This window comes from Solanum pennellii, chromosome 5, assembly GCF_001406875.1.
Source record: "Solanum pennellii chromosome 5, SPENNV200".
NCBI classification, from domain to species: domain Eukaryota; kingdom Viridiplantae; phylum Streptophyta; class Magnoliopsida; order Solanales; family Solanaceae; genus Solanum; species Solanum pennellii.
This window is the reverse complement of record NC_028641.1, coordinates 37,917,643-37,985,717: the sequence shown is the minus strand read 5'-3', so window position 1 is coordinate 37,985,717 and position 68,075 is coordinate 37,917,643. Positions and strand designations below refer to the sequence as shown.

Genomic DNA, 68,075 nt, shown 5'->3' with positions numbered 1-68,075 from the left:
CAGGAAATCTGTCCAAAGATGAATGCGGAGGTTTTTGAGCGAAGAAATGCAGAAGAGACCACGTACGGAGCTTGTGACGGTCCGTCATGCTTGTGACGGTCCGTAGGTGGCAGCGTAGTGCAGCTCCTAAAGAAAGATGGGGAAGTCTGACCAAGTGTGGGTTACGGAAAGCGTGACGGACCGTCGTAGCCATGATGGTCCGTCCTGCAGGTTCGTCATGAAGATCAGAGAAGTAGCCCCAGTACCCATATTCCAAGAGTTCAAGTGTTTTGGAACGGAGACCCTCGACGGACCGTTGTGATCGTAACGATCCGTCATACCTGCCGTCGAGGGTAATGAAGAGAGCAGTAGAAGAAAATTGCATAAGTATGGGACGACGGAATCCATGACAGTCCGTCGTGACCACGACGATCCGTCACGAGGTCCGTTGACCCAGCCGCGTTTTGACAGATTTCAGCAAATAGATTCCTTGTTTAATTAGGTTTTTTATTTTGTATAAATAGTTCGAAAAACCTCGTTTTTGAGGTTAGACTCTGGACCATTGTTAGACTTTTGAATATTGTGAGACTCTTGATTATTTTGTAGACTCTTTGAGAGATTATTGATTACCTTGAGACTTTTATCATTGATTGTTGGTGACTTTTGCTGATTAATCAAGTGAACTTTCGGATTTTACTCTTTCTCATTGAAGTAAGTACATGAACTCTTATATCATATATTTGAATATTGTGATTATGACTATGGGTAACTAAAATCCATAACTAGGGTTGTGGGAACCATCGGCAAATAATGAGGTAAAACCTAACTAAAATAACAATTCGAGAATAGTGTCTTGCATGTATTGATAATTCTTTCGCATAGAAGTCTTTTTAACGGATGGCCAACGTTAGAACTCGCCTTAATGCTACTTGCCGGACCAAGGACGTAGATAATAGGAAAAGAATTATAAACATAGATTTAGTGTATACTATCTAATAGGCTAGTATTGATTGGTACGAGGTAATAACTTAGTCAAATATCGAATACGATGCTTAATATGAGGTGAAGATAAGGGTTAGGATAGCGACACACGTAGCCGGACCAAGGTGCGGAGTGACATTTTCTAGATGTCGGACCAAGGATTTAGGAATACATAACTTATCACTTTGCATGCAAGATACTAGGAAAGAATTGTTATAGTTATACTTATCAAGTTATGAACCTGTGGGGAACACGTAAACCCTAGTTACTTTGATTAATTGATTAAACTCCAACATTCGAAGCATTTAGTTGTCTCCTTTTATTTCGCTAGTTATTTTCATTTATTTAGGAATAGAAACCCCTCTTTTTTTTTTATCATTTTTGCTTTCCAAGGAAATAATTGACTGAACAATAGTAATAATAGATTGAAGTTAAGTCTAAACTATTTTCCTCGTGGGAACGATCCCAACCTCACTAGTTAGGTTATTTACTTGACACGACCGCTTTACTTCTTATTTGAGAAGTAAGTTTGAGCGTATCATATGGTAAGAGGTGTAGCTCTTTAATTTTGGTGGTTTGAGGTTAGAGAGTCATCCATTTTGGGTGTAGATATCATTCATGAGGCCTTAGAGAAGGTCAGAGTGATTAGGGACAGGTTTTCTACTGCTTACAACCGGCAGAAGTCTTATGCAGACAACAGAAAATGACTCTTAGAGTTTGATGTCGGTGACCAGGTCTATTTGAACATATCACCTATGAAGGGGGTGATGAGGTTTGGCAGGAAAGGGAAGTTGAGTCCGAGGTATGTTGGGCCATATGAGATCCTACAACGTGTGGGTGAGGTGGCCTATGAGTTTGCATTGCCTACGGAGCTAGCTCCTATTCATCCAGTCTTTCATGTATCCATGTTAAATAATTGCCTAGGTGATCCAGCATAGATTCTACCTGTTGAAGGTTTTGGGGTCGATGAAGACTTATCCTATGAAGAGGTACTTATTGAGATCTTAGACAGGCAGGTCAAATGGTTAAGGAACAAGGAGATTGCCACAGTTAAGGTATTTTGGAGGAATAATCTTGTTGAGGGTGCTACATGGGAGAGCGAGGCCGATATAAGATCCCGCCACCCTCATCTTTTCTGTATTTGAGGTTAGACTTTCTACTCTTAATTCTAAGTTTTCTTATCTATCCATTCATTGTTGCTATTGCTTGATTGTGTATAGTAACTATGTCATGATCTGACTGACATTACGCTAGATATTTAGTAGTATCATTCGGGGACGAATGGTCCTAAGGGGGGGGATAGTGTAACAACCCAAAAAATATGGATATGCTAAGTAATGCTTAATGTGTGTAGGATGCCTAGGATTAGAGTGGGTTCACATAGATTGATGCACGTAGAACCACACCTCTGAACCCTTACGACACCCAAGCCAACTAACTTGGGGAGTTAGTTAAGCTAGGAAAGGTTGGGTCCAACCATGTAGGGCTCTCGAATAAGAAAATTTACTCGAATGAGTCTTTACCGGACATAAAAAGGGAAAATCATTGTTTTGGACGGCCTAGGGGTTAAATGGTCTTTCTCCATGCTAAGGTTAGTATCTTAATTACCCTTATTATATGATTAAATATTTAATTAATAAGGTGGAGGGGCATTTTGGGGAGAGAGGGTCGAAAATTTGCTCTTGAAGTGAAGTCTTGCTCCACCTGGGTTGAAACTTAGGTGGAAGCAATGAATTAAAATTGTCTTTATTTAAGTTGGTAATTAATGAAATTAATTAACATTGTTATTAATTGACTGATTTAAAATAAAAGGGAAATCAGAGTTTTATAATAATTAACTAAACCTTATTTGACTAAGTCCTAAACTAGACTCCTAAGCCTAAGGTAACTCTCTCCTCTCACGCTTATCTCTCTCTCACGTCTCTATAACTCTCATTCACGTTCTCTATGACAAATAACGTACAAGAATAGTAGGTAAACCTAAGTTCTTCACACTTGAAGAAATCACAACGAAAAATAAAATCAATCGCTAAGCAAAATACGTTAGGAAAAGGGAGGGTTTTCCGTAAAAGTATGGTGTTGAAAATTTGTTTTGGACATGAGTGTTGGAGAAGGTTTGGGAAGCACTTAAAGTTTTGAACGTCATAAAATGTATGGGTTCTGTTCTCTCTTGGTCCCTTTTCCAAGAGACCCCTTAAGGTTAAGAATATTCAGTCCAAAAACTAGGGTTGTTCCCCGTTGCATGTCCCTGTCACTAGCTCCCAATGATTCTTAGGTTGGGTATTTTTGCTGGTAGATATTAGGCGTGTGTTATGTGTTAGTGATAAATATGTTCATGTTTATGTGTTTGAAATCGTATAAATGACAATCTATGTATTTTCGAAACTATGTGTATGTGTGTTCAAGGATGTGACCGTGACTAATGTTCTTGGATTGATGCTCCAAAATTGTAATGTTATGGTTGTATTTTACGTGCATAAACTTATGTAAATCGTGATCTTCATGTAAGATGAAATGTGTCTGATTTGAGTGATAATCTCTTGGCTAAACGAATCTATGAAAAATGCACCCCAAAACGTGTTAAATGGTCTACGAATTACCCAATGAGTTCAAGTGAAAATGTTGAAGAAAGTGAGCTGAAATGTGACCAAATTTCCAGCAGTTTACAAGTTCGTTTTTGGCTAAACGTAGATGAACAAATCTGGAAAATTAATTGAGTGTAAATTAGGTGAGGTCACTAGAATTCGAACCCGCGACCTCACCCGTGAGATACACTAAAAACGTGAAAAGAAATGGGGGTTAAGGGGATTCGATCTCGGATGTGTATGGCTGAAAAATAAAATACAAAATTAAGAATGAGAGGAGTGGGATTCAAACACCCAACCTCTCGGTAAAAATATAAGAACAAGTAAAATAAAATAAATGTGAGGCGTGGGAATCAAACCCACAACCTCTAGGCAGTAAAGGAGAATTAAAAGAAACATAAAGTCAGGTTGTGGGGGTTCGATCCCACAACCTTATGGTTAATTAGAGATAGTCAAGGAAAACTAAAAAAAATAAAATAAAAGGGGATGTGGGGGTTCAAACCCACAACCCCCCGGCCAAGGAAGTGATTTTTCAAAGGATAGAAATAAAAAGGAAACATTGATGTTGGGGCTCGATCTTGGGTCCAAATATCATGTGGATCGAAATTAAATAAAAAGAAAAATGTAAAGTGTTGTCCAAGGGATTTGAAAACCGGGTTCCCTTGCCCAAATTTCGTATTGATACATAAACCATATGTGAATTAATTATTCAAGAATACTGCTGCCTACTTAGATCGATATCGAGATCTTGACATACACACAAGATGCATAAGTCTTATACCATATAATCTTAGAAGATATGAATCACTTAAACGAACTATTAATGAAGCCTCATTTCTTGTATGTATAGATCCATAAGTCTATCATACGTTTAAAAATAAGTGAACCTAAGATTATTTAATGAAATGATGTAACCATAGAAGGGTTGAGTAAGAGTGTAAAACACACTTGATGGCCAAGTGAATTGAAATACGATGAAAAGAATATTATGTAATGAAATGATGAAACCCTAGAAGTTAAATTGGGTCACTTTGGCCGGTGATTCCACCTCTTTTTGGTGTGGGGGAGACCTGGATGTCATGATGCTCACATGAACTATGTCGGTTAAAGTTAAATTTCCCAATGAATGAATGAGGCCAGCCTCAAATGATGCACATAATAAAATGAACGATACCAAAGGTATTAAGATAGGATAAACAATAGGTGAGCTAGACTTAAGTAATGACTCTAGGTTATTCTTAATTATTGCACAACAAACCCAATGAGAGTCTTAAACTACATCCTAGGTATAGCTGGTGTTTACACTAGCTTGTGAATGAACGAAATGAATTACGTAAGAATTAATGAAGCAAACTCTGTCTTTGCTAAAGAAGGCTCTCTAGTTTAGGTCCCATATGTTGAGCCCTCATTTTGGGAAGTCTTGATGTCAATTCCATGATTCCAAGGTCTCATGGCATATGAACGAATGATATGAAAAATGTTATGTGTTATATGCAATATGTTATGTGTTTTATGCAATATGTTATGTGCTATGTGCAAGATGTTATGTGTTGTGTGCAATATGATAAGTATGATGATGCATGTTACTCTCATGGCATAACTTTCCTAATCCAAAATTTGAAAGTTCACTCACTTTCCTAATCCAAATTTGGAAAGCTCACTAACTTTCCTAATCCCAATTTGGCAAGTCCACTAACTTGACTTTCCATTATCCTGTTGTTAGGAAAGAGTTGTTATTAATCATGAATGTCCTTGGTGTGTGATTGCATATGCCCGTACTTAGTACAAGTGTGTACTAATCCCATACAATGCTACAATTATAGATGCAGGTACAGGTGGACGCTAGAGCTTACAGGTTGACGTTGCAGCTATCCGGACGTGGAGTTTTTATTCGGACTTTGTAGGACCTCATGCTTTCGAGGATGTCTATCGTTATTATCTATATTAGATATAGGCTATAGATAGTGAAGCATGTTCCAATTAGTGTTTCTTTTCACTTTTGTTCAGACTTTGTATTGGTGCCATTTTGGCAAAAATACGTTATTAAAATTATGAACTGTTTCTTTTATTTGATTACCCCTATATTAGATGATTTATTTGTGAACGCCTATAAAGTTAAGGAGTATGTATACAAGTATGTTACGAAAACAAAGAGTTCAATTTTTTTTGCTAAAATTAACCTAGAAGTAAAAATGACGTAAGAAGGCTTGTCTGTGACCTCTGAGAGATTGATGACATCTGTCTCATTTGGGGTCTAGATTCAAGTCGTGACACCCACTGCGATGCGGTTACTGATGGCCGATCAAATGGTGAAGAGTCTTATTGGGATACTCCACGATGTGTTAGTGAAGGTGGAGTCATTTAATATATCCTACAAATTTTGTGATTCTTGACTTTTAGGTAGATTTTGAGGTGCCTCTTACTCTTGGGATGTCGTTCCTTGATACCGGTCGCGCCTTAGTTGACATTGAAAAAGGGCAGATGAAGTTTAGTTAGACAATGAAGAAGTCACGTTCAACATTTGTAGGTCCATGAAGTTGAGTGGTGAGCTCCAAATGGTATCTGCTATATCCTACAGGGTTGAGAGTACATTTGAGGTACAAATCAAAGAGCATCTTGGTGTAGAGGCACTAGCGGCAGTGATCGTGAATTTTGAAAGTGATGGTATTGAAGAGTATATGTCGTTGGTTGCATCTTGATCAAGGAAACTTTCAGTTGTAACCAAAGAAATTGGAATTACATATGAAGCATCACAAGTTTTCCAGCCGCGAAACCATCTATTGACGAGGCCCCAAAATTAGAGCTTAAGAATCTACCACCTCATCTGAGGTATGTATTCTTGGGAAGAGATTACACTTTACCGGTAACCATTGCATGGAATTTGAATGTGGAACAAGTAGAGTGTCTGGTAAAAGTGTTAAAGAGGTTCAAACAGGCCATTGGTTGGGCTATTGCGGACATTATTGGGATCCCACCCAGTATTTGTTCACACAAAATCCAACACATGCCCGATAATAAGCCAAGTATTGAGCACTAAAGAGTTTGAATCCACATATGCAAGAGGTAGTTAAGAAGGAGATGATTAAGTTGTTGGATGCCGGAGTCATATATCCTAACGCAGATAGTTGTTGGGTATTGCTTTGTTCGTTTGATACGCTCAAACTTACTTCTCAAATAAGAAGTAACGCGGTCGTATCAAGTAAAGAACCCAACTAATGAGGTTGGGATCGTACCCACGAGGAAAATAGTTCAGACTTAACTTTATTCTATTATTACTATTAGTTTGTCAATTATTTCCCTAGAAAATAAAAGACAATAAGGGGGGGGGGTTATATCTAATTTAATGAAAATAATTAACCTAATTAAAGTAATCAACTAACAGATTTAAATCTTGGAGCTTAATTAATTAATAAAAGTAACTAGGGCATAAGTGTTCCCCACAGGTTCCTAACTTGATAATACTAACTGTAACAATTCTTTCCTAGTATCTTGCATGTAAAGTGATAAGTTATGTATGTCTAAATTCTTGGTCCGGCATCTAGAAAATTTCACTACACACCTTAGTCCGGATACGTGTGTTGCTATACTAACCCTTACCTTTACCTCATATTAAGAATTGTATTCGATATTTGACTAAGTTATTACCTTGTACCAATCGACACTAGCCTATTAGATAGAATACACTAAATCTATGTTGATAATTCTTTTGCTATTATCTACCTCCTTGGTCCGTCAAGTAGCATTAGGCGAGTTCTAACGTTGTCCATCTGTTAAAAAGACTTCTAAAAAAAGAATTATCAATACATGCAAGACACTATTCTAGAATTGCTATTTCAGTTAAATTTTACCTTATTATTCACCCATGGTTCCCATAACCCTAGTTATGGAGTTTAGTTACCCATAGTCATAATCACACTATTCATATATTTAATATAAGAATTCATGCACTTACTTTAATGAGAAAGAATAAAATTCAGAAATTCACTTGATTAATCAACAAAAGCACCAACAATCAATTCCAGAAAAAGTGTATCAATTCCTAAAATTAATCCTTCAATACTTGAACAGGAAAACTAAAACTTATCCAAAAGTCTAACTAGTGAAAAGTCTACTATCAAAAAGTCTAACTCTCCGAAAGTCTAACCCCAAAAACAAGGTTTTTTGAACTATTTATAATAAAAACAAAAACCTAATAAAAGAAGGATTGTAATTACTGAAAATCTGTCAAAATGCGTCTAGGTCAACGGACCTCGTGACGGAAAGTCGTGGTCATGACGGGCCGTCATGGCCTCCGTCGTCCCATACTTCACAAATTCTTCTTTTGCTTTCTTCATTACCCTCAACGGACAGTATGACGGACCGTTCCAAGCACGACGGTCTGTAGAGGGTCACAATTCCATAATACTTAAACTTGTCGGAATTTGGGTACTGGGACTACTCTCTGATAATTGCGACGAACCAGCAGGACAGACCGTCGTGGCTATGACGGTCTGCCGTGGACTTCTGTAATCCCACACTAAGTCAGACTTCCCCATATTCCTTCATTAGATTCACTACGATGCCACCTACGGACCGTCACAGGCTCGATGGACCGTCATAAGCTCCGTAGGTGGTATCTTCTGCATTTCTTCGCTCAAAAATTTCCGTGTTCATCTTTGGACAGATTTCATGCAAATAAGGAGAAACTTACATAAAAATCAATACAAAAGTCTTTTTGACACACACTAAACTTAAGGAAGAAGCATTAAAAATACCGTGAAACCACAGTACATCAACACCTTCAACTTAAATTCGTTGTTTGTCCTCAAGCGACGCACTATGACTCACTACAAAATCTTTGTACAAGAGTATCCATATTTTAGCTTTCACAATCATTTGGCTATCAATCCCGATCATTCTCATCATGTTTATGCATGTTACTACTATTAGGCTTGAATTATGTGGAATCAGACCATGACACAGACTCACCATGCGCTGACACCTATCCTCTTTAATTTCTCGCCGAGGTGCTAATATTTCCGATATTACAACTAGTGTCCTCACATCAAAACAACATACTCATTTTTCACACAATGATTTCAGTTTGAGTATAAGGATTACTTTTCGACACTCACTCTCAGAACAAATTCACAACTCATTCATACATATTGCCATAAGCTTGCCCTTATTTTCACTGCTTTAAGTCCGCCATACAACTCTTAGGATTACGATATCACTTTCTTAGCTTGTAACATAGGCTCAGGGTCAGGTAGGGTATATTTAGGTATACTTTAGTGACTTGTTTCCCTCCTTGACATATCGGTTAAATGTCCTACCTTTTCAACATTTTATTCCGCCCTTTATCTTATATTCTTTCACCTTGCTATTTTCCCTTCTTTCTTCATTTGTATAAGTGGCTCTTTTCTTTTCTTGCTTCTATTTTTTTTTTTTTAATATCACTTTTCTTTCAACTGGTCCTTGAGTCACTTTACTTTTGTTCTTTCTCTCTCTTTGTTCTTTCAACCCCATTTTCCAGAGCATTCCTCATAATAGCCACCTTAAACTCATGGCTTTGCCATGAGTCAAAGTACACAATACCCAATGTTGGGTCAGGGCCACGAAAATGTTGTTTACTGCATTAGCCATCCTCAACTTATGCTTTTGGTATAAGCTGAGGTGCACATGTCGAAGGAGGGACCAGGGCCAACACATTATTCCTAGAAAAGATCAGTTGGGGTGAAAAAGAAATGTCTATTTTAAGATCAAATCATTTGGATCAAAGAGGGATTAATTTCATTCGGGTTTTTTTAGGCTGAAAATTGGCTATATTGAACAAGGGCCTATGATCCTTTCCTAATAGTCTATTAGAAATTACTTTTAGCAGGACTAACCAGGCAAGTTCTAACTCAGTACAAATAGCGGACTATTCAAATTTTCCTCACACTCACTTGACATCTCATTACTCTACCAGATTATCAGACACCTAGTTCGAGTCTTAGACTTAGGGTCATGCAGTGGTGTATCTCTAAGTCATGCTTAGAGCCACACATTTATCAACTACTGTGCCTAGCCATGCATCATTTTCATTACATCAGGATATCATTTTTGTCTTAGCCATCATGCTTCAGAGTTATACTATGTACACAAGATATAGACATGCCGGTTGAACAATAAAAATAATAAGTCTCTTGGGGAAAAGAACACAAGCAAGAAAACCCAAAAAAAGGATCGTGAATTGGGCTACTCAGACTTAACCCTAGCACTCACTTTTCATTTACCACATCCCCAACAAAAAGATACGCAATTGTCCCCCATGCATAGAAAACTGAAATACGAGAGTGGTAGGTGAAGCAGACCTTAGGCGCAAAGCGCCGGCGATCAGCAAGCTGGTGTGTCTGGTTCCCGGAACCCACTACCTATGTAGTCTGGACACCCTCAGTGGTGTCCTCATCAGCAACAACACTATTAGTAGTGCCTCCCGCTGTCTCCACATCTCTGAAGCTAGATGCCCCAGCAGCTGAATCTACAGCCTTGATCTGACGCGCCTCCTCCTCTGCAATAAAGGCTCTCCTCGCAGCCTCTATCTCACGGCGCTGCTTCTTCCTTGCTCTAGCCTCATCCTCCTCACAACCCCTGCGCCTCTTGGCATGCTCTCAATGGGGAGGTGGTGGAATCTCAGAAGTGCAGAATAACGCAGCCAACACTGTGTCCGCAGTAGTCTCTAGAGAAGGGCCTCAAAGTTAGACATCCTAGACTCAAGGATCATACCAATATCTGCTCGCAGACTCTCAACCGCAGCCTAAAGGGTCGAAACGTCCACTAGAGGGGCTTGTCGGAAACCGGGCGAGGACAACGGTCGGTGAGCCTGGACTGGAATCAGGACTGTCAGCCTCATCAGACGAGGGAGACTGTGCAGCCGTGGCGGTTGCAGGGAATTCTGCAGACGTAGAGGCTTCATCTGACCACGAAACTCCTAAGGAACCAGACGCTCCTTCTTCTTGTGTAGCTGACCTAGAAGGTGTGTCGGTTAGTGTGCACTCCTCATCAAACTGGGAGGTAGTGACTACGCCGGACGCCACCTTTTTGGGCATACCTCTAGGTGCAAGTGAAGCTCGTGCTGGAGTGGTAGTGCCTGGGGGCACGTACTCGGATCATGCTCATCATCAGAGCCTATAACTAGTCGTGCAGACGGGGCGACAGAATTTGAACTCCCACATGCGTAAACTCGATCTTGTTTTGGTGCCATTAGAGAAAGTACTTGTAAAGAATCATTATTAGTACTAGAAGGAGCAAACAAGACAAGCAAAAACGACACAAAATAAACATAAGAGCAAAGCTGTAATGACATCTCTGTAGGAACAATGAAACACGACGGACCAGGTAACGGCTCATCGTGAGTATGATGGACCGTCATGGGGTCCGTCATGTCTTACTTCAACTATGTTTATGTGGAGATGCCAGAAGAAAGTCTCTGACAATTATGACGAATCTGGACAGACCGTCATGATAATGACGGTCCGTCGTCAATATTCGTCGTGGAACACTTAGAAAAAGTATGAAGACCCTTACGAAAGGGGTCTCTAACCGTCATGATGGTTGTGAAGGACAGACCATCGAGGGTACGAAGCTCTATTGTAGATGCCCGTCAGTGGACACTTGGAAAAAAAATGGAGACCCTTAGGACAAGGGTCTCGGACCGTCATGAAGGTTGTGCAGGACGGGCCATCGTGGGAATGACGGTCCATCGTAGATGTCCGTCTAAGGACACTTAGAAAAAGTTGGAGACCCTTAGGACTAGGGTCTCTGACCGTCATGACGGTTGTGCAGGACGGACCATTGAGCATACGATGCTCCGTCGTAGATGTCCATCAGTGGACACATTGAAAAAAAACGGAGACCCTTAGGACAAGGGTCACTGACAACCATCACGGTTGTGGAGGACGGACCGTCGTGTTAATGACACTCCGTCTTAGATGTCCGTTAGGGTACACTTAGAAAAAGTTGGAGACCCTTAGGACAAGGGTCTCTGACAACCATGACGGTTGTGCATGACGGACTGTCGTGTTAATGATGGTCTATCTTAGATGTCCGTCAGAGGACACTTATAAAAAATTGTAGATCCTTAGGAATAGGGTCTCAGACAACCAGAATGGCATGTGTTCGTTGGTGGACAGTTAGAAAAAATGGATAGTGGGGTGTTGGAACAGACCCTATGACGGTCCGTCGTGGGTACGACAGTTCGTCATCGGGGTCTCGTTCTATCATTTAGTGGAAGAACTGAGGATGCCACAATCATCCCCTGTTACCCAAAAAGAATACTTAATGTTAACCTACATGTTTCTAACCCAAATTCCTAGAAAACTAGCAATGCTAAAGCACCAGTTTCTCGAGTTTTAACAAGTCAATTCGAGGACTCTAAACCTAGGTCAGAAATTTTTTATCAAAGAACAAAGACCTACCAAAAAGAAATATGTGGATAGTAATTGAAAAACAAAAATACAATGTAAATGGGTAGAGATCAGAGATACATACCTTAGAAGAGGAGAAAAACAAGCAAGTGAGGCACTTGGTTATCAAGAGCAGAACCACAGAAGCAGACTCCGACCAGTAGAAAGAAGATCTCTAGAATTGGGGATTTGGGGAAGTCATCATTTGATAGAGAAGAGAGGTTGGATGTTTGAAGTTTGAAAGGGAGGGAATGGGAGAAAGAGGGAAAGAAATCGTTAAATGAAGGGGTGGGGGTTTTAAAGGTTGAATATTTTTTTTAAAATTCCCCAGTCGGGTCGGGTCGGGTTGCTGGTTAGTGACACAATGAGTCCCCAACGACGGTCCATCTTAGATGTGACGGTCCGTCATGGGTTCCGTCGCATGTGCCCTAATTTTGAAAATAAATGAAAACCTTACCTGGCACGACGGATTCATGCGACAGTCCGTCATTGTATCTGTTAGTGAATGTTGCGGAGTTATTTTCTGCAGCATTTCCTGGTGATGTGCCTGCAAATTAAAAACCCATTAGTAGAGAATGCTACCATTACTAGAAAGAAAACTATACTTATTGGGTTGCCTCCCAACAAGCGCCTTATTTAACGTCGCGGCACGACTGAAGACACTTGATTACTCAGACTTCATCAAGATGGTACGCCTCGTTCACTTCATTCGCCGATTAAGCATGCCCGAAATAGATTTGTAACGTTGTCCATTCACCTTAAACCGCACACCCTCCTTCGTTTTCAACTCAACTGCTCGATGAGGAAATAGTTGGGTAACCAAGTAAGGGCCAGTCAATTTGGACTTGAGCTTGCACGGAAACAAGCTCAACCTAGAATTGTATAAAAGCACCAAATCCCCGACCATAAACTCTCGTTTTTCAACTTTGAGGTTATGGTACTGCTTCATCTTTTCTTTGGAGGATATAGAAGATACCGATTGGAGATCACCACTATGTCTCATGGACCTACAAATGTTGAAGGTCACTTCTTCATTGTTGAACTGAAATTTCATCTGCCCATTATCCATATCAACTAAGTCTCTACCCGTAGCAAGGAATGTCCTCCCAAGAATAATCGGCATTTATAAATTGACTTCACAATCAAGAATAACAAAATCTGCCGAAAATATGAACGACTCCACTTTTACTAGCACATCGTGGAGAATCCCTATAGGCCTTTCTCGATCGGCCATCACTAGCCGCATCGTAGTGGGCTTTGGATCACCCAAACCCAACTTCTTGTGAATGGAGAGGGGCATGAGATTTATGCTTGCCCCCAGATCACATAATGCTTTCCCAAAATGTAATAACCCGACTGTACAAGGAATAGTGAACGCACCCGGATCTTCTTTCTTTTTTACTAGAGATCTCGTAGCAATAGCACTACAATGTTGCATTCTATCGTCATCCTCAAAAGTGACCGATCTTTTCTGTGTAACCAGTTCTATCATAAACTTAGCATAACCGGGCATTTGTTCTAAAGCTTCTATCAAATGGACATTGATAGAAAGCTGCTTCAACATTGTTATAAAACGCCGATATTTATCATCCTCGGTATTTTTCACTAATCTTTGAGGAAAGGGTGGTGGTGTTCTAGGCATGGGAGTTACCTTTGTAGGCACTTCAGCATCTTTTCCAGTGTTCTTTTCTTTTTCACCACTAACCTCTACCACTTTATCATTACCTTTTGATCACCTTTTCCTCATTACACAACATAAGTGAGTCAATGGTTTACTTACCACCCCGAGTAGTGATTGCCATACAATGTCCATCATTTTTTGGATCTTGGACAGTGTTGCTAGGAAGAGTGCCCGGTTGCCGTGTGTTCACAATCGCGGATAATTGGGCCATTTACAACTCAAGATGCTTAATCGATATTGCATGTGTATCGACTTTCTGCCCAATACCCGCTAAATCACTCCTTAACTCTTTGATGTGCTCATCACTAGCATCGAACCTCCTCATCATTTTGTGCAACATGTCCTCAAATCGCGCCATACTACCTCCACCATCCCTAGGAGTAACTTTACGATTGTGAGGAGGAACATAGGGCCCATTCCTATCATTTCTGTTACCATGGCTACCACTGTTGAAGTTGTTGTCGCGATTTCAATTTCCATCTTGGACATAATGACCCTCACGGTTATAGTTACCATAGATCCGACCTTGGTTTCCTTGACCTTGGCACCAATTCTCCTGATTTGAACCTTGGGAACTCGGTCGGAATCCCCCTGTCTGCTCATTTACTCCATCGGAATCCTCCTCATAATATCATTCCTCATTTTGTGGTGGTGGTTTTAGACAAGTAGTTAACTGCATTTATCTTTTCTGCACCCCCAGTGACATGTTTTAATACCAACCCAAGCTCAGTTCTCATCTGAGCCATCTCTTCACAAATCTCATCTGTGGGTGGGTTGTAGGTGGATTGCACGGGGAAGGTATTTCTTCTAGTATATAACTTCCTAGTACTTCAAGCTTTATTATTCCGGGAGATTTTCTCTAACTTTTTGGCAATCTCGGCATAAGGACACTCCCCATAAGAACCACCCGCTATAGTATCCAATACCACTTTATTATTATCATCCTATCCTCGATAGAAGTATTCCCTCAGTGACTCATCATCTATGCGGTGATTGGGGACACTTCTCTAAAATGATGTGAATCTATCCCAAGAACTGCTAACTGACTCTCCTAGTAGTGCCACAAAGTTGTTCACTCTGTCTTTGTGGTTTAGTTACTTGTAGACCGGGTAATAACGTGCTAATAAAATGTCCCTTAGTTGGTTCCAAGTTAAAATTGAGTTATAAGGGAGCTCAGTGAACAAAATAGCAGCTTCTCCCATCAGTGAGAGAGGAAATACTCTTCACCCTGTTACATCCAAATCCAAATCAGGCCTCCCTACACAGCTTTTACACACTGCCCTTACCTTAGCAGTGAGCATTTGCATCAGACTAGTAGTTATCACAAAGGTGTGGCCTTGTGGTAGAGGGGGCAAGACAAGTGGCCCATCAGAGTCTGTAATGTTATCATAAGCTCTGTAGTATTCTCGAGGGCGTGTAGCGGGATTTTGTCCCCTTTGTTGATTTTAACTAGGATCACCGGGTAATAACTGACCATGAACATCAACCGGAGTTGGGATGTTCTGGTTTGGATCATCATAGTTAATACCCAAGTTTCGATTCATATTGCATAGTGTACGCTCTAATTCGTGGTCGTAGAGAAACAAGGGTTCTCTTCCTCTACGTGTATTTGGCATACAAGAAAGTTAGTTCTGCAAGAATAAAAAACACCAGAAAAGTAAAATTAAGAAAATATTGACTAAACTTTAGTAATAAGTTTAAGTTAATCTAAAAGCTACTTTCCCCGGCAGCGGCGCCAAAATTTGATACGCTCAAACTTACTTCTCAATTAAGAAGTAAAGCGGTTGTATCAAGTAAAGAACCCAACTAATGAGGTATGGATCGTTCCCACAAGAAAAATAGTTCAGACTTAACATGTAAACTAAAACTTATCCTGAAGTCTAACTATTGAAAAGTCTACTATCGAAAAGTCTAACTCTCGAAAAGTCTAACCCCCAAAACAAGGTTTTTCGAACTATTTATAATAAAAACAAAAACCTAATAAAAGAAGGATTCTAATTACTAAAAATCTATCAAAATGAGTCTAGGTCGATGGCGCTCGTGACGGACCGTCGTGGTCACGACGTGCCGCCATGGCCTCAGTCGTCCCATACTTCACGAATTCTTTTGCTACTTTCTTCATTACGCTCAATGGATAGGTATGACGGACCATTACAAGTACGACGGTTCATCGAGGTTCTCCGTTCCATAATACTTAAACTTCTTGGAATTTGGGTGCTAGGACTACTCTCTGATCATTGCGACGAACCAGCAGGATGGACCGTCGTGGCTATGATTGTACGTCGTGGACTTCCGTAATCCCACACTAAGTAAGACTTCCCCATCTTCCTTCAGCAGCTTCACAATGATGCCACCTACGGACCGTCACAGGCTCGACAGACCGTCATAAGCTCCGTAGGTGGTCTCTTCTACATTTATTCGCTCAAAAACTTCCACGTTCATCTTTGGACAAATTTCCTGCAAATAAGGAAAAACTTACATAAAAAACAATACAAAAAGGCGTTTGGACACACACTAAACTTTAAGGAAAAAGCATTACAAATACCATGAAACCACGGTACATCATCAGTGTGTGCCCAAAAAGGGGGGAATGACAGTGGTCCCTAATGATAAGAATGAGCTTGTTCCAATGAGGCCGATGACAGGATGGAGAGTTTGTATGGATTACCTGAAGTTGAATGCATGAACTAAGAAGGACCATTTCCCGATGCCCTTCATGGATCAGATGTTAGATAGACTCGGAGGAAAATGATGGCACTATTTTATTGATGGTTATTCGGGTAACAATCAAATCTCTATTGCATCATAAGATCAAGAGAAAACTACCTTTACTTGCCCTTATGGGAAATTTGCATTCAACAGGATGCCTTTTCGGTTGTGTAATGCACCTCCGACTTTTCAGAGATGTATGATGTAGATATTATCCAATATGGTGGAGGATACTATTGAGGTTTTTATGGACGACTTTTCAGTTGTTGGTGACTCTTTTAATCGTTGTTTGAGTCACTTGACCGAGGTTCTCAAAAGATGTGAAGATTGCAACCTTGTAATAAATTTGGAAAAATGTCACTTCATGGTGAAAGAGGGTATTGTATTGGGTCATCGCATCTCAGAGAACGGGATAGAGGTTGATCGATCCAAATTTGAGGTTATTGAGAGATTTCTTCCACCTATCTCTGTAAAAGGTGTGAGAAGTTATCTTGGGCATGCAGGCTTATATCGGAGGTTTATTAAGGATTTCTCAAAAATTGCACATCCTCTGTGCAAGTTACTTCACAATGAATGTAAGTTCTATTTTGATGAATCCTGTCTGATGGAATTTGGAGAGTTGGTGTCTGTTCCCGTAATGATTTCCTAGATTGGAGTAAGCCATTTGAGGTGATGTGTGATGCTAGTGGGGTTGCTCTTAGTGTGATATTGGGACAAAGAAGGGATAAAATCCTTCACCCCATATATTATGCTAGTAAATCCCTAAATGAAGCACAAAAGAACAATACTATGACTGAACAAGAGCTCCTTGGGGTGGTATTCACTTTCAAAAAATTTTGCTCCTATATGGTTGGCACAAGAGTTATAGTGCATACTGACTAGTCCGCTTTGACATATTTGATGGCAAAGAAGGATGCTAATCCAAGGTTGATTATATGGGTGCTACTATTGCAAGAGTTTGATTTTTAGGTGAAAGATAGAAACAGGATCGAAAATCAAGTTGTCGATAACTTGTCCATATTAGAGGATGAGGCTATGCGAGAGTTAGGTGAAAAGGCTGAAATTGATGATACCTTCCCTGATGAGCATGTACTGGCCGCTTCTCATGACTTGATTTCATCGTTCGACGATTTTGCAAATTATCTGGCTAGTAATATAGTCCCATCGGACTTGTCCTTTCTTTAGAGGAAAAAGTTCATGCATGATATGAAAAAGTTCTTGTGGGATTAGACTTATTTATACCGGAGTTATGCTGATGGGCTTATTTGCCGATGTGTGCCGGAAGTTGAGATGTTAAGTGTTTTGGAGGCATTCCATTCCTCGCCTGTGGGTGGGCATCATAATTGTACCCGGACTGCTCATAAGATTTTGTAGTGTGGGTACTATTGGCCAACCATCCACCAAGATGTTCCTGAGTTCGCCAAGGAATGTGATAGGTTCCAAAGAGATGGAGGCATTTCGAAGAGGGAAGAACTCCCCTTAAATCCCATTCTAGTGATCGAGTTATTTGATGTATGAGGCATTGATTTTATGGGCCCGTTTGTGAGTTCTTATGGGATTAAATATATTCTTCTGGCGGTGGATTATGTGTCAAAATGGGTGGAAGCCATAGCACTTGCCAACAATGAAGGGAAGAGTGTCACCGCGTTCATGAAAAAAAATATCTTCAGTAGATATGGCACACCTAAGGCCATTATTAGTGATGGGCGGTCCCACTTTTGCAACAAGTTGTTCAAAGGGCTATTGGAGAAATATGGGGTTATCCACAATGTAGCCACTTCGTACCATCCAGAAACTAATGGGCAAGTTGAGGTGTCCAACTGAGAAATAAAGCAGATCCTGTTGAAAATGGTGAATGGTAATCGAACGGATTGGTCAAGGAGGCCTGATGATGCTCTTTGGGCTTACCGGACTGCATACAAGACCCCCATAGGCATGTCTCCACACCAACTTGTATATGGGAAGGCTTGTCACTTCCAGGTTGAGTTAGAGCACAAGTCCATGTGGGCGATGAAGAAACTGAAGATGGATTGAGATGAAGCAGTGAAACACAAACTTAATGGGTTGAATGAGCTTGATGAGTTTCTCCAAAATCATATAAGAGTTCAGCCCTCTACAAATAAAATATAAAGAAGTACCATGACAAAAGATTGAGAAGCGAGAATTTGATGTTGGGGACTTAGTGCTTCTACTTAACTCTAGGTTGCGCTTGTGTCCCGGCAAACTCAAGTCCAAATGGACTGGTCCATTCATGATCACTAAAGTGTTCCAACATGGAGCGGTTGAGCTGGAGAACAAGGAGGGTGCAAGGTTCACGGTAAATGGGCAAAGAATTAAGGTCTACCTTTGGCATGCGTCGAGTTCCCATGAAGTGGTTGAGTCATATAACCTTGATGAAGTCTGAGTAATCAAGGATCTAGCATTGTGTCGCGACGTTAAATCAAGCGCTTCTTGGGCGGCAACCCAATGTGTATCCTCTAGCCAACAATAGGTTTTTCTTTTCTTTGTATGAATAGTTGCTTTCTTTTGTTTCATTTTGTTTTACTAAATTATATGTGTTAATTTTCGTTTAATTTTTTTAGTATGTTCGCTAGAGAGCAGTTTAGGGTACGTGTCTAAAAAAGTGTCTAGAAAACAAAAAAATAACGGCTTAATGGGTTTTCAGCAGGGACCATGCCACAAGAATTCTGCAGATATTTGTCTGGTGCAAAGATCAACGGGCAAACCGACAAGCCCTCATTTCATCGATGTACTGTCGATGGTGTCTGTAGATACCTTGTATGTTTTAAAATTTTGTCTATGTTAGGGAACAATCGACGGACCAGATGACGGACCGTCGACGGGGTATCGTTAGTTCACAAAGACCAGTGACCCGACCGACTATATTAAGATATAACCGTTTAGTTACCCTCCCACACCTTTTCAAATTTCCTCCCAATCTTTTCCCTCCCCTTATTAACCTCTTTCCCTTTTAATTTCCCCACTCACTTCACTTCTTTTCTCTTCCCAAACAATCTAACTCTCCAAAAAAAAAATAACAGAAGCTCCAAAACCCAAATCCCTTAGTTTCTACTCCATCCCCATTGTTTCTCCGGTTGGTGTTCGTAGGTGGCACGTCGGTTGGTTGTGCAATATATCCTACTCATTCACTCCACTACAACTTACATGTATTTTTTTTTCCTTTGCTTTATGAATTCTCGTTCATTTTGTTGAGGAAACGATTAGTTTGTATGTGGGTCTTGACTTAGGAACAAAACTGCATGTTAAACTTGTTAAGAGTGGGTTTTATGTTCCTTAGAATGATAGAAAGTGAATGGGTTGGGGGTGGAATCTGTGTAAACTCACTATTTTCTGACTTAGGTCTTGATTGTTTCGTAGAATCAATGATTGAAATTGGCAAAATCGAAGACCTAGGGATGATGATTTGGTCTTATGCTTGCTATTGCATATTGGGTAAACTTGTGATGTGCTTAAAATCGTCCATAGGTGGGGTTAAAACCATGTCTTGAAAAAACCTGTCTTTGACCAACAGAACGAGACCCCCTCTATGGACCACCGATTGATCAACGGACTGTCGATGTCTAACCTCAGATTTTGATTAACTTTCTAACGACGGAAGTGGACTACAGTCCGTCAATTCATCGACGAGACGTTCGGCACGTCCATCGTTCCTAACTGTAATTGTGATTCCTAATATTTACTTAATATTTGTAAGTGTGAGACTACGCAACTGGACTATGGTCCGCCGATTGATCTACGGGCCGTCCTGCATATCCGTCGTTTCTAGCTGAGCTTTACATAGACTGCAGCTTCTAAATTCTACTAAGTGTCCATCAACGTACACTATCGACGGACCGTCGATTCATCAACAGGCCGTCGATAGTACCCGTCTCCCAATCCTGCAATCTTGAAATGAACTATGTCTTGTGTTTCCAGATTCTTTCTTTATTATGGTTCTTGTATATATTGATTACACCATTACTAAGAAATTCATTTTCAGGTACTTATGGACCCAAAACAATATATCTTCTATCAAAGGGGGAGGTCCAAGTCTATTGCACCATCCCATCAGCTAATTGGCAAGTCCGACGATGAGCGGGATCTTGAATACGTGCCCCCTGGTACCCAGATCCCTACATCAGTTGTTAGAGACACTTGGGGCACCCCCAAGAAGGTGGCGCCCGGCGTAGTCACTGCCTCCTAGTCTGATGAGGAGAGCGCATTGACCGGCACACCATCTTGCTATACCTCCAGTTCTAAGGGAGCATCTGGCTCCTAGAAGGCTTCTGGTTCTTAGTCGGCCCACTCTACAGGGTCGAATAAGGCCACTGCCTCCGATTCCTTATCACAGGAAGACACTCTCCCAATCGTGATTGAATGTAATGCCTCGTCTAATGAGACCCAAAGTTCGGAGCCTGCTCTAGCACCCCAGCATGCGGTCCCTACACCGGTTGCTGATGAAGCTAACTGGTGGTCCATAGATGGCCAGTACCATATATACAGGGATTCCAATTTGCTGAACGATAAGATGGTGATGACTCGCACGTTGGCAATTGAGCGGCGAGTTCTTATAAGGAGCCTACACACAGTTTCTGCGGTGCACGACTTGTTTACTCGCCACCGGCTCAAGTGGATGGCGAAGAGTGTGGGGTGCTACATAGAGGATATTGTGCGAGAGTTCTACGCCTCATACGTAGAGGCTCTCCAAGGTTCTCTAGAGAGGCGGGCGAACCCCACCAAATATGCCCCACTTATAAATGTTCGCATTCGAGGCTGCCAAGTGGACATTTCTTCTCCTGCCATCCGCCGCTTCCTATACGGTGGGTCCACTGATGCTGCGAGGGTCCCCCTCACCCCAGAGCTCGACTATAGGTGCGACATGGTTAAGAGTTGCCATTTTCACTGAATTAGTGAACTGAGAGACTCCACCAAGAGGTGGATTGCAAAGCGGCTCAACATGGACGGTAAGGCAGCAGATAGGGGGTTGGAACCCAGAGGCCTTATCAAGAAATCCAACCTCACTTTTTCGGCAAAGTTCATTTGGCTGTTAGTCCTCCACCGCCTATTCCCCACGGCTGCAGATAATATACTTACTTGGGTTAGCAACTTTGGTAGCCAGGTTGGAGATTGATGTTGCGAAATTATTGATATGTGTCATCCATGATAGGGCTTGCAAGTCCTGTACCACTTAGTCGTTTGCCTGTATGATTTTTCAGTTGTGCATGGATGCTAGATTTCCCATTTGGCACAGAGATGTCCTCCGTACTCCTACCGGTACAGTGGATATCGGTCTCATCAGGGATGAGGCCAATAAGGCGGCACCACGGCGAGGCCCATAGTTAATGTGCAGCCGGTGGGTGAGAACTTGGCTGATATGGTAGACCAAGCCCAAGGGGCTGATCATGACACTTCAGAGCCACTGATACCACCCCGACTGAGTCTTCCCCTAGCACTAGTAGGGCACCTAGTTCCTCCTGGTCTACCCCACTATCAGCAGCTGGTCCCAATTACTAGGGTCTAGAACCAAGAGGCCCAGATGGCCACCTTGCTGCACCATATCAAGCCTTGGATGCAGATCTATTTCCGAGGCTGAGGACTTTATTGAGAAGAAGGTGTCTCAGCAGAGAGAGCTGAACATTCAGGCAATCCATCAGTGCCTAGATGCATTCGAGCTCCGATTTCTAGCATGCCCAACCCCCACCATTGATTTGACTACTCTTCAAGAGGCTGTGGCGAGTCTGCAGGCTGATATGGACAGCATACTGCAGATGAGGGGACCCGAGCCTGAGACTGTTCCAGTTGAGACAGCAGAGGACACAGTGCTTGCTCAACTATTCACCACTCCCACTGCACCACCCCTTAATCCTCGTTTGCATGCTAAGAGGAACCTTTCCATTCGTACCAGTGAGGGTGAGGATGCTCATGCTCGGAAGAAAGAGTGGACAGATTTGGAGTTTGTGAGGAGAGCTTCATTGCTTGATGAAGAGGCCCGTGAGATGAGGGATAGAGAGTTGGCTGCTGGGGCGTCTAGATCCAAAGTAGAGGTTGTTGAGAGGAGCACCACTGAGGGTGCAGATACTGTTGTGGACAACTGAGGGTATCCCTACTGAGGGTGCGAGTTTAAGGAAATTGGACCCGCTTGCTTGTTGATATTTGGTGCTATGCGCTTCTGGTTTGCTTCACCCACCACCCTATATTTTTTTTATGCATTGGGCACAATTGTATTTTTCTTGTTCAGGGCGGGGTAAACTAAAAGTGAGTGCTAGGGTGAATTCAGAGTAGCCCAACTCATGATCCTCTCTTGGTGGTTTTCTTATCTGTGTTCTTTTGCCCCAAGAGACTAATTACTTTACTATTGAACCGGCATGTTTCGTAACTTGTACAATGTATGAAAGTGAAAAATGAAGCATGATGGCTAAACTTGAATGATATCCCATTCAAAGAAAGTGCTTGCATGAATAGGTTTAATGAATTATTGAATGTTGGCTCTAATCATGACATATAGATGCACCCACTGCATGATCCTCACTCTAATACTCAGACTAGGTGACCAATAATCTGATAGTGTAATGAGGTGCCAAGAGAGTGTGAGGATATTGTATTGTACCCCTGTTGATACCTAGGTAGAACTTGCCCGACTGGTCATGCAAAAGGAATCTGTGTTAGATTATTAGGAAAGGATCATAGGCCCTTATTCAAATTAGCAAATATATAGGCTAATGTTGAATGAGCAGAATGAAAGTGTTATCCCTTTTTTGATCCAAATAGTTTGAGACTATAATAGACCTTTGTTTTCTTCACCAACTCAACTTTCCTTGGTATAAATTTTTGGCCCTGGTCCCTCCTTGGACATGCGCACCTCAACTTAGGATAAAAGAATAAGTTGAGGCTGGATAATACAGAAACTGACCTCGTCTTGGCCCTGACCCAACCTTGGATAAGGTGTACCTCGACTCACGGCAAAGGCATAAGTTGGGAGTGCCTATTATGAGTGATGACCCAAAAAGTGGGTATGACAAAGAGTAATATGCAAAAGAAAAGGGACAATGAACAAGACAAGTAACTCAGTCTAAATTGCCAGTTGAGTATAAAAAAATGAGAAGAAGAGTGGTGCACAAAAAGAAATAAGAGTCACTTCCACAAAAGAGAAAGAATGGAGAAATTAAGGCAAAGGTGACTTGAAAAGTAGGGTATAATAAATAATGATAGAGGTAGGACCTTAACTGTAATGTCAAGGAGGGCAACAAGTCACTAAAATGAATCCATATGTACCATACCTGACACTGAGCCTATGTTACAAGCCAAGAAAATCGTATCATGATCTTAAGAGTCTAATATGGTGAACTTAAGAAGTAAAAATAAGAGCAAGCCTATGGAGACATGTACCAACTAGGCGTGAATTAGTTCTAAGCATGAGTTTTGAATAATGATCCTTATACTCAAGTTAAAATCACTGTGTGAAAAAGGAGGATGTCTTTTGAAGTGAGTACACTAGTTGCAATATCGAAAAGTTGGTACCGTGGTGAGAGGAAAAAGAGTAGAAGTGTCAGTGCATGGCGAATCTGTGTCATGGTCTTATCCACAAGAGTAAGCCTATCAAGTCTAACATAAGAAACATGCACTAAAACAATGAAAAAAGATAGGATTGATAGTCATGTGATTGCGGAAACGTAATAGAAGATACTTGTGAACAAAGTGTTGTTATCGAGTCATAGTGCATCCCTTGAGGACAAACAACGAATTTAAGTTGAGGGTGTTGACATACCGTGGTTTTACGGTACTTTAAATGCTTTTTCCTTAAGATCAGTGTGTGTCTAGAGCCTTTTTGTAGTAATTCTAATATCTTTTGTCTTTGTTTTGCAGGAAAGTTGTCCAAAATGAAAATGCAGAAGGCTGTGAAGAATCAGTGCAGAAGTGACCACGAAGCCATCGAGGCCCGTCGTCCCATTGACGTATTGTAGGTGGTGACCATGGATTGAAGGTTCAGGTTTCTGGAAGCAACTTGGGGAATTCTTACTAAGTGTGGGGCTGTGGAGGGATCGATGGTCCATCGACTGATCGACAGACCATCCTGGAAAATCATCGATGTGATCCGAGACTGTGCCAGTACCTGATATTGAATAAAAGCTAAGTATGGAATGATGATAGGCATCGACGGACCGTAAGTGCATCAACCGACCGTGTTTTTGGTCCGTCGATTGGATTAGAGAACATGCAAAGTGCAGGCTTTGAAAAGATTCTAAGTATGGAGTGAATGAAGCGGTCGACGGTCCATCATTTTTACCAGCGAACTGTCTCTGGGGGTCATCGATTGAAGTCACATTTTGGACAAACTTTCCTTATTTTGAACATTTTTTAATTTAGGACTCTTTTTATTATAAATATGGTGAAAAACCTCGTTTTGGGGTTGTATTCTTTTAATAATTTCATATTTTTGTTCTTGGAGATTTCTTTTGCAATTAATAACATTTCCGGATTTGTTTTTCAAGATAATTGTGTGATTTCAAGTTGAATTTCTGAATTTTCTTCAACTTTGTCAAAATAAGTTCATGATATATTATTTTTCACTTATGAATTGTGTTCTTCTAAGCATGGGTAACTAAATCCACAACTAGGGTTGTGGGAACCATGGGTAATTTACAAAATAAACCTAGCTATCTTTAATAGGTTATTGCATGCATCGACAATTCTTTCGTCTAGAAGTCTTTTTAACGAGTGCATGCATTGGAACTCACCTTATTGCTACTTGCCGGACTAAGGTGTAGTAAATAGGATAAGAATTATCCACATAGATTTAGTGGATACTATCTAATAGGCTAGTTTTGATTGGTGCGAAGTAATAACTAAGTCAAACATCGAATATGATGCTTAATATGAAGTAAAGGTAAGGGTTAGTAAGTTAGACACCCGTGCTGGACCAAGGTACAGGGTGAAATTCTCTAAATATTCACCTTCAGCGCAATCAACAAAATGATATGTATATTAACATTGAAGATAATTTGTACCCGAAAATTCTTGAAATTTCGTAAAGTGAAAGGATAAGATTAAGTAGAGAGATCAACAATAGTAGACACATAAGGTAAATATAATTCATCAAAAAAAACATGTCTCTAAATAAAAACCTTTCTCGTATGAGGATAATAACATCATTATCCCTTGTGAAGTAGATTGCAGCCTATGAACACACAAGGGAACTATGCAGCGTTTTCAAGAAAAAAATGATATATAGACAGTGGATTCTCCTAAATAAAAATCACAACACAATTCCTAAGATTTACAAACCCTAGGTCTAAACAAATTATGTAGAATAAATAAACTAACATAATTCTAAGTACATGGTGGATGAAAGGAACCCATTACTGAAATCCCACATACCAGGTGACAAAATCTACAGGAGAAATCCTTTGAATTTTGGGCCTGAAACTTTGAAGAACATTGTTTTTATTTTTCTTGAAAGAACTCTTTTCGTTCAAAATTGGATGAACTTTAAGAGAATATGGTTTTTTGGTATGTTTGACTAAGTTATTTGGCATAAACTTAAGATTTGATGTAGTTTAGGCATCAAAAGGCGTAGTTTAAGTGCCCTCAACGCATAGGAAAAAGACCAAAAAGACCCTGACTTAAAATAATGACGAAGGTCATCCACAGTGGGACTAACAAACCATCGTTTGGACTACCGGATGTAGACTTGGGTGGTGGTTAATGGTCTTCCCAACAGAGCTTCACTAAAATAAGCATAATGTTTTACTCCAAGATTGGATTATAATAAACCTGGTGTTGTTGGAAAGAGGATTTAATTAAATTTATATGATAGGTCATGGTCTAGTAATTTTATTTTATGCTAAAAGATTTGACCTTTTGAAGTTGACCAAACAACCCTTTTTTGCTAATTGGTTGTTGTCCCTAACCTACGGCTAGACTTATTGTCCGTAGTTCCAGCCATAGACCATACTGACCGACCTTGGGTAGAATTATAGATCTCTAAATCTTGTACCACAATGACGAACCCACTTAGGAACCGTGTGTCAAACCATAGACCTTCGGTGGCTTGCGTGGTTCTGGCGCCAGGTCCTGGAAAGTTAGATTTTTCCTTTTTTCTCGAATCCAAGGTGCTACAGATATATTCCTACTCCAATTTATAATTCACTGGATCTAGAAATAACTAAAGAAACAACTCGATAAAAAGTCAATACAAGAAAACTTGACTTAAAGAACTACCAAGCATAAGCCTATGAATATTGATCAGGTTCTTCAGTTTTGTTTCCTTGTGTTGGTTGAACTTTGAAATATAGAAATCATTCAAATATGAACTCCCACTATTAGGTTGTATTCTTATTGTGTTCTCTGTTTAAGAGAGACAGAGAGAGTGAGAGAAGTCAGATGAAGATGAGAGATAAAGACTTAGTGACGGAGCCAGAAATTTAATTAAGGTTGTCCAAGATAATGGCTGTAGTTGTCAAAATAAAAAAATAAAAATATTTGGTGTTTAGGGGTCAAACTCAAACTCCTTCACTCAAATGGGAACATATTACTACTACACCAAAGACATAGCTTTTCTCAAGGGTGTCCAACTTCAATTATATATCCTTTAAATGTATAATTTGACATATATACACAAAATATTTATCCAACAATGAAACACCCCAGGGTAGCTCTAGTTGCACCACTCGTGAGAGTTACATATGAGGGTGGAGCCACCTTGTACCCTGAGCATCCAATTGGACACCCTTCGTTATAAAATTATACGATATATACACGTAAAATATTGACTTATATTGGTATAAATGGTATTTTGGACACCGTTAAATAACAAAGTAACTCCTAGTGGAGATGGATAGAGCTGTCACAAATCCACTCACTTCCGGAGTTTGATTCCATCTATGAGACTTCTCATTTTTCTTTAATACTTTTTCCTTATTGAAGTTTGTAAGTAAATAAACATGCATAAGCTTAACATAATTATCCAGTAGCTTGGTAGTAAATAGTTTCATGATTGTTTTGAGTGACCCAATTTCGAACCTCACCTTAAAATGTCTTTTTTCAATTGGAGATTATGGAAACAAAGACATCACGTCAGTGAGGTTTTTCCAGGAACATGATGAGTGATGGGGTAGTGTGTGGTTGTTGTGATGATTGCGTTCAGGAGACTAGTAAACACTTATTTATTAAATGTTCATTATCCAATTCTTTATGGAGATACTTTGAAAGATAAACAGGGATGGAGGGTCCTTTCTTACAGTTGAAATATAACTGTATAAATGGTGGAATGCATATGCTTTTGCAAAGTTTAAATCAGTGTTAGTGGTTATGCCATTGTTTATTTGTTGGCAAGTGTGGAAGAGAAGAAATGCTTTGAAATATCGTGGATCAGTGTCTTATTTGAGTATGAGATGAGTGATTCCAAATAATTTAAGTCTACTAGCAGTTGTATCTATAGATGCATAACTTGCCTGATTTTGTTAAATATTTGACAGGGTATACTCGGAGAATTGGTTGTAAGTTGGTCGATTGGAAATTACCTAGAAAGGATTTTTTAAAATGCAATACATATGGGTCTTCAACTTTCTTTCTGTATTAGAAATGATCATGAAAACCTGGTGTATGCTGAAGGAAATCTGATTGAAATTTCAAACAACCTAATTATAGAAACTGTAGTTATAAGACTAGGAATGGAATTTTGTAGGAAATACAATTTGTTCCATCTTGTTAAAGATACTGATTCATTAGATGCAATCAATACAATTGACAGGGCTTGGCACATCCCTTGGACGGTCTTTATGGAATTCAGGAGGATACAAGTTTTAAAGGAAGGATTGAAAGTGGCCATAGTACACACTTAGAGAGGGAAACAAGCAGGCAGATTTTATGGCTAACATTGTGTTTTCTTTTGCAGATACATATTATATATGTTACAATGATTTTCAAGATTTACCTAGTGAAGCTAAGACAATTCTAAATATGGATAACAGCCAACTTCCTAATTTACGGATAAGGAAGATACAAAATGACAATTTTTCACAAGATAGATTAGACAATTCACAACATAAGAGGAAACAATTCATACAACAAAAAATGAATGACATGTGAACGAAGTATCAATATTGGACACATAGATACAACAAGATTTCTCAGTGAGCAATTTTTCTTTCTGCGGGCTTCCTACAATTCATATTACAGGTCAAGGAAAGTACATAAAAAGGTTGCAGGAACATTCATGCACTACTCTGCAGTTTGTGAATATAGGAAGTGTTAATTGAAGAGAAAGTGGTATAATGGCTATGAGCAGATTGCAGAAATTGGAAAATACCTGAGAAGGTGATAGTAACATTATTGCGAGGCTTTCGACAACGGAATTAGCTTCTTGTTGGGCTCAACATTTCAAAGATAAGGAATGAAGATTGCGAAGTTATTTTAGGTGTATGTTGATCAATAAGATAAGATGTTTTAACAAAGAGATGAGGCTATCACCTGAATTGAAGCTTCTATTGAGGCACCCTGAGCTGGAGAAGTCTGCGATGGGGATGATTTCATGATGTTGGTGAGACTAGACAACGTCCGAGATGAAATACACCCCAAACTCGTAATACTGTTGTTATGGTCTCAGTTTAGTGGAGGATGTTTGATGAAATGAGCACGCCGACAATGAGCATGGAGATGATAAGCACAACGACGATGGAGGATGCTGCTCCGATTTACTCTAGTTCTCTATACTCCCATTAACTTTCCCTTACCGTTTAACATTTTTTTCTATTTTGATTTCATAAATGTTTAGTTGTTGGATCAGGTCCTCTTTGGGCCTGATTTTCATGTCCTTCAAGAAAAAGGGCTTTCCCCATCTTTAATATTTTTTTAAGAAAAAATCATTATATTATAATACTTTTGTTTCCTTTGTTGAATAAGATTTTCATTAATTTTAATACATTTCCCTTTGGGAGTAAGGTTTTCTTTCTGCATAAATAGGAGACTCATTTACCTAAATTATATCACAATATTATTGAAAATAAAATCTCTATAAATCATGTTTTCTTAAAAAACAATTTACTATTCAATGTTTGAAACTCTTTCATAAAATTTCTGGAACATACCATCTTGCCTAAGAGGCGCCTTACAGGGTTACATCGTCAGAGAGAAGTTACGTCGGCAAATGCAAAGAGTGAGAGAGAGAAGTCACGTCGACAACTGCCAATAGTGAGATTCCTACGAAGAGTCAAAGGGAAGACCTGTGGAGTGTGGGTTGTGATTGTCTGTTTTGCTATGAAGTGTGACTAGTAGTGGCGAATGGGGGGTTAAGTCAAATTTGGGTTGGTTGAAAAAGGCTCAATATAAAATTGGTTATAAGTTCAACATTTTATAAAAACAAACTTAATCTTTTATTGGGAGGGGTGTGTGTGTGGCTATTAAGAGGTGGGGTGGGGTGGGTGGGTGTCGAGGGTAGAGGTGAAAATATGAAATTTTGAAGTTCATTATATTTTTTAACAAAAACTCAAATTTTTTTGGGGGGCTGGGGACTGGTATGTTGTCGGTGGGTGGGGGGTTGTCGAGGGTAGGGGCGAAAATGTTTTCCTTCATACCAAACACACCCTAAAACATGCTTAACGCACTTTAAGTAATGTCAATACTAGTACATGATTTGCTTATTTTACTGTATTATTTATCATCCAATATAAAAGTAACAAATAAAAAAATTATAGTTATAATTAACAAAAGAAATGTAAATTTAGTTATATATTTTGGAGGGTCAAAGACTTTACATTGTCAATTATAGAGAAAAATAATTAGTTTTATAACACATAAAAAGGGAGAAATATTACAATACATTTGGTAATATCATGAATTTTGAGTGAATAAAAGTTAGAAGCTTATCAAATTTGGCTAATCCATATTTTACCCATATTTTTATGGGTTGAATATGTGTGTCAATCCATACTTTACCCATTTAAAAAGTCTCTCGCCAACCTATTAAATATGGATCGGTTAACAAAATATGAGCTTATTTATGCACAACCGTATTTAATTTTTAAAAATAATTTAATAATTTAACGACTAAAGCTAAGGATCATATTAGGAAAAAAATTGTTTTTCAAATAATGGAGTTAAAATTGATGTTACCTATCAATTGTGACATTTTTTCGAGACAATCAAATAGAAAAAGTAGACATAAATTGGGTGCACATAAGAAGTATTATTCTCTCAGTCCCAATTTATTTGACTTTTTTTTTAGTTTCAATTAAAATAACACATTTTTATATTTAATAAAAATATAACTTCAAAAATTTATGTTATCCTTAGTGAAGTAATTTTATCACAGGCATATGTATAATTTATATTGGCCAAAAATTAAAAATACTTTCTATTCTTAAGTTTTTTATTATAAACTCAATCTAAGTCACATAAATTGATAGTACTAAATAGTAGTGGCCTATTGTTTCATATTATTGGGTTCGTCTATGTCTATAGGGGAACCTGTGTTGTCTTGGCGAAGCACGCATGCTGATATACGTACTGGCCAGAACATAGCCATGGACGAGATTTGCAACCTTTCCACCATCCTATTGCTGGACTCTGTTTTTTCGCTGACAATTCTCATCCCAATCCCTCTACTTGTCGAAAGAGCAATACACAAATTTTGAAATTTGATCTTTTGGTTCATCTACATAAGCCAATGTCCTTCAGAATTGCATAAGGAACAGGGATTTCATCGTTGGAAAGGCACTCAATTCCTATGTTTAAAGAGAGGAGGATGTTTAGACTGTTGAGAATGAGTTACACATGGATTGATGACATGGAGGTTTCACCTGGATTGGTGACATGGCACAAGTTAGTTAAGTTGATTATTGTTAGAACGGTTAGTGATAGTGGGTGCAGATTAGTTAGTTATGAAATGTATAGCTCACCTAGATTTGTTAGTGAGTTTTCATTGTTGTAAATATAGATAGATAGATACAGCTTTGTGAAACACGTGATTGGAATGAGAATTTTCCCTCTTCACTTTACTCTTCTTTGAGCTTAACAATTCTCTCTTCATGTAAGTTAAGTTCTGTGTTTCCTCTATTGCTGGAAACTTTTTCATACTCATGAATTCATCACGGTATCAGAGTTAGATAGATCTTAAGTAGAGTGTAGTTTGGAGTACTTGTCTATTATCCGCCATTGTTGAGGCACAGCTCTCCAATTTTAAGAAGTTTTAAAGAGTAACAATGGAGACTACAAGAGTTGTTTTTGCTGCTTGAAACGATTTTAAACACGCTGGTAAGTATTGATCATCATCATCCATTTTATTTGCAGGCTTGTGATACTGCATGTAACAATTTGATCTGTTTCTCTTTAACTAGTCTAGAGAACTACGCGATGTGGAGTAGATCGATGAAAATTGGATTAGTAGGAAAGAGCAAGTTAGGTTTTGTTGATGGAAGGTACACAAACGATAAGTTTGTTGATCCTCTGCATGAATTGCGGGAAAGGTGTAATGCAATTGTGTTGTCCCTGGAAATGAATTCTGTGTGCAAGGAGTTGTTAAGTGGAATCATATATGCTTCAAGTGCAAGAAGTTGTGGATATATCCTAAGAGAGGTTGGAAAAGGTTTATGGATCTAGAGGTTTCTATCTGCATACAGAGATAAACAATTTGACCCAGAGCACATCCTCTGTTTTGAGTTATTTTTCAAAGATGAAGGGTCTCTAGGAGGAATTTGATGTTGTCATTCCATGCCCTGGGTGTGAATGTGTAGAAACGAAGAAATATATAAAGCATTTTGAATACCAAAGACTTTTGCAGTTCTTGGTGGGAATAAATGATTCCTATGTGCATTGTCAAAGTCAAATCATAATGACAACTCCAATTTCAAGCTTGAACAAGGATTACTCAATGGTGATATCTGAAGAAAGTCATAAATCACTAGTAAGGCAGTACATGTAGGTGAACCCATGGATGCAACAACTTTGTCTAGCAAGAAATGAAGGTGAACCCATGGATGAAACAACTTTGTTTAGCAACAAAAACAGAGTTAATGGAAGTCAAAGAAAACCTGGTGGAAGCTATAAAGATGTTGAGAACAATTTTAAGCATAGAAAGAAAAGTGACTTCTACTGTGATCATTCTGGAATAAGAGATCATACGATTGAAAGATGGTGGAAGGTGTATGTGTATCCATCAAACACTGGTGGAAGGAGAAGAATGGGAGGAAATCAAAATGCATCTGGAGGTTTCAATACAGCACCCAATGCAGTGAAGTATAAAGAGCAACAAGGTCAGGAGAAATATTCTTATCCCGGTATGACAAATGCAACTGAAACAGGTCTTAAATCAGGCATCATGTTTACTCATAATAAGTATGAACAACTGATGAAGTTGATCAACAAGGATAATTTGACAGATGGAAAAAAATGTAAAAGGTATACATCATTCTTTCCTAGCCAAACAGAACATTGATTATGTTAAATGGATAGTAGATTCTGTAGCAACCAATCACATGACTTACAACAAAAACCTACTTAATAACACTAGAATGATAGATAACAGATTTACAGGAAAGGTTTATTTTCCATATGGTAATTCTATTGAAGTATCATGCATTGGTTCTTGTGATTTGGAAGATGGGAGCAAAGTTAAAAATGCATTGTACATACCAAAGTTTCAGTATAATCTTCTGTCAATCTCAGAACTAACAATGGATTTAAGGTGTTTTGTTAGTGTTTGCCTTGATGTACGCTTCATGTTGGACCTTCACAGTGGTAAGGTGAAGGGGATTTGTAGAGTTGTTGATGGATTGTACAGGAGGCAGTTGCAGCTAAAGTATTTTCAGTTAACTATGTTGGCAACCGTACAGTCTAACATTGTTACTGTAGGAGAAGACTTAGCAGTCGGCCATGAAAGGCTGGGTCATGCTCCAGACAAAGTATTTGGGAAGATTTCAAACATGAATTTTGATTCCAGTAATAGTAATAGAATAAAAGATTGTACTATTTGTCCATTGGCTAGACAAAGGAGAATGTCTTTTCCTATTAGAAACAATAGAATTGTTACACCTTTAGAGGTGATGCCTATTGATGTATATATGGGGACCTTATAGAGTGTGTAATCATGAATGGAGAAGATACTTCAGTACTTTACTTTGGTTGATGATCATAGTATAATGACTTGGTTTTTTTGGTTGAAATTAAAGAGTGATGTCATTGTCATACTGAAACAGTTTTTTGAATTAACCAAAACTCAGTTTGGTGCAACTTTTAAAGTTATTAGAAGTGATAACGGTACACAGTTTTTTAACTCAAAATGTAATGCTTTGTTTCAAATTTATTGAATAATCCATGAGAGTTCCTACTTGCATACACCTCAACAGAATGACTTAGTTCAGAGAAAACACAGGCATATTGTAGATGTTGCTAGAGCAATAACACTACTAGGTCATTTGCCTATCAAATTTTGGGTAGAGTGTGTTCATAATGCTATTTACATAATCCATCGATTACCACTGTCTGTCCTGAATGGAAATTCAGCTTTTGAGTTGTTGTATGGTAGAAGTCCTTCCCTACAACTCATGAATACTATTAGATGTTTATGTTTTGCAAACAATCTTACCAAAGGGGACAAGTTTGAGCCTAAGTCTATGGGGGTTGTTCTTATGGAATACTGAACCACACATAAAGGATATAAACTCTATAACTTGTTGACTAAATAGTTTTTCTATTAGCACGAATGTATAATTTAGGGAATCTATTTTTCATTTTCAGCTTCTACAAACTTGCAAGTTGACATTATTTCCATCTGGGGTTATGAATAGACTTAGGACCTTTTCATGTTGTTTTGACTGATCCAGCACATATGGCTTTTCCACCTGCTGACATTGCTGAACGTCCTTTCCAGTACCACACGTCCCAGCAAATGATATGGAGCCTAGAAGATCTATTAGACTGAGAACTCAGCCATCATGGATGCAAGAGTATATTTGCAGTAATAAGCCTCCCACTAGTTCTTCCAATACATGTCACCATCCTATGTCCAACTTTATGTCCAATGCAAGCTTGTCTGGTACATATCAAGCTTTTCTCACCAAGCTCACTTCCCTCAAGGAGCCTCAAAGTTATGTGGAGGCTTCTATGGATCCTAAATGGATTCTGCTACTAATCAACAAATTAAGGCTCTTTAAGATAACAACACTTAGTCCTTGACTACTTTACCTCCTCATAAAGTACCCATTGGATATAAATGAGTGTATAAAATAAAGTACAAGGCCAATGGTGATGTTGATAGATACAAAGAAAGGTTAGTAGTTAAGGGTTACAACCAGAAATAGGGCATAGATTATCAAGAAACCATTTCTCCAGTGGTTAAAATGGTCACTGTAAAGGATGTTCTAGCACTTGCAGCTTCAGAAAATTGGTGTTTTCTCCAAATAGGCATATACAATGTCTTCTTGCATGGAGATTTTCTTGAAGAGGTATATATGTAAGTTCCACAGTACTTTCCCACCCAGGGGAAAACCAAGTATGCAGGCTGCAAAAGTCCCTATATGGACTCAAACAAGCTTCAAGACAGTTGAACTGGAAGCTTACTAAGGCACTAATTGATTCTGGTTTTACTCAAAGTCATTATGATTACTCCTTATTCACAAAAAGGATTGATACAAGGATGGTGGTGATATTGGTTTATGTAGATGATCTCCTGATAACAGGAAATGATCATCAACACATTTTGCAAAAAAAGAAGACACTGCAGTCCAAGTTCAAAATAAAGGATCTTGGTGAAATGAAGTACTTTGTTGGGATTGAGATTGCAAGATCAAAGCATGGGATCTTCATGAATCAAAGAAAATATACTATGGAGTTAATTACAAAATTAGGACTGGCAGGATCTAATCCAGCAACTACACCTATGGAATTCAATCAGAAGTTGACAACAGTTAAATTAGATGATCACATAGGAATAACGGGTGATGAAAAGTTAGAGGATGAAGGACCATAAAAGAGATTGATTGGACAGATTCTATACTTGACCATGAATAGACAAGATATATCATATGCTATTCACACACTCAGTCAGTTCATGCACTATCCAAAGAAGTCTCACATGGAAACTGCCTTGATAGTTGTGAGGTGTATTAAAAATGCTCCAGCACTTAGTGTTCTTATGAGTTCAAAGAAGTCAAACAAACTTAGAGGTTTCTCTGATGCAGACTGGGCAACATGCCCTATGTCAAGAAGATCAGTAACATGTTATGTGATGAAGCTTGGTAATTCGTTGATCTGTAGGAAGTCAAAGAAGCAGACTACTATATCTAGCAGAATATAGAAGTATGACATCAGGGGTATCAGAGATACTATGTCTTGTTGGGTTGTGCAAAGAATTGGATATGAATGTTCAATTGCAAGTAACTTTACAGAGTGATAGCAAGTCAGCAATACAAATTCCTGCAAATACCATTTTTCATGAAACGAAGAAGCAAAATAGAAATTGATTTACATTTTATCAGGGACAAAATTCAAGAAGGAGTGGTCAAGACTGAATATTTTCCTTTGAAGGATCAAAAAACTGATCAATTTATTAAAGCTCTAGGTAGAGGACATTATGAGTATCTTGTAGAAAAAATAAGCTAGGGATGATCAATGTTTTTTTAACACCTACCTTGAGGGGGAGTGTTGAGAATGAGCAGCACATGGATTGATAACATGGTTTCACCTGGATCAATGACATGGCACAAGTTAGTTAAGTTCATTATTATTAGAACGGTTAGTGATAGTGGGTGCAGATTAGTTAGTTATGAAATGTACAGCTCAGCTAAACTAGTTAGTGTGTTTTCAGTATTTTATATATAGATAGCTAGATACAGCTTTGTGAAACACATGATTGGAATGAGAATTTTCCCTTTTCCCTTTACTCTTCTTTGAGCCTAACAATTTATTATTCATCTGAGTTAAGTTCTATGTTTCCTCCATTGCTGGAAACTTCTGCATACTCATGAATTTCATCATAGACTTATTTGGCAAGAATATTTTTCTCTACTTTTATGTTAAGTCTGAGTTATTACACGATGCAGTTCAACTGTTCGATGAAGTGTCTACAAAAAATGTGGTTCATTTGTAATATTATATCATGGTCGGAGTCTAGGACCCAGACGAGACCGGTGTCGTTGACCTCTTAAAGGTCGCAGACAAGACTACATACGTCATTCTTACTTCATCTAGATTAATTTTAGCTAGATTATTTGAAACTTTTTGTTTCCTAACATGCTTACTAAACATTTTATTTCATGTATAATTGTTCAACATCAACCATCTAACAGTATTATCATCAAATAAAAAAAGCAGTTTATTATAACGATAAAAAAATACTTGCCAAAATGGCCCCAATACAATGTGTTAGCAAAAACGAGAAAGAAACTCTAGTGGAACATACTCCAATAGCTCAATCCTACAACTAAGATAGAATATAAATGGGCAAGCATCCTCGAAAGCATGGGGGTCTACCAAGTCTGGATGAACGATCGACGTCCGGATAGCTGCAGCGTTGATCCTGTAGCTCTAGCGTCCACCTGTGTCTGCGCCTAAAAGTTTAGAGTTGTATAGGGTTAGTACACACTTGTACTTATTATGGGTATATGCAAGCACACAACCAAGGACATGCATGAGTAAGAATAACTCTTTCCTAGCAACATGATTATAGCAGGTAAAGTCATTGCACTTGCCAAATTCAGATTAGGAAAGTGAGTAAACTTTCAAAATTTGGATTAGGAAAGTTTATGGGCTTTCCAAATTTGGATTAGGAAAGTTATGCCTTGAGAGTAACATGCATTATCATACTTAACATTTTTCACACAACACACAACAGCGTACACATAGCACATATCATAATTCATATAACACATAACGTTGTTCATATCGTTCATTAGTATGCCATGAGACCTTGGAATCATGGACTTGACATTAAGACTTCCTAAAAAAGAGGGCTCAACATATGGGACCTCAACTAGGGAGTCTGCTTTAGCAAACACAGAGTCTGCTTCATTCATTCATTCATACTTCATTTCATTTCATTCATGGGCTAATGTAAACAGTAGCTATACCTAGGATGTATTTTGAGAATTTAATTGGGTTCGTTGTGCAATGACCAAGAATGACCTAATGTCATTACTTTAATCTAACTCACCTCTTGATTATCCTATCCAAACACCTTTGGTATCATCCGTTTCATTGGTGCATCATTTGAGGCTGGCCTCATTCATTCATTGGGAACTTTAACTTTAACCGACATAAATCATTTGAGCATCATGAAATCCATTCTCATGAAACCCCACACCAAAAAGAGGTGGAATCACTTTCCAAAGTGACCCAAAACATGCCAGCCTACATGGGAATTGAACCCCGCCAGATCCCTATATTGGCAGTATTGGTTAAAGGACTAGGAGATATAAGGAGACTCATACCCGGCATGCCGGACAGTCTCATCTCATGATATTTATGTGATCTTCGCCCTTCCGAAAGAAGGCATCACCGCTCAATAGCTAGTCTATCGGTGCTCAGTATAAAGTTCATTTACATTCAACTCATACATCATGGAAGCTGGCTTGTAGTATGAGGACATTATCGCTCAATAGATGATTTCTCATCTCATCATTAGTATTAAGTGTGTTAATCTCAATACTTTCATTAGAGTGTTCATATAGACTGGTCTCTTCATTAACTTTACACTCTCATAGGTGAGTACGTTTTGGTAACATTTACATAGGCTCATTTGAGAATTCTCTCATATTTTACATTAGCCTCATATCATGTTGTCACCACATTCATTATCATTAGCACATTTTCTCTTCATAGTTAGTCACTCTTTTTTACGTGAATGTTCATTTCATCATATGCCAATGCACTCGGCCATTTGGTGTGTTTCACACTCTTACTTAACCCTTCTAGGGTTTCATCATTTCATTGTTCATTTTATCATTTCATTGTTCATTCCATCATTTAATTGTTCATTTCATTTTATGCCAATGCACTTGGATATTTATTGTATTTTACACTCGTAGTTAACCTTTTAGGGTTCATCATTTCATTACATACATCTTAGTTTCACTTACTTTTAAATGTATGCTAGACTTAAGGGTCTGTACATACAAGCCATGGGGCTTTATTCATAGTTTGTCTAAGTGATTCATATGTACCCAACATTATGTGGTAAAAGACTTATGCATCTTGTAGATATGCCAAGATATTGATTTCGATCTTTAGAGGCAGCATTCATTAAATATTTACTTACGTATGACTTATGTGTCAATACAGAATTGGGAAAGGGAACCCAATTTCGAATACCTTGGACAACACTTAGTCTTATTTTAAATTTGATAATCGCATTATTCAGATTTGGGGGACCCTAGTTCGATCCCCATCAACCCTATAATATTTCTTTTCTTTTTCTCCTCTCCTTTTTCGTGTAAGTCAAGGAGGTTGTGGGTTCAATCCCCCACAAGCTAATTATTTTTATTTTATTTCTTAACTTTCTCACCTATCCAAGAAGTTGTGGGTTCAATCCCCACTATCCACATTTATTTTCTCCTTTATTTTTCTCCTAACTCTCTCATCCATTCAAGAGGTTATGGGTTCAATCCCCACTCACCACATCAATTTTTCCTTGCATTTTTCTCACGAAATTTTTATTAAATTTTAATTTAGTGAGGTCATGGTTACAATCCCCAATGACCTCACATTTTTTTAAAAAAATTAAACGAAGCTCATTTATTTAAAAGTCTGCCGAGACTACAATTTCCAACAGGCTCGAAATTTAGTCTCTTCTAATACATTTTTGTCTTAATCTTTTTCTTTTTTTGTAGATATCATGTAATGATGTCTTGGTTCAATCCTTAGTGATTGATTTCGTTTGTTTTCTTATATTTTCGTTGTGAGTTCTTCAAGTGTGAAGAACATTTGTTTACCTACTGTTTTTTTAAGTTATTTGTCACAGAGAATTGCGAGTGGGAGTGATAGAGACGTGAGAGAGAGATGAGCGTGGGAGAGAAGAGTTTTCTTAGGATTAGGAGTCTAGTTTAGGATTTAGTCAAATATGTTTTTTATTTAATTATTAAAAATATAATTTCCTTTTATTTTAAATAGGCTAATAAATAATAAATATAAATTAATTACATTAATTTACCAACTTAAATTAAAAATAATTTAATTCATTGCTTCCACCTAGGTTCGAACCCGGGTGGAGCAAGACTGCACTTCAAGAGCCAATTTTCGGTCCTCTCTCCCCAAAATGCCCCTCCACCTTCTTGATTAAGTAACTTATCATATATTTAGTATAATTACAATACTAACCTTAGTCTTTAAAAAGACCATTTTACCTCTAGACCCTCCAAACCTAAGATTTTCCCTTTTAAATTCCGGTAAAGACTCCTTCAAGTAAATCTTCGTATTCGAGAGCCCTACATGGTTGGACCCAACCATTTTTAGCTCACCTAACTCCCCAAGTTAGTTTTCTTAGCTGTAGCAAGGGTTAAGAGTTCTGGTTCTACACGCATCAATCTGTGTGAACCCGATCCAATCGTAGGCATTCTAGACACATTAAGCATTACTTAGCATATTCATTTTTTTAGGGTTGTTAAACATTACTTCACGGTCATTTGCAGGCAGAGGAGTATGTTCAGCTGTTGAAATTTTATTATATTGCATAGAGAAGGTAATGAGTTGAACCCATTTGTATTCACAATAATCTTGAAAGTGCTTGTGGGTATGAACGAAGCAGAGATGAGTTGGAACATTAGTGCATGTATTTATAAGCTTGGATTTGACTGTAATCCTTTTGTCATCACTTCCCTTATTGATGCTTATTGTGTTTCTAGACTTGTTGATTCTTCTAGGGATGTTTTTAACTGGCATTATTTACAAGGACATGGTTTCTTCGACAAGGATGATTGCTTTCTCTGCAGAAAATGATTACTTTTAAGAAGAACTGGGATGCTTCTCCAAAATGAGGCTAGCATGTTAGATTCCAAACAACTACACATCCATGAGTGTCATAATGGCTTGCCTTGGTCTACAGGCCATTGATGTGGGCAAGAATGTTCATGGATGTGTACTGAAAACTAGGTATGACATAGATTCTTCTATTTGTATTTTGTTGCCTGACCTATACTATAAATATGGATATTTGAACGATGTTGCATGTGTATTTCAAGAGACGCCTGAGCGTGATGTAGTTCATTGTAGTTTTATTAGAACACGATATTCACAGAGTGACCGCTGTGATGAGGCATAGAAGTTCTTTTCCCAAATGAGGAGAGTATTAATTGTTCCAAACCAGTTTACTTTTGCTAGTGTGCTGTAAGAATGTGCATTTGTGGAGGCTTTAGACCTTGGGATGCAAATCCACTGCTATGTGACCATGTTTGGGCTTGATTAAGATGTGTTTGTTAGAATTCCCTCATTGATATGTATGCCAAGTGAGGAAAGGTGGAAAATACATTAGACATATTTCTGGAGACTGGAAACATAAATGATGTGTCATGTAATACTATTATTGTTGGTACAATGTGGGGATGGAAAGAAGGCACTAGCTCTGTTTATTGATATGCATGAAGCTCAAGTGCGAGCTTCATCTATGACATATTCGTGTGTGCTGTGTGCTTGTGCAACCCTGGCTGCATTGGAACCAGGTCTTCAAATTTACTCGTTTACTATAAAAACCATTTACAATCAAGATCTTGCAGTTGGAAATGCTTTAGTGGATATGTATGCAAAATGTGGGAGTACTAAGGATGCTCGGTTGGTGTTTGAAATGATGATTGTTCTTGACGTTGTATCATGGAATGTGATGGTCTCATCATATTCTATGCATTGTCTTGAAAATAAAGATCTTAGTATCTTTGAGAGAATGCGCAGAACTCATGTTAAACCTAATCAATTAACATTTCTTGGTGTCCTTTCAGCATGTAGCAATTTCTTCCAATCATGGATATGCCTATCTCTCTTTGATGCTCGATGATTATGGTATTGAGCCTTGCGTTGAACATTATACATGCATGGAATTACTTTTGGGAGCTTAGGTCACCTTGATAAGGCTCGTAAAATTATCAAAGACATCCCATTTGAGCCAAGTGTCAATGTATGGCGTGCTTTGCTTGGTCCCTGTGTTCTTCATAATGAAGTTGATCTTGGGAAAACAGCTGGACAACGTGGATTGAATTGGTACCACAAGATGAAATGACTTAGGTGTTGTTATCAAATATGTATGCCACTTTGAAAAGGTGGAGTAATCTAGATTTGCTGGGAAAACTATGAATAAAAAACGACTAAAGAAGGAACCAGGACTTAGTTGGGTTGAAAACCAGGGCAGTGTTCATTATTACTCTGTTGGTGATGCTTCAAATCCTGATATCAAAATTATACACGGAATGATTGAATGGTTCAACTTTAAAAGTAAGGGGAAGGCTATGTTCCTTATTCATATGTTATTCTACTTGATGTGGACGATGATGAAAAGATACGCCTCCTATGGTTACATAGTGAGATATTAGTTTTAGCTTTTGCTTTAGTTAGAATGCCGCCTTGAATCCCATTTTAATTATTAAAAATCTATGAACATGTTTGGACTGTCATGAAAAAATCAAGTTTATATCATCATTTGTGCAGCAAGAAATTGTTATAAGAGATATAAGAAGGTTTCACCACATCCAAAATGGAGCTTGTTCATGTGGTGATTACTTGTAATACACCTCCTAGTCTTTCTATGTATCCATCTATATGAAACTTACTTGTTTTTTTCCTCTCAAGGACTAATGCTGATAAAATGAAGGCTTAAATCATTCACAACAATATAAAGTTGTATGCGTATTTCAATTAGACACTTCAACCAACTTTATTTCCTATTAGACACTCTAACCTTAAAATTTGAAATTTTTTCTAACACTTGATCAAAACAAGAAGTGTGTGTAATGCACATGCACATGATGTGGAAAACTAGTAAATCAAATAAAGACACATGACATTTCAATTTTATATATATATATATATATATAAATATATATATATATAAAGAGAATTTTAGACTCGCCTACTTGGAGCCACCACTAATCAGGATTCCCTTTTAATTAATTTTATTTCCAAAACTAGTCTTCCACTTCCTTTTTATGAAAAGTTATGATTTTTATGAGAATTTGAGACTTTTATGAAAAGTTGTGACGTTTATGAAAAATTGCGACTTTTAGGAAAAGTTGTGATTTTTGAAAAGGTACAAAATAAGAATTCTTTCACAATACCTTTTGTTGTCTATGTATAGGAGAATTTTCTCTCATTTTTAAACAACAAAAAAATTGAACTTTTTCTTCTTCTTCTGGACAATTAAAAAATTATATACTTTCCTCCTGTTGGAAGACTCACTGATACTATTTTTTGTATCAATACACTGATAAATATAATCATTTCTTCATGACAGAATCTATTCCTTTAAATCTCAGGTAGTAAGGCGAAATTTTCCTTAAGGGACAATATGGATTCAGTGGGCTCAATTTTTTTCATTATATTGTTAGAGATCCTTTTACATTTTTACATTCATTAATTTATACTTATATTATTAATTGTCATTTTTGAGTACATTTTTTAAATTTTGTTGTTTAAGTTTCTGCAATATTATTGCTATAAGAATTTGTTAGTACATAATAAACGAAAAAGGTTAATTGAGTAGTCAAGCAAGTTTTCTCTACTAAATTTGTTGAAGGTACAATAAATAAACCCTTACAGATCTTTAATTTGTTCATTAACGTCATTTCTTCACATACAAGGATGAGATTTTGTGTTGAGAGTTAGTAACTTTGCAAAACCATATATTTTGTTTTTATGTTGTTGTTATCTATTTTTACTTAATTTTATCACTAGATGTTATGAGTAATTTAAGGATTGAAAGTTGATTGAAGTGTTAGTTAAACTTCTGAGGTATGTTATTTCAAACATATGAACTTTTTGGTCAGAATGAATTGTCATCATCATCTGATATCTCATAGTTTACTCCCTTTAATGTATGTTTTCTCCCGATGTTTGTTGTTTCCTTAAAATTGCATCGATTATTTTTCGGGTTGGTATGTATGTGATCTCACTTGGACAAAGTTTTCGTTGTTTTAATATTTTTCTTTTTTTTTCCTTCTCATTCAACTCTACTAAATATATTTGATATGACTAATTACTATTTTCAGCAAGCTTAATTTGAAGAATATGAAACAAAACATACTCTAAATAAAAGTAATATCTTAAGCTACAAAATATATGTCGATTAATATAGATTTGTTCTTCTTTATGTCACAAGTCATTGCCGAGCATTTGAGTTATCAAGATTAGACTCATTTGTAATTTATTAACGTTCGACAATATTTCAGTGACATAAGTCTAGAATCCAACATTTTGATCTACTTGTACTTTCATAATGCAACAACTATACAAACATATTTCTGAAAAATTCGTAAAGTTGCATCGATGAAGCATATAGCAGGGTCTTCAGAGCAACAACTTAATGAAGAATGAATTTCTAAGAGGGTCAACAATATTAGTTTTTTGTTGTTTCAAATTTATTTTCTCTTTCGATAAATTTTGTTAGAGTAACAATAACGAAATTTGGTGAACGTTAAACCTCGTACAAGTAGATTGTCTCTAAAAAAACAATTTATGTTATTGTTAACAAGGAGTTATTTAACTTATTTATAAATAATATTTATTAACTTATATATAACTAATATTTATTTAACTTATTTATAACTAATATTGATTATCAAAAACTTTTATAATTTCTTTTTAACATTGAGTTATTCTAACCATAAAAGTAAAAGTTCTATAGTTTTTCCTGTACAAAAGACACAAAAAAATATGTTTAATCGCTACATAAAAACATTACTTAGTTTTAACAAGACAATTATATCATCAAACATATATTATGACAAATTATGTAAAAGATAAAAATTATTAGTTATCAATATATTTTTAATAATTCATTATATATTTAAAATTCTTGAGATATGTGATCATGTCAAATCATTTAATTTATATTGAAATTTTCTTCGGACGTACTAAAATTTACTGTTTTTTCTTATAACAACCAATTATTGGAAAGGTTGTTAAAAAAATTCGAAAGATTATTGATGCCCGCATGAAGCGCNAGAGAGAGAGAGAGAGAGAGAGAGAGAACCCTAGGCCCGCGTATGTGGTGCCACAACAAACAAGAATTCCCTTTCAATTTATTTATTTCCAAAACTTGTCTTTCTCTTTAATGAAAAGTTGTGGCTTTTATACATGCCGCCATCACAAAACAAGATTCCCTTTTAATTTATTTATTTCCAAAACAAGCGTTCTCCTTTCATGAAAAGTTGTGAATTTTATAAAAAATTGACTTTTGCCTAAAGTTGGACTTCAATTAAGAGTTAAAACTTTTATGCAAAAGTTTTGACTTTTATGAAAGGTTGCGACTTTTGGGAAGGACTGTAACTTTTTCAAAGAGTTGTGACCTTTACGATAAGGCACAATAAATATTTATTAACATTAGTATTTGTTGTCTATAAATAGAGGAACTTCCTTTGTAAAATAATGAATTTTTTTTATTTCTTCTTCTGCACAATTAAATGTTCATGTACTTTTCTCCTGTTGAGTTCATCATTGACACCATTCTTTTTTGTATAAATACACTGGTGAATAGAATCATTCCATCATGAGAGGATCTATTTATTTACCCGAGCTTAATCTCGGGTACTAGAATAGAATAATTTTCGTAAAGCTCGGGTACTAGAGTAGAATAATTTCCTTAGGGGAACATTGTGCATCAGTGGTGTTGATTTTTTCTTTTTGTAATTATGATAATCCATTACACTATTAATGTTCATTACTAAGTAATCTTGTCTCAAAGACATATAATTTTTTATTTTTAATAGATAATAGGTTTAAGTACTATCTGATAAATGCTGTGATATTAAATTTTCCGCGAGGCACATATAATTTTACATGTTTTAATTAATTATCAAAACAAATTTTGAATATATAAAAATTTAAACACCCTCACCCCCAAACCCCAAACCTCTTCCTTCTTCTATTTCCCTAACCATGACAAATGACTATTTGTCCACCTTACTAAATTGGAGGTTTTGTAACACCTTGAAAATCCAAGACTCATGGAAAATCCTAAAATAGGCGGCATAAAGTCTAAACACTGTTTCTAAGTCCATTTTTAATAAATATAGGTCACTTAGAAGGTTTAAGAACCAAAATATTTGGGAAGTTGGTTCAAAGAGATGTTAGTGTGCCTTAGCCTTTTTACTGATTTTTTAGAAGTCGAAAATGTATGAAAATGGCTGGAAAGGTAGCTATTGGGTGTTTGAGTTGTTTCATGATTGGAATGTCAGGGTACGACTCCACAAGGACCAACTAAGGGCCCTTGAGGAGAACCCCTGCAATTTGATGCAGCACTGACTGGTAGTGTGAATCGACGAGGCAGACGACGATTCATAAGTGGCTCGTTGGGGTGTCGAAGGCCACCGTCGTCCCACAATTACAAATATTCGTGGAGGCCCTTGTTTACCTAGCTATTGTTTCACTCTAAGGAAGGGACGACGGGGCTTCATTAGCTCAACGGGGAATCGAGGCCACTTTAATTCAATATTTAGAAAAAATTAGTGGAAGTCTAGCGTGTAAAGTCTATGATAGAGACGACGGAAGTGCAGGACGGAGGGGGGTGTCCGTCCACCCACCAACGGACCGTCGACAGGGTCTCGTCGGTGAGGGTCAAATTTTATTGATGGATTTTAATTATTTCATTTAGATAAATTTAATGGTTTTGGGGTTAGTTAGTGATTAAAGGGAAACTAATTAAGTTAAATAAGCCCCTCTATAAATACCTGTAACCCTCATTAACCTAAAGTCAACTCTCAAAATAAACTCTCTTCCTTTTCTCTCGTTTCTATATCTACCTGAACTCACCATTGAAGGCTAGAAAGAACTAGGGTTTGGGGGCTGGAAAAGGGTGGATTCTTCATAAGATTATTATGAAACATTAAGTTATGAGTTCTATTCACCGTTGAGATCCTTTCCTCAAAGGGTTTCTTCAAAATGGATTTCAAAAAGTTGAGTTTTCTTATAGGTTTCATTCAGTTACGAAATTGAAGTTATCGATTAAGTTGTTAGTGAATTTTAGGGTTATATTGAGTAGATTTACATGTAATTCAACTTGTTTATGATAATTGTTAATAGTTTGATCTAATTGAAGAACATGATCCTCTATCCCTAACCCTAGGTAGTGATCTTGACCTATATTGTATTGTAATCATTCAATTGAGTTGGTTGTTGAATATATTACTATCCTATGGTGTTATTATGATTTATTTAAGATGAGTTATAGTCCTATTATGATAATTCTTGAGATGTGATTTATGTTATGAATTATAATGTGAAATTAGCCTATGTATCTTTTCTCAAGTTGTGATCTAAAGATGAATGGTGTTATAGAGATGAATTTGGTATTATTATTCTATTGATTATCATTATGCTATGATGTTACTCCCCAAGTTGGGTTGAGTTATGGGTTGATAGTAAGACCTTGATGATACACAATAAGAAAGACTTGGTAACTCTTAGAATCTCTATCTTTATTTCCAGTTGTGATTACTGTTGTTAATAAATGATATTACATTGGAGTATGCCTTACACTAGGATTATAGGGTGGTATGATGTTGAATTGAAATGTCTTGGTTATGTTGTGAGTTTAATTAAGGTGTATGTTCTATAAGGATGGTGAAAACTATCAATGTGCCTGAAAATGTTATGAAATGCTAAAGTATTAACCTGACTTATATGAATTGTGATGAAAGCACTTACAATCATACAATTCTTATTGAGCTATTCATGATGATGATTATACAAGGGTTAGACCCTATGGTATAAATTAAGTTATGATTGATTATTAAAGGCTTAAAGAAATTTCAAAAAGGGACTCTAGCTTAGCACTGAGCGAACTAGATAGAAAAGTGTCCTTTCCCACATAGGGAAGTTTGCAGCACTACATTACTCTTGAGATTGGAGATAATAATGCATGGAGCATAAATAGGGTCTCAACTAAATCTCATAGTTCTTGAACTATGTTTGCCCCATAGGAACACTTGGTAGTGGATCCATGTAGTTGCTATTTTTTATATTTTGGTACTACCTTGGCAAGTAGTCCACCTTCTTTCGGTGAGGGTTTCATGACACCGGATTCCACACTAGCTCATGAGGTCTATGTCAGTTAGGGCAAGATGTTCCCAAAAGGTAAAAACGATTTAAAGGACTTGAACTCTAACTTGGATAACCTAAGGGATCTAGCTTAGTTTAGATAGGGGAATGAGACTCTACCAAGACAATGCAGTAGTTAGTCTTGAGAGGAGTCTTAGGAGGAGGTTCTTATATGTTTATGTTATGATAATATATGATGTATAAATATATGATGACCATGTCATATTGTTGATACTATGTGTTAATTAGTTCATTTATGAATATGCCTTGGGTTATAATGACAATATAAGATGAAATGTAAGCCTAAATGCCATGAAATGTAAAGTTGGACAGTAGTCATGTTTGTTGAGGATACTTGATTGAGTAAGGTTATGGGTATTTGCTTAGTCTTTGAACTTCTTGACTTAATAAGAACTTATGAGTAGTTGTCTTGCTTATTATGATATGTTTTAACTCTTAGTCATTCTTGTGATATTATTCCTTGATGTTAGGGTTTTAGTAACTAATAATTCTAAGTGTTGGTATAAGTTTCACTTGTTGGGATTGTAAACATGTTTTGTTGATTAGTATGATTTATTTGACTTTGCATTAAGCCCAAAATGGGGTAAAAATAACATGTTTTGATAATAGTCCCTTTTAAGCATGTTTTGCTTGTGTATGTGCATAAGATCTCATACTTAGTACATGTAGAGTTCTAACCCCATTTTCTTACCTTGTCCCAAAAATTTTAGGTTCCGTTCGTTGAAGAGTTTGGAAGGCGACATTGTTTAAGGTTTGGATTCTTGCTTTCATCCAAGTTGGGTAGGTCTTCAACTATCTAGGCGCCATCTTCTAGCTTTTAACTTTGTTATGAGCTTATTGACTTTATCATTCCTTTCCTCGTTAATTGAATATTTCACTTTCTTATGACCTATACATGGCCTTGTTGAATTGATGTAATGGCTATGCCCATATTGTGACATTCGTTTCGATGGTATCAGAAGAGACAATTGTTGAGACTATTTCTATATATATATGTGTGTGTGTGTGTGTGTGTGTGTGTGTGTGTGTGTGTGTGTGTCTGTGTGTGTCTGTGTACAATAAAGTATAAGGCTATGTAATCTTCCCATATGAAGGGTCTATGTATACTAGATATGAATATATATTATGTGTATATACAGGTCTATGTAAACCTCTAAGTAGAGAATGTAAAATTTTCAAATTTTTCCGCATTTTTCAACCTATGAATGTAATGACATGAACTAAGAGGCTTGTATTAGTCTTTGAAAAGGAAGATGACGCCGGTTACGTCTAAGGGGGGTGAACCCCGATGTGACAAACTTGATGTTAGAACATGAGGTTGAATATCGTTGAGTTATGTCTCTCTCTCTACGACGTCTATGTAGGTTTGTATTCATAATTGTGCAGATCGCCACACTTATGAGTAGGAACCTATATGATATTTAGGAATCACTCTCTTTCTTAGAAATCTTATATCGTTCTAATAGACTATATTTATGGTGCGCTTTTGCATCTAATAATATTGTTGTGCTTATAGGTAGCATGAATACTCGAAGGAATGCGCCTCGAAGACTTGAGAGGAAGTTGCTAATGTGGGAGCTCTTCCCCATGATGGGCAAGTTCCTCCACATGAGGAGAATGCTAATGTTAATCAAGCCCGAGCTAACCCTCCACTTATGACGGAGGTGGAGATGAGGGAAAATTTTTCTCAAATTGCCCAAGCTATGACTGCCCAAGCACAAGCTGAAACAGTTCAAGCCCAAGCTATGATGGCTCAAGCCAACCGGGATGTTGCTCCTCATCATCATCAACAAGTCACTACTACGGATTCACGTCTAAGGGATTTCACTCGAATGAAACCTCCTGCTTTCTTTAGGTCTAAGGTTGATGAAGAGCCCCAAGAATTCCTTGATGAAATTTACAAAGTGCTGTATGTTATGGGGGTGACTTCAAGTGAGAAGGCCGAGTTGGCCTCATATCAACTCAAGGATGTGGCCAAAACTTGATATGTGCATTGGAGGGACAATAGGCCATTGAGGGGTGGTCGGGTAACTTGGGAGATCTTTAAGGCGACATTACTATGTCGGTTCTTCCCTAGAGAGATGAGGGAGGAGAAGGTGACGGAGTTCATTAATCTTTTTCCAAGGAGCGAGAAGTGTTCGTGAGTACTCTTTGGAATTTGTTAAATTTTCCAAGTATGCTCTTTTCTTAGTCTCCGATCCTTGAGAGAAAATGAGCCATTTTGTGACGAGGGTGCCGGAGGACTTACAATAGGAGTGCCAATCGGCCATGCTACATGACAACATAAACATTTCCCGTCTTATGGTTTATGAAAGAAGGGTAGAAAAGGCAAGAGTGAAGAGAAAAAGTAGAGATGCTAAGAGGGCTAGGTCATTTGATGGAGGCTCCTCAAAGAATAGATTTGAGATGCAAGATAAGCCTATATTTAAGAAGCGAGGTTCAAATCAAGTTCCTACCAAATTCCCAAGAGCTAGTAGTGATAGGGTGTGTAACCCTAAATTTAAGAAGGGAAAAGTATCTAATTCACAAAAAGAGAATCCAACTTATGGAAATTGTGGTAAAAAGCATTATGGTGAGTTCCTTAAGGGGATGGATAATTTCTTTAGTTGTGGCAAGACCGGTCACAAAATGAGAGATTGTCCAAACTTGAAGAGGCATGACAAGGGTAGTGGCCAAACTCAAGCAAGTGGTTCTAGTGATGCTCCAATGAAGAACCGCTTCTATGCTCTCCGCTCTAGGGGTGAGCAAGATACCTCTCCCGATGTGGTGACCGGTATATTAAAAATCTTTAATCTTGATGTGTATGCTTTACTTGATCTGGGTGCTACTTTGTCCTTTGTTACACCACTAGTAGCTAAAAAGTTTGATGTTTTACACCATATTTTGCATGAGACTTTTCTAGTGTCTACTCCGGTGGGAGAGTCGGTTGTCACTAAAAAAGTCTATCGCAATTATCCTCTTTCATTGCCCAGTAGAGTTTCTTATGTCGATCTAGTAGAACTCGATATGTCTGATTTTGTTATTATATTGGGTATGGATTGTTTGCATGCATGTTTTGCATCCATTGGTTGTAGGACAAGAGTGGTGAGGTTTAACTTCCCAAATGAACCCGTTATTGAGTGGAAGAGGGGGAAATTCTATTCCTATAGGTCACATCATATCTTGTCTAAAAGCATGTAAAATGATCTCAAAGGGTTGTCTCTATCACATAGTAAGAGTCCATGATTTGGATTCCGAAATCCCTCCTATTGAGTCGGTCCCCGTAGTGAAGGAATTTCCCGAGGTTTTCTAATGACCTTTCTGGTATTCCTCCCGAACAGGAAATTGATTTTGGTATCGATTTACTACCTGAAGCAAATCCCATTTCAATCCCTCCATATCGGATGGCTCCGGCTGAATTGAAGGAGTTGAAGTCTCAACTCAAGGATTTGCTTGACAAAGGCTTTATAAGGCCTAATATATCTCCATGGGGTGCTCCGATGTTATTTGTCAAAATGAAGGATGGGTCTTTGAGAATGTGCATTGACTACCGCCAACTCAACAAGGTCTCCAGTAATAAAAAGTACCCTCTCCCTCAGATTGATGACTTATTTGACCAATTCCAAGGGTGAGTTATTTTTCAAAGATAGACTTAAGGTTGGTGTATCATCCACTCAGGGTGGGAGGAGAGGATGTACAAAAAAAAGCCTTTCGGACTAGGTATGGAAATTATAAGATCTTGGTCATGTCTTTCGGTCATACTTATACTCCGGCGGTATTTATGGACCTAATGAATAGAGTATTTCAAAATTATCTAGATTTGTTTGTCATTGTTTTCATTGACGATATCTTGGTATATTCGAAGAATGAAGATGATCATATGAGTCATTTGAGGGTAGTGTTGCAAACCCTTAAAGAACATCACTTGTATGCCAAATATAGTAAGTGTGAGTTTTGGTTGAGATCGGTTACTTTTCTTGGGCATATCAATTCTAGTGAAGGAGTTGAAGTAGACCCAAGGAAAATGGAAACGATGAAAAATCGTCCTAGACCTTTGACTCCGGCTGACATTAGGATATTCTTTGGTTTAGAGGGTTACTATCGGGGGTTCGTGGATGGTTTCGCGTCCATTGCGTCTCCTTTGACAACTTTGACCCAAAAGAGTAAAAAGTTTGAATGGTCGGAGGCATTTGAGAATAGCTTCCAATTGTTGAAAGATAAGCTTACTTCCACTTCGGTGTTGACCTTACCTAAGGGTACAAAGGGTTTTATGGTATATTATGACGCATCCCAAGTGGGTTTGGGGTATGTGCTTATGCGAAACGGTAAGGTGATAGCTTACGCATCAAGGCAACTAAAGGTACTTGAGAAAAATTACCCCACTCATGACCTTGAATTTGCGGTTGTGGTGTTTACTTTGAAAATTTGGAAAAATTATTTGAATGGTGTTCATGTGGATGTTTTTACCGATCATAAGAGTCTCCAATATGTGTTTACCCAAAAGGAGTTAAATATTCGACAACGAAGATGTCTTGAGTTGTAGAAAGATTATGATATGACTGTCCTTTATCACCCCATCAAGGCTAATGTAGTTTCGGATGCCCTAAGTAAGATGACTATGGGTAGTGTATCCCATCTTGATGAAGCCAAAAAGGACCTAGCAAGGAAGTGCATAGGTTGGCTAGGTTGGGGGTAAGGTTTGAGAGTACTCCCGATGGGGGTGCCATAGTTCATCATAACTCCGAGTCATCGTTAGTGGTTGAGGTGAAGTCCAAACAACACCTTGACTTAGCCTTGATGGAGTTGAAAGAATCAGTTCTTGGCAAGACGAATGAATCATTCTCCTTAGGGGGGGGGATAGTGTGTGTAACTACCAAGGGAGATTATGTGTTCCCGATGTAGATAGGTTGAGGGTTCGGATCTTACAAGAAGCACATGGGTCCCGCTACTTAATTCATCCAGGGTCGACAAAAATGTACCATGACCTAAGGGAAGTATATTGGTAGGAAGGTCTAAAAAGGGACTTAGAGGAATTTGTGGCTAAGTGATAGAATTGCCAACAAGTAAAGGCCGAACACGTAAAGTCGGGGGGCTTACTACAAGAGATCCAAATTCCAACTTGGAAGTGGGAAGATATCAATATGGACTTTTTAGTAGGTTTACCTCGAGCCCAGAAATCCTATGATTCTATATGGGTGATTGTGGATCGATTGACTAAATTCGCTCGTTTTATCCCCGTCAAGTCATCATATTCGGCGGAAGATTATGCAAGAATCATCCTAGATGAGATTGTATGCCGCCGTGGCACTCCGTTATATATCATATCGGATAGGGGCGCACAATTCACATCAAGATTTTGGAGGTCATTTCAAATAGGGTTAGGTACTACAATGAAGTTGAGCACCACTTTTAATCCCCAAAATAATCGTCAAGCGGAGCGTACGATACAAACCCTTGAATATATTCTTAGAGCTTGCATTATTAATTTTAAAGTGATTTGGAATAGGCATTTACCTTTAGCGGAGTTTGCCTACAACAATAGTTTTCATTCATCCATTTCCATGGTTCCCTATGAAGCCTTGTACGGTAGGAGGTGCAGGTCTCATATTGGATGTTTTGAAGTAGGTGAGCCATCACTTCTTGGTCTTGAGTTGATTTATAAGACATTGGAAAAGGTTCATATCATAAGGAACCGGTTGCAAACGTCCTATAGTCGGCGAAAGTCTTATGCTGATATTAGGAGAAATGACTTGGAGTTTGAAGAAGGTGATAAGGTGTATTTAAAAATTTCACCAATGAAAGGGGTTGTTAGGTTTTGCAAGGAAGGGAAATTGATTCCTCGTTATGTGGGTCCCTATGAAGTCTTGCAAAGGGTTTGTAAGGTTGCCTATGAATTGAAACATCCTAGTGAATTTGGTTCGGTTCATCCGGTTTTCCATGTTTCTAAGTTGAAAAAGTATATCGGTGATCCTGAATCCATTCATCCTATTGAGGGTCTTGGTCATGGATAATTTCTCTTATGAGGAAGTTCTCGTTCAAATTCTTGATACGAAAGTCAAGAAATTGAGGAATAAAGAGGTGGTTTTCCGGAAAAGTGTTATGCAAAAATCAATTAGTTTAGGGTGCTACATGGGAGGCCGAGGCCGATATGAAATCCCATTATCCTCATCTTTTTGAGAATTAAGGTTAGCCATTCTTTTTAATTATATAATTATGACAAAGATTTGTGTTTCTTGTTTTTTGGGTGAAATGTTGCAAAAATGGCATTTTTGAAAAACCTCTCAGTAAGTTTTACTGTGAAGTCACTGTAGTATTGCTATTAAAAACTTGAAATTTTGCTTTTTGCTTGTTATGAGTTATGTTGTGCATTTGGATATGGTGAGTCTTCATGAAATGATAGGTAGCATGTTGCTAAGTTGAACTTGGTGCTAATTGACTCATATGATGTATGTTGAGCTCATGAGTGTTGTGAGAAGGAAATGCTTATGAGGAAGTGTTTTAAGCCTTCGGTGTATTAATATTAGTTTTGATATTTGCTTTGTTGAAGTGATCTGATTTATGTTAAATTGATATTGTTGATTGGTTGGGATGCTAGTCATGGGTCTATTCCTTTCTTTAAAATAGTTTGTGTCATTCGTGGATGAATGTTCTTGGGGGGGGGGGATGTACAACCTTGAAAATCCAAGACTCATGGAAAAGCCTAACATAGGCTACATAAATACTAAACACTATTTCAAAATCCATTTCTAATGAATATATGTCATTTAGAAGGTTTAAGAACTAAAATGTCCGGGAAGTTGGTTCAAAGAGATGTTAGTGTGCCTTAGCCTTTTTACTAATTTTTAGAAGTCGAAAATGTATGAAAATGGGTAAAAAGGTAACTACTGGTTGTTTGAGTTTTTTCATGATTGGAACATCTGGGTACGACTCCCCAAGGACCAACCAAGGGCCCTTGAGAAGAACCCCTGCAGTTTGATGTAGCACTGACTGGTAGTGTGCATCGACGGGGCAAACGACGGTCCGTAAGTGGCTCGACGGGGAATCGAAGGCCATGTCGTCCCACACGTACAAAGATTCGTGAAGGCTATTGTTTACGTAGCTACTGTTTCACTCGACGGAAAGGGACGACGGAGCGTCATTCGTTCGACGGGGCATCGAGGCTACTGTCATCCTATACTTAGAAAAAATTGGAGGAAGCCTTGCCTGCAAAGTCTCTGATAGAGGCGATGAAAGTGCAGGATGGAGGGGGGGTTTTCGTCGACCCTCCGACGGACCATCAACGGGGTCTCGTCTGTGAGGGTCGAAATTCACTGATGGATTTTAATGATTTCATTTAAATTAATTAAATGTTTTAGGGGTTAGTTAGTGATTAAAGAGAAAATAATTAAGTTAATTAGTCCCCTCTATAAACACCCTTAACCCTCATTAACCTAAAGCCAACTCTCAAAATAAAATCTCATCCTTCTCTTTCATTTCTCTCTCTACAAGAACTCGCCATTGAAGGCTAGCATGAACTAGGGTTTATGGGCTGGAAAAGGGTGGATTCTTCATAAAATTGTTGAGAAATATTAAGGTATGGATTCTATTAACCTTTGAGATCCTTTCCTCAAAGGGTTCCTTCAAAATGGATTTCAAAAAGTTGAGTTTTCTTATGGGTTTCATTGAATTACGAAATTGAAGTTATGGATTGAGTTGTTAGTGAATTCTTAGGGTTATATTGAGTAGATTTACATGTAATTCAACTTGTTTATGATAATTGTTAATGGTTTGATCTAATTGAAGAACATGATCCTCTATCCCTAACCCTAGGTAGTGATCTTGACCTATATTGTATTGTAATCATTCAATTGAGATGGTTGTTGATTAGATTACTATCCTATGGTGTTATTATGTTTAATTTAGGATGAATAGGTCGATCATGCTATTTCTTGATATGTGATTTAGGTTATGAATTATAATGTGAAATAAGCCTACGTATCTTCTCTCAACTTTTGAGCTAAAGATGCATGGTGTTATAGAGATGCAATTGGCCTTGTTATTCTATTGATTAACAGTGTTCTATGATGTTACTCCCCAAGTTGGGTTGACTTAGGGGTGTATGGTAAGACCTTGATGATAAACTATGAAAAAGAATTGGTAAGTCTTAGAATCTCAACCTTTACTTCCAGTTGTGATTATATGTTGCTAAGCTATGATATTACATTGGAGTATGCCTTGTACTAGGATTATAGAGTGGTACGATGTTGAATTGAAATATCTTTGTTATGTTGTGATGTTGATTAAGGTGTATGTGCTATAAGGATGGTGAAACTATTAATGTGCCTTAAAATGTTATGAAATGCTAAAGTATTAACCACACTTATATGAATTGTGAAGAAAGGACTTACACTCATACAATTCGTATTGAGCTATTGATGATGATGATTATACAATGGTTATACCCTATCGCGTAAATTATGTTAGATTGATAATTAAAGGTGTAAAGACATTTTATAAAGGGACTCTAGCTTAGCACCGAGCGAACTAGATAGAGAAGTGTCCCTACCCACATAGGAAAGGTAGGAGCACTACATTACTCTTGATATTAAAGATCATAATGCATGGCGCATAAAGAGGTTCCCAACTAAATATCCTAGTTCTTGAACTATGTTGCCCCCATAGGAATACTAGCTACTGGATCCACGTAGTTGCTATGTTTTATATTTTTGTACTACCTTGGCAAGTAGTCCGCCATCTTTTGGTGTCGGGTTTCATGACACCGGATTCCATATTGGCTCATGTGGATTGTGTCGATTAGGGCAAGATGTTCCCAAAAGGTAAAAATGAATTAAAGGACTTGAACTCTAACGTGGATAACCTAAGGGGTCTAGCTTAGTTTAGGTAGGGGTATGGGACTCTACCTATACAGTGCACTAGTTAGTCTTGAGGGGATTCTTAGGAGGAGGTTCTTATTTGTTTATGTTATAATAATATATGATGTATATATATATGATGACCATGTCATACTGTTGATATTATATGTTGATTAGTTCATTTATGAATATGCCTTAGGTTATAATGATAATATAAGATGAAATGTAAGCCTAAATGCCATAAAATGTAAAGTTGGACAGTGGTCATGTTTTATTGTTGAGGATACTTGATTGAGTAAGGTTATGAGGCTTTTCTTGGTCATTGCACTCATTGAATTAGTAAGAACTTGTGACTAGTTGTCTTGCTTATTATGATATGTTTTAACTTATATTCATTCTTGTGATATTATTCCTTAATGTTAGGGTTGTAGTAACTAATGATTCTAAATGTGTTGGGATAAGTGTTACTTGTTGGGATTGTAAACATGTTTGGTTGATTAAAATGATTTACTTGACTTGCATTTAGCCCAAAAAGAGGTAAAAATAGCATGTTTTGATAAAAGTCCCTTTTTAGCATGTTTTGTTTGTGTATGTGCATAAGATCTCATACTAAGTACATGTGGAGTACTAACCCCATTTTATTTCCTCTTCCCAAACATTTTAGGTTCCGTTCGTTGAAGAGTTTGGAAGGCGACATCGTTGAAGTCTTGGATTCTTCCTTTCATCCAAGTAGGGTAGGTCCTCAACTTTCGAGGGTAATGCCATCTTCTAGCTTTGGAGTTTGTATGTGCGCGTGCGTTGCAATAAAAGTAGAAGGCTATGTAACCTTCCGATATAAAGGGTCTATATATTCTCAATATGAATATATATTATGTGTATGTAGAGGTCTATGTAACCTCCATGTAGAGAAAGTACAAGTTTTAATATTTTTCGCATTTTTCAACCTATGAATGTAATGACATGAAATAGAGTCTAGTCTTAGTCTTGAAAAGGGCGAAGATGCCGGTTAAATCTAGGGGGGTAAACCCGGATGTGACAGGTTTTACCATATTTTATGTATGGATTTATCATTTTTATTTCTCTTCATTCTTTCTTTGTTATTCTAAATTAAACTAATAGTGTTTTTAAAAAAATTGTTCTTCTTTTGTTTATTATGATTTTGAATTTAATATTTTTTTTTTGGTTTTGTGGGGCAAAGAAAGAGGGAGAGGAAAATTATATGAATAATGATCTTTGTTTTTTTCCAACAAAGAAGTTGTGAATGGTGGTCTCCATTTATCAGACAAATAAAAAATTGATGAACATCTCCATTTTTTGACAAAAAAATTATGTAAATAATGATTACCATTTCTTTTTTCGATTAAAACGATGACAAAAGTAGTTTACATCTGCAAAATTAAAATTAAAATGATAAAAAGATTGAAAAAAAGAAGAAAAGAGGATGAGAGGAATTTAGAAAAAAAATTGATGGTGAATGGTTGTTAGGATATAGTTGTAGGCTTGCAATAAGATCATGTAGTATTGAAAAGAGGAAAGAAAAAAAAGATTTTTAAAGTATAGAAAAATAATGAAGAAAAAAAAAGAAAAGACTGAAAAGGAAAAGGGAAAATATTGAAATATTGATTTTAAGCGCTTACAAAAGTGTGAATTACATTTTTGTGCCAAATCGGCATAAAGTATCTAAGTGGTTTAAAATTGAAATGGTAGAGGTGTTCAATACGTACATGTCCTAATTAAGATATCTCAGTAAGAAGTGCAGACAACTTTAAGGGGTCACAAATGACTTATGCATAAAATGTAAATACTGCCACATAAAATGGGAAAGAGGAAATACTATGTATTATTTTGTAGTCTTTTCTTTTTCCTAATTTGCATTTAAATCAAGGATATATGCCCATTTAAAGTTAGTCTCTCCGGTTAAGGAAAGTTATCCAAAAATATGAGGTGTAATTTGGTATTTTCCTTACTCAATGAGATTAATTCGTTTTAAGTAAGGTTTTTGGGGTCTCAACTGATTAGTTCAGTCTCACAATCCTAACATACACTTAGGATTTTAGAAAAGAGTTCAAGAAGAAAAAAGAGGAGAAAAGAGGGAAGATTCAAGGTGTTCATCAAAATTTCTTGCCAATCGAAGGTCATTTCACCAAAGGTTTGATCCCTAAGAAGTATGTCAGTTCTCATAGCGTTTGTTTCCTTCACCCACACACCAATCATGCTATTTTAATGCAATTTCATTGTCAAAGTTTAAGGATTTGAGTTCTTAAAGATTTCTCTTGAAATTTCATTTGTAATATTTATTGTTGGGGTTTTGAATAATTCTTCAGATGAGTATTAGTGATTTGAGTGTTGTTTTTAGTAAATTATCATGTACTTAGGTTGGGTATTCGAATTTAATTGGGTTGGGAAGCTACCATTCAATTCTAAGTGTATTAGGGTCAGAAAACGAGAAAGAAAATCGATAAGAAAATAATATGGGCGGAGGGTAGAACCCTTCCCCAACTGTTATGCCAAAAAAGTTCTTCTCTAGTTTAGTGGTTGGTGCAGTGCTCCTAGGTTGCCTTCTCCCCCCCTTCTCTGTTGTTTGGCCCGTTCAAGTTCCTTTAAAGTGTATCTTCACTCCCTATTGATTCAAACTACTCTAAACCACATCTAAACATCGAGATATTATTGATTACATAAATCATAGCCCTTGAATCCTATCACGCCCCGAGCTTACACGCTGGGCTAGACTGGAACTCAGAAGCATTGCTAGCCCCAAGCGAACCCTTGGCCTGGCTTGTTACTCAACGAAAGACTTAAGTAAGAGAAAATAGTCTTGAATGAAAAACTCATGAAAAAAACTTACAATGTCTTAAAAGAACATTCAACTAGCCAAGATGTCAAGTCAAGTCTCAAAACATAAGCAAAATTATAACATAGTGATTAATGAACGAACTGATTGTCTATCTATGAAGCCTCCAAAACTGAGATGGATGTCGGGACAAGACGCAAGGCATCTTAATGACCTAAAATACTGAAAAAAATAAAAGAGATCCTTCGGAAGAGAGGCTCACCAAAAATTCTGGAGCTCAAGTAGAATCATCTATGCGTTGGATGCCGATTCTAGTTACCTATATTTGCATCATAAAAAGATGAAGGCCAAGGACATATGGCCATTGAATGTATGAGCATGCGAGGTAAATACTAAACAAAGATATAATCTTTAAAGAAACAGAAAGAACAAACATGGTCTCAACTAAACTAAACTAAACTCATTTCAATATAAAGCATTAAATGTAAATGCAATAAAAAGAAATACTTTTATAACATGAATAGAAACTTTGTGTAATAAAAAATACAATAGTGACTTTGTTTGTAGGAAAAACTACAATATGAACTTTGTTCTTATGTGAAAATACAAATAATTTGTGTATATAAGAATACAAAGACTTCTGTGGAGGTTTATCTAACCGAGAACCATCACATAAGAGCTATGTGATATAATACATTTTGTTTACGCTGCCAATGTCGTCCTTTACCTTGACGAGGGTATAAAACCTGACTGCTAAGTTTATCTCGTAGCATATACGAAAAAGCACTAAAATCCTCTAAAAGTATGAACTTTTTCTACCCATGTGCCTACATGGTTTATGGGGTCTCGGAGTTTTCTAAACTCTCCCCCATATCATTGATACATACTACTCCCAAAATATAAGTATCTTAACAAGTTTAAAAACAAAACTATGTGGTTTGAGATAATTACTCAAAATTTAGCTAAAAGGATCTCTTGGAAATCAAAGTTTCCTCTCTTGATATATTGTGAAAGCATTTACTCTTTATTTAAAACTAGGTCAAATGCTCTTTACATATCTCAGTTCCCTTTCTTGTTTAAATGTCAAAACATTATACTCTTTCAGAATACATAGTCCCGATATACGCTTTTGAAGAAATGAACTTCAATCTTTAATCTTTACTCAAGTAAAAACTCAGGTCTTAAAACAAAGTTAAAACATTTGTAAAAGACTTTTCTAAGACTCTATTAACTTCTCTTGACTTGACTCTTAACTTTCCTCTAATTGAATCATGCATTCAAGCATTGTAATTTGTGTTAGGAAATATCTCATAATGTTTAGGAGTGTTTTTACATAGTTAAACCTGAGAAACAATCAAGAAATCAATGTCGAGAAGCAAGCCAACGAGTGGAAATGCATTTAAATATTTCGTTGAGAAATAACCTTTTGCGGCAAAAGGGTCCGGACCGCTCCACGATGCAAAGAAGATTTTCCAATCACGAGGAAAAGGTGTGCAACAGTGACCTGATACCCATATCTACCCGACTTTTTCCTTCTTCCTGTTCTAAACCCAATTCATCTAAAATCGATTCCTTTTTCCCAAATTCTCTTTATATTAAGATACCTAGTATATGTACCCAAAAACCTAACTCAAAAAAACTCTATAACCGACGCAATACCATCAAGAACTTATCAATATTATCCCAAATGAATAATGAAAGCAAATTCAAGAACACATATTAACAACATCAAACTTTCAACCTTTTTACGACGAATTCGCGCAGATATAAAAATGATTGGAGAATGGGTGAACGAACACAACAATATGAATGTCTCACATACATTGTAGGACTAAATCCTTTGTGAAATCCACAATAAAAATCGGAAAAATTTTATGAATCTTGAAAATTTCTTCTCCTTTCTCTTCTTAAATTCTTTCTCCAAAAACTCTAGCATATTTTTCCAGGTTCAGTTTAGACCCCTAAATAATTACCCAAAAATGAAGTTAATTAATTTGGTATTGAACAGACAATAATTCCCATATAAAATCCGGTTTTAACTTTTCTTATCTAGACAACCCAACATCAAATGTGCATAACTCCCTCATACGAACTCAAAATGGCACAAACTTGGTAGAGTTGGAAAGATAATTCAAAGATATTTCCTGCGGAATCTTGTAGCACAACTAAAACATCATGAGTTAGGAGTTATGGTCATTTGAAATTCACCCAAAACTCATAACATATCTTTGCCCAACTTCCAAAAATTTGATTATTTCCAATAATGGTTTCTCTCTATTTTCTAGGTCTTCCTAAAGAGGGATGTTAAAATATCTCCCCCTAGGGAACATTCGTCGTCGAATGAGATAAATCATAGCAGGTTAAGGGAGTAGAATTTAACATTTATCTCCAACACCCAACATGAAAAATGAAAATATAAAATGTCAACTTAAAATAAATGTGAAGAAAGGATTAGTACCTTAGTTTGGAACTTCTCCGGATTTGAAGAGCTGTTAGTATCTCTTCTACATATCTTCCTTAGCTTCCCAAGAAGCTTCCTTAGTAAACTAGTTTCTCCAAAGAACTTTGATTGATTCTACTTCCTTGGTCCTCAACTTGCAAACCTGGCGGTGTAAGATCTTAACAGGAATCTCCTCATAATATAAGCTATCCTTTATACCATTATGCTCAATAGGTATGATAAGTGAAGGATCTCTCATGCACTTCTTCAACATGGAAACAAGAAATACCACATGGGTCGCTGCTAACTTTTGTGGTAGATCCAACTCATAATCTACATTACAAATCCTTTTGCATATTCTTCAAGGACCAATATATCAGGGACTAGTTTATCCGTATTACCAAATCTCATAACACCTCCATCGGTGAAACCTTCAGGTATAATATTCATATACTTCAAACTCTAGTTATCTTCTCCTGACATCACAGTAGGATTTGTGATGACTCTAGGTTGTTTTCAATCTCTCTTGAATAACTTCCACCTTCTGCATAGCTTGATGATATAAGCCTGGTCCTATCAACCCAGCTACACCCACTTCAAACCATCCAATGTGTGATCTGTATCTTCTCCCATAAAGAGCCTCATATGGATCCATTTGGATGTTTGAATGGTAACTATTGTTGTAAGCAAACTCAATTATAGGTAGGTGATCATCCCAATTACCCTTAAAATCAATCACACAATCTAGCTTGATACCTCAAAACACCATCTTCTCCTTGTTCAAAAAAAGCCATCATTCTTTTCTTATGAACATTTGCCCTTAATTCAAGCAATATAGGATCTTTGTATTGCTTTTCTTTCTTCTCTAACACTAATGATGATTCAGCCCCACTCATCACCGCTACTCCTACTTCTATAGAATCTATCAAATAGAATCTTAATCATTCTAGTCTGTGTACATCTTTTGCTAACTCTCGATTTTCTTCCTTGACAAGGGCGGTACTACTGATAGATAACCTTCTCAAGGTATCAGCAACAACATTTTCCTTACCTGGGTTATATAGAATACTCATTTTATAATCTTTGAATAAATCTAACCACCTCCTCTGTCAGAGATTAAGCTCTTTCTTAATAACACATACTAAAGAATCTTTTGATCAGTGAACAAATCCACATGAACACCATAAAGATAATGAGGTCATATTTTCAAAGCAAATTCTATGGTAGCCAACACTAGATCATAGGTTGGGTCATTCATCCTGTGAATTTCAACTGTCTGGAGGCATAAGCTATAATTTTGACATTTTCATTAACACACAACGTAAAAAAACTCTGGACGCATCACATTATAAAACAAAGCCTTGTGTACCTTCTGGTAAGGTCAATATTGGGGTAGTACTCAACCTTTTTGCAATTCCTGGAAGCTTTTCTAACAAGCTTCAGACCATTGAAACGTAATTGTTTTGTGAGTTAACTTGGTCAATGGGGATGAAGTAGATGAGAACGCCTCAAAGTAATATCGATTCAACCCAAGAAACTCCTAATATAAGTTGGATCTGTGGGTCTATGTCAATTCTTCATTGCCTCAATTTTCTGAGTGTTACCTCTTATTCCTTCACCGGAAAAACTTTTGCTTAGTAATTCAACAGAACCAATCTAAAACTAACATTTAGAGAACTTGACATACAACTCTCTATACTTTAGAGTTTGGAGAACTATTATGAGATTAATAACATGATCTTCCTCAGTCCTTGAATAGATTAGAATTTTTTCAATGAACATGATAACAAATATATCTAAATAATGCTTGAATACTATATTCATAAGATCCATAAACATTGCAGGTGAATTACTTAAACCGAACTATATGACCAGAAACTCATAATGATCATACTTTATTCTTCAAAGATTATAGCCTGATGTGAGATCTATCTTAGAGAAACAAGTAGCACCCTTAAGTTGATGGAAGAGATCATCAATTATCAGAAGACTAAAATTGTTATTCATGGTAACCTTGTTCAAATGACGGTAATCTTTACAAATTCTAAGGGTACAATCCTTTTCCTCACAATAAGACTGGAGCGCCCCAAGGTGGTACACTCGGTCGAATTAAACCCTTCTCTAGGAGATCTTTCAATAGATCCGTAAACTTTTTTAACTCTGCTTGTGCCATACTATATGGTGGAATAGAGATAGGACAAATATCTAGAAGAAGGTTTATACCAAAGATTATTTCTATCTCGGGAGAGACTCTTTGAAGATCGTTCTGAAAGACTTCTCAGAACTCTTTTACTACTGGAAATGACTGAAAGGAGTTATCTCAACACTATAGTCATTAACTCAGATTATGTGAGAGTCATACCCCTTGGGAACTAAATTTCATGCCATCAGGTATAGAATGAAATGACCTTTAGGCACTGTTGAACTGTTGTTCCACTATACGACTCGCTCATTAGGAAACTAAAACTTGAAAACTCAAGTTCTACAATCAAATGGGTCATAACAGGCATGGAGACAATCCATACCTAGAATGAAATCGAAATCTACCATGTCTAACTCAACTAAATGGTTCATAGTTCTCTTGTGATTGACGGAGATAGTTCAATCATGATAGAATCTTTTTTTACTAGAATATATTCAGCAATAGGTACTGAAACACTGAAAGTCACACCAAGTTGCTCAAGATTAAAATCAGTATTCATCACAACATAACGAGTTACGAAGGACAAACTCGCTCCTGGATCTAGCAAAGTATGACCATCAAAGTTAAAGACTTAGATATTACAGTGACAACATCTGGAGAATCCTCTAAGTTTTGCTGACTAATGATATCATAATGATGGCTTCCTGCTCCGACATCCCATGAAGTACCTTCTCTATTATGCAACTTTGTCTCGTGGAGAAACTAAAGAAGACTGGGCTCCATTGCTCGATTACCATTACCCTGCCTGTTATTTGGACACTCTCTTAGAAAATAACCATTTTCAATACACTTGAAGCAGCCACTGCAGCCATCACGACACATCCTTGAATGGTTCCTACAACACTTAGCATATGCAGAAGGCTTACTACCCCCTTGTGCCATACTATCCTGAGAATAGGCAGGTTTAGCTATGAAATTTATACTATAGTACTCAATTCTGTTCTTTTTACAAGACAATGGGTCAGGTCCCTTTTGTTTCTTTTTGAAGGAATATCTGTTGACATTTTCCTTCTGCTTCCTAGACTCACTCCATGATGTCTTAGCCCTATTTTTACTCGTAAACTCTTTTCTATCCCTCAACTTGTCCTCTTGAACTTGTTGCACATTTATGAGTAGCCTTGATATGTTCATATCTCCTATTAACATAGCTATCTTTCCTTCCTTACTTGATAGGCCAGACAATCTGACAACGAATATACATCACAACTGATACAAATGTTATTATCCTACAGGAGAAAGGTTTTTATTTTGGGACATGTTATTTTTTGATAAAATGTATTTAGCTTATGTGTTGTCTAATGTTGATCTCTCTGCAAAATTTTATGCTTCCAGTTTAAAACCATTCAAGAATATTTAGGTACAAATAATCTACAATCTGAATATACATCTCCTTCCATTGACAGCACATAAGGTGTGTATTTTACACCAGCTGTAACAACATCTCATGTACCCATACCAAATTGTATCTTTATCTCATATGAATATTGCTGGTTCTAGATGGGTGTTCAAAACAAATCTAAAGTTGGATGGATCAGTTGAAAGCTTTAAAGATCGTTTCATTGCCAAAGTTTACAATGAACTCTTCTTTATTGACTGTCAAGACCTTTCAGTCCCATCGTTAAAGCTACAAAAGTCGGGTTGTGTTGTCGATTGCAACTACCCAACATTGGGAGATTAACCAGCTAGAGGTCAAGAAAGCTTTCTTACATAGTGATCCAAAAAAAAACTACTTAATATAAGATTTATACGATTATTCTATTCTATGAAAGCCTTTCTATTTAACAATATTTGGACTATTGCATCGATGTCTGGAAGTGCATATGTAATTTTCATTTCAGTACATTACAAGTTACAACATTTCTGAACCATTAATTTATTAAGTGCTTCCAAAATATAAAGAAAATATATATATGTACTGCTATCAAGGATAAAACACACAACCCTAAACAATTTTTGTTACCCCTTAACAATTACACTAAACCTTCAACTTGTATTACAAGGTTTTAAGACTTGTATATATATTTACTAAACAAAATATTTACCTATATATACAAAGTAAATTTCCAACGAATGGGTGTCGCTCGACACCTTTTTCCCTAGAGTAGCTCCGCGCACTCTATAACATATATTATTGCTTCATCAAAGTTATTAACATCTTCTTATGTGATGTGGTCATGTTGCACCAAATATCTTTCCTAGGAAAAAATTGACTATAATTATTGGTCCCACTTTGACATTGTTGTAAAGTCAAGGAGAATAAAATTTAGAGTTGTCAAAAAAGGGTCGGTCCAGCCCCTCCTAGTCCAACCATTGTGGATCAAGGAATTTGATGGGTTAAGGTGAACTAGTCCTTCATTTGGAAAGGCCTGAAAATGAACAATCCAACCTTACCCTAGAAGGGCCGAGGGCTTGGGTGGGCTAACCCTTTTTTTCTTTTCTAACTTAAATTCTATATTACAAAGAAACTGAGAACATTTTCAAATCAATATGGAAAATAATGGTGTTGTTTCATTAAAAGTAGCAAAAAATTTCTAGTATAACACGTATCTAGGATACTAGATACACGAGATACATGTATACATAGTGTGATGCATCTCAGATACGCGAGTGAGATAAGAGAGTGACGAGTGAGATGGGAGAAAGGTTAGGGTTCTGGATTTGTCAATGTATAATTGATGTATGTGAATCCACTTGAATAGAGTGTATCTAGAACAAATTATATCAATTTTGAGCCTATTTATCATGAGATACATGTATCTGGACGTACCAAAATCTGGTAGGATTCGTAATATTACAACATAACATTCATTTAAGTAATTCACTCATTTACTAGTGAGATTGTTGTAAACTAACCTTAAATAAATAGTATTGGCCCATGGGTCGACTTTCACTCGGCCCCAATCAAGCCTCAAAGGGCCAAGCACTTATATGGGTCGGACTTATAAGCCCTAATTTTAAATGGGCTTGAAAAATCCTATATCAACCCTACCCAATAAGGGATCCGATTAAGCCAACCTCTCGGGCTAATCCAATTTTGATGGCTCTAATTAAATTATTATATATTTCTTTTCTTAGGGACCTTTGTTTCACCGAATAATTTTTTAATTGAAAGGAACAGACTTTTAGACTCTTTGACAAAAGGGTACAAGATAATATCTTTTATCTTCTCTTTTCGTTCAAGTTGAAATGGAAAAGAACGTTAAATGTTCATTAAATGTAATTGAACATGGATGTGACGGAGTAAGTGGATACCTTTCTGAGTTACCTATTAAATAAGACAATCTGGTTCACTTTCGTCATGTTAGTCTTTGATTTTAAATTTTCTATCCACTACTGAAAATTCTCAGTTATTTCCTTCATAAAACAGCCTCCTTTTTATCTTTTTCCTCACTCTTCTCTCACAGAAAAGACTATATGTTTTATAATAAGCACATTAATAAATTGTTCATGATTTTCTTGCTCTATCTCATTTTTCTTGCTGTTAACTAGATCTAAAATAGAGGATAATGATTCGGATTTAAGCATTGTTGTTACTGTTTAAAAAAATAAATTGAATTTTATGAAATATTGGGACTTAAATTAAGAGTTACGACTTTTATGCAAAAGGTATGACTTTTATGAAAGGTTGTGACTCTTTAGAAGAGTTGTAAATTTTTCAAAAAGTTGTGACCTTTCCGATAAGACACAATATGAATTTATTCACATTTCTTTGTTGTCTATAAATAGAAGAACTTCCTCTCCTTTTAAAATAATGAATTTTGTACTTCTTCTTCTGCACAATTAAATATTCATGAACTTTTCTCCTGTTGAGTGGATCGGTGACACCATTATTTTTGTATAAATACACTTGTGAATAGAATCATTTCATCTTGAGAGGTTCTATTTATTTAGCCGAGTTAAATCTCGGAACTATAGTATAACAATTTCCGTAAGGGAACATTGTACATCAGTGGCATTGATTTTTCTATTTTGTAATTATCATAACCCTTTACACTATTAATGGTCGTTATTACGTAATCTTGTCTCGAAGACATATAACATTTTAATTTTAATGACAAATAGGTTTAAGTACTATCTAATAAATTTTTTGATATTAAACTTCCCGGAAAGGCACAGATAATATTACTAGTTCTAGATATTTATAAAAACAAATTTGAATGTATAAAAATTAAAACACCCCTCACCCCCCCCCCCCCCCCCCCCCCCC

General features: G+C 37.2%; 1 protein-coding gene across 1 annotated transcript; it reads left to right on the top strand.

The window, feature by feature from the left end:
- The first annotated feature begins 30,848 nt into the window (after nt 1-30,848).
- On the top strand, nt 30,849-42,056 carry LOC107019460 (putative pentatricopeptide repeat-containing protein At5g13230, mitochondrial). The gene is given in 14 exon segments (XM_015219957.1): nt 30,849-31,080; nt 31,083-31,112; nt 36,332-36,437; nt 39,949-40,011; nt 40,013-40,220; nt 40,222-40,759; nt 40,762-40,873; nt 40,875-41,285; nt 41,287-41,384; nt 41,387-41,518; nt 41,521-41,604; nt 41,607-41,771; nt 41,774-41,893; nt 41,896-42,056. Coding segments are annotated over 14 exon segments (2,460 nt in total).
- Nucleotides 42,057-68,075: the final 26,019 nt, after the last annotated feature.